This window comes from Platichthys flesus, chromosome 13 (assembly GCF_949316205.1).
Source record: "Platichthys flesus chromosome 13, fPlaFle2.1, whole genome shotgun sequence".
Taxonomy (NCBI): domain Eukaryota; kingdom Metazoa; phylum Chordata; class Actinopteri; order Pleuronectiformes; family Pleuronectidae; genus Platichthys; species Platichthys flesus.
In genome coordinates, this window is record NC_084957.1 from 22437096 (window position 1) to 22509184 (window position 72089).

The window sequence follows — 72089 nt, forward strand, 5'->3', positions numbered from 1 at the left end:
CTCAACTGCAGCCTTGATTATACCAATTTACCCTCCCACCCACCCAAAAGGAAGACATGTAATTACACTATTTACACTGAAGAGCTTTCCTTACTGTTGTCCCTGAGAAAACACGCTAGCCTTGTTTTTCTCCTGCATTACAGAACAGAGATTAAAAAGTAGAATACATTTTCAATCCACTCATCCGTTACACTGATATAAAGAAACATTATAGCACAATGCTATATGTAAGGACTCATTGTGATAGAGGCTTTATGTGGAAAAATAACGTATCTCTGATTATTAAATCATAACCAGACTACTGTTTGGTAACTGTTTGAACAGTTGGTTGGATCCCCGTCTTCCTCATTCTGCATTCTAAGGGTCCTCGGGCAAGATACTGAAGCACAAATCGACCCTGCCAGCTGTGCAGGCAGTGTGTGAGTAATTGAGAGTATGATATCAGTATGATAGAGAAAGTGTTGCACATATGAATATGTGTGAATGGGTACTGCACTGTTAAGCACTTATAGTGCTCATCAAGAGAAAATGCTGTATAAATGCAGACTATTTCCTTCAGCAGACACAGGTAATTTTAAGTGATTGCAAGATTTCCCTAAGTATAATATCTAAATATAGAGGAAACTGAGTGTATTTGAGTTTTTTTATTATCATTGAAAGTTTAGTTATAACAATGTGTCAGGGTGAAATCATTCTGATATGTTAAAAAGGAATCTCTGGGGTAGTGATGAGCCCAGAGAGAATAACTCCCTGACTCTGCAAACCCCCCTAAGCTTTATTGGACTTCACAGTGATTCTCAGCTCACCGTTCAGCAGTTCGTCCCACAGGTTTATTGGTCCGTTTTGATCTCACATTGCTGTTTTGAGTTCGCAGTGAAAATGTAAAACCCACTGCTGCAGTTCTGAATACCCACTGTTCCACCTCAATACGTGTTCAAGCTGCTCTCTTCCTTTGCCTTTGTCTATTTGTTTGCATTATCTCAAGCTGCAGTAGAATTAGCTCTCACTGTGATTATAGTTTGTTGCTTTTTCAGTCAGATCTGTACTTAATTGTAAAGCATCTTATTCCACTTTGGAAAACCCATCTACATTCTCAGGGGAAATCAGAACTTTTGCTTAGCTGCATTCATTTGACAGCCAACATACATTGATGCACCATGGTTACATTTTTGGATACTCTCTGTGTCACTGCCTAAATCCTTTAAATAGTGACATAATTTCACTCCTAGTGAGATGCGCGGCTGAATGAAACATGCTGATGTTGACATGTGATGAAAACAGAAATAACCTGTGTTGGTGATTGTTACATCTGTACAAAGGCCATATTGTCCAGAGAACTGTGCCACTGTGTGGATGAAGCTTAGGAATAGAGCCTAATGCGTTGGAGTGGCTTGTTGTATTCTATGTGCAGTGTCAATGTGCACTTGACATTTCTATACATCCCCCAGGAAGCCTAGACAAGGCCGATCCAAAGTAACATCACAATGGGTATATTTGAGGTGGTATCCACTCTGTAAGACACATTTAGTATAACATTAACAGCTTCTTGTGAAACATTTGAAATCATTTACAAATTCACACTTACAGAAGAATTGTGGATAAGACATAGGAGCACCGGATTTGAGACCATACCTTCAGAGGAGGAGAATAAGAACTGTTGAACAAACAGACACTTTTTTACAGGGGATATATGGTGCGTGAGGAGTTTTTCTTTTATATAGATGTGTTATAGTCGGCGGAGTCACATTTTACGTTCTCTTTACGAATAAGCCAACATGGTAGGCTGAGGTGGAACCCTGCTCCTTGGCATGTATGTTACCCTTTTTACTTTACTTTCATTAAAGTGAAGAAAAAAACCCACCAGACATACACAAGCGAGCAAGAGATAATGCAAGACTAATGAGGAAGATGGATGAAGAGCCCCATCTACTGGCTACGTATGGAGAAACATGTTGATGTTGTCACACAAAGCCACTAGGGGACTGAAACATATGATGCAAGATTTTTGGTCATCAGGGTAAATTCAGGTTTAACTCAGGGTTAACTGGATTTTCAGAGATACAAACCTGGTTAACAGCAGGGTGAATCACCACGGTAACTAATGCTGAGCCACTAAACTGTTGCGGCGCAGTTCACAATAACATATTATCAACAAAACATTTTATCACTGCTGCTCAGAATTACACAAGGCGGCTGGGTGATGATAACTGGAATCAAAACTAAACCCTGTGATGTCTTTATTAAAAAAAGGCCATCAAACGTTTTTAAATATTTCCCATGGTGAAGAATGAATATGACAGAGCTCATCACAAAATTACTTATCTATGTTTTTTAACGGGATCAAATATTCATGATGGTTTCTAGCTACATAATCATATTGTGTACACTTCACTTTTGGATGTGATGTTTACCTGCAGTTGTTATTCCCTCATATTCATTCATGCCTCTGATGAAGTTGCTTATATATACAACAGGTGAGACTAAAACATATTGTCCCCTTAAAAAAAAACAATCATATTCAATTCCAATAGATATGATTCTTTGCATTTATGGAGTTTGTCCATAATTAACTCAAACGCATTCTCTATCATTAAAGTTGCTTATTATTAACTCCTATACACGAATATACCTGGACAGAAATAACTGACAGGTGATAACCAGCTTTGCAGTACAGGTTATCCAGGATGGCCAGATTTCATTTTGCTAAAAATTGAACTTGTTTTGTAGTGCAGGCCCCAAATGTAACCCTGGTGACTGAACACTTCAACAGTGTGAGCAGCTCCAAATTTATCAATCCTTCTGGCATTTATAAATTTGAAATAAACTAGATTACAACTTGTTGGGCATAATTTATACACCATTACTCTAAGATTAGTTAATATGGGAGTTGTGGAGGAGAACTAGATGGCTCTTATTGAAACAATAGAATGAAAAGTATTAGGTAACTGGAAAAATGGTCTAGTGGAGTGACTCAGAAAAGGCCCCTTTTGTCAATGCACTGGAACTGAAAACCATCAACAAAGTTGTAATTTAAACTGATATGCAACCTTAAAAAAGTTATTTCATGTAACTCTTAGTGAAAGTATATCTAAACTAAATAAGTGCATAGTTTATATAGAACTTACAAATAAAGATAATAATTATAACACAGTTAAAGGCTCAGTGTGTAGAATTTAGTGACTTCTAGTGGTGAAGTTGCATGTTGCAGCTGAATACCCTTCACTTCACCCTCTCCTTCCAAACATGAAGGAGAACCTGTGGCAGCCTACGTTGTCATACAACTCAAAAGCTTGTCCAGTTTGGGCTACTGTAAAAACATGGCAGCCTCAGTTGATTGGACCTGCTCCAGATGTAAATAAAAAAGTATTTAAATATAAAGGGAACATTCTAGGGTAAAGAAAACAACCATTTGTACAATTTATATGAAACACACTAGTGAAAACATCGCTATAGGATTATTTTATATTAGTTTCTGCCAATAGATCCCTCAGCTAAATCTTACGCACTGAAACTTTAAATGTACAGAAAGGCAAGTACATCTTGAGCTGCTTCCTCGAAGTTTCCAGAGATCTTAAGTCCTTAGAGTGAGATTTTCAAGTTTAGGAGCCTCAGCCTCGAGCCACAGTCAGTAACCATGAGACTTTAGAAACCTGCTGCAAACAGAAGATTCCCCGGCAGCAGTCTGACCAATAACAGCTCTTTAGGTAAGGACAAAGACTTGGAATTGGATTCTGAATTTATTGGAGAGCCAATGTAGTGAAATTACAATCTGTGCCATGACCTTCTAAATGATTCTCAGAATCTAAATGATTCTGAGAATCAGAGAATCAGACAACTTTGCTGCAGCAAATATATAAAATGCACTCCAGAAAGAATAATGCCAACCTGGAAGAAGTAAGGGCAACAAAACAGGAGCAATTTGTAATGTATGATCAAAACCTTCATAGCTATCTCATGGGACTAGTGAACTAATATTTTTTCTTTGAAAGAAAATGTGTAAAAAATTTGAAATATTTTTAGAATAGAAAAAAAACAGCCATAAATCTAAGTGGATACATATTTTTCACTTTGATCACTCTGATGTAGATTTGCGTATTTTACAGGCTTACTGAAGTTCTTAGATTCATCGCACAATCTCCAATTTCCAGTAAAAACTAAACTAAACTTCACAGTGGTAGTTATCTGCTTACACCTCTAGAGGGCAGTGCTGAATCACATTTTACATCTACTACCTCCCTCAATTATTTTTACTATCAAAAATTCTACACCCAAAAGGCCTGGGAATCATTTACAGAGACCAATCCAACTCTATCAGCTCATTTTAGACTACTGACACTATTTGTTTGCTGTAATGGGTTTGTCCCTGACTTTGTCTCTATTGCACAGATAATCTTTTTGTTCAGCTGTGTGTCAACCTGCTATTACTCACTGTGTGTACATGCTCGACTGGGCTGAAGAACAGAGACAATGAAAAAAGAGCAGATCTAAGTCTTTCTACAAAATAACACAATAGATAGAGACACAATTCTGTCTTTAATAGAACCAAAAAAAAGATATTAGTAATTGTCCCTGTGAAGAAGGAAGCTTCAAGGGTTATCGTCACTCTGTCCATCACTCTGAGAGAATTACTATTCTCTTCTTACTCTCAGTCGACACTGACATTTGGTTTGAACCAGTCCTCAGATCAGGAGTGACGATCAAAAAAACTAATTTAATTGAATGACCATGACAATTGTAGTGACCATGTAGTACAAAGCGAGTGGAAATGTTGTTGTTGTCTGTGTGTGTCTGTGTGTCTGAGGGTAGTCAATTTTGTTACCTTTTTATGACCTTTTGCAGCATGAACATTGACCTTGTCAGTACCAGTAGACCTCATGGGGACTAAAGCTCAGTCCTAAAGTCTTATTAAGATTAGGTTAATGATTTTGGTTATGAATGGATATCAAAGCAATGCCGCAATAAGGATACCTGCTGAAACCTGTATGTGTGGGTGTGTGTGTTGACTTCTGTGTGGCTCCCCTGACAAACAAGCACTTCAATCACTTCATGAACACATAATATTGTCATTAGGAACATGAGTAAGGATGACAGTGTGGGAAGAGTTGAACACTTGATCTGCTTTGACTTAGTAGTTAGACATCTACAATGAAAAGAGAATATTACATCGTGTGTTGTATTAGTTCGACTTGGTACCTTATTTTTCAGTGCTAGAATATTTCACCTGATGAGATTTGACATTTCACTTCATTTTAGACATTAAAATGGTGGTCCTGTGCTTTTGGAAAGCCCTTTATCGCAGTAATGACAGTGCTAGTTTAGTTCCATTTGGTTTTCCCTCTTCCAGGATACTGGAACAAATTCAGTGTAAATAATGACATTGATAACGGCCTGATTGCTGCTTCATTTCTGTGGTGTTGTCATACTGGCTGACTGTCACACTGTCATCGCTTACTGGGACAACAGACCTTTGTCCCAGCAGATATTTTGGCACGTAATAGCAGCAAAAGCACATGATAACATCCCGATAACATTATCAATGACTACATTCCATTTAAGTGAGCTAGTTCCAGGGTATTGTGCATATTTGCTCACTGGCATGGATTAATGGAATTGAGCTTTCCTGCTACAAAAGTCTGCTGTCTGTATAAAAAAGTCTTCATTGGTGTGGCTCTCTCAATTTTAGAAGGTAGCCACTGCTAACGTAATTTGTTATACCAGCTGTTCACCTGCTCTTATGTCAAGAAGTCTGAGACCGGTCTGTGTGGCAGCGTTCAAAACTGATGTAGGTTTATTATAAGTTTTATCAGTTCATGCACAGTGTTCTGACTTTGCTGTGGACATGATTCAGAAACAGTGTGAGTAATTCAGAAACAGTGTGAGTAATTATCAAATCAGCGCTTTGTATCGAGCAAGCCTTCATGTAATTCAACAGCTTGGTACTGCAGCTCAGCATGGTGGAGTTGAAGTAATTGTTTGTGTTGGTTAAAGTGAGTCACAAGAAGCCAGACTGGTTGCAAAAGGGCTGGAACTATAGCTTGTATAAATGAAAAAAAAACTAAAAACTGACCGACAATTCAACTGGACACTTTATAACTCTTTAACTAAGTAGAATATTTTTCCCAGTAAAATGTCCCATTAAGGTGATACAAAGCACAGATATAACAAACACGGCGTAAGGAGAGGCTGCACGCTGATCCTGCTTATTTCCAAAGAAGTACATTTGCTTACACAGTGTGCTATTATAGAGGGGGTTACAGGATTGAACAGATGCACTGTAGGTGTGAAATCTTCAGTGGGATTATGATTTGCAAAATTAACGACAAACTAACTGTATACTCCTCTCCCCTACAGCTACGCTGCAGAGACTGATCCATAATAATAATCCCCAGCTGGAGAGCAAACAACATCTGGGCGTGGAGAGAAGGGAGAGGGACAAGTCTCAGCAGGGTTGGCAGCAGATGGTGACACTGCAGCAGCACTTCTCCAGGTAGCACCTTCACCACAGCATGCGGGTATTTTTACTACATCCTGACTATAGATGTTACAGGCCTCAGGGAGCACTGATGATTATAGCTTAGAATGAAGTTTCGTGTAGCACACTCCTCAGTCCGACTTGTGTCGAGTATGTTTCACTGGCATAACAGACCCAAATCTCTGATCGAGCCGCTGCTTCTCCAGTTGCATTATGAGTGAGGTAAGCACCAGAGTTTAATCTGAAGAAGGAATCTATGAACACACAGCATGGTTGTGCTGCACCGATTTTTTTTAATCGATTTTTAATTGTTGAAAACAAGCAATGAGAAACTGGCCCATTTTTACATTTTTGACCTTTAAATCAAAGACATGTTATCAGAGAAACTAAATTAAGTTATCTAAGAAGTACATTCTATTTAAAATAAAAAATAAACTTAACTGCATTCTCTGGTGCATCAGCTTTGTTCTGCAACATATCGACAGATACCAGTATACCTGCAATAAGGCTGGACTAGCTAGGAATAAGTATAACAGTTCTATAGGAAATGGGATTTGAAGGCCGAATGAGGGGCTGATTCAGAACAACACTTCTTTTTGTTTTCACAAATAATCACTGTTATCTTTTGATGGCTTTGGGCAACTCTGGTCGGAAATAGCTAATGTGCAACATACATATTAAACTTGGAGCTACACTGATGAGAGGATTATCCATTTCACAAGATAGTGATAATGTCTGGCTTGCTGTTGATACAGCTAATTTAAATCATTTCACTTAGGCAAAACTACAATTCCAAGTTTACTGAGTGCTGAATACAAGTTTGGCCTTTTGTGTCGCAGCTTTAAGATCAAAACAGTAGTTAGTGGAACTTAAATTTCGCCATTAAAAAACACGAAAATCTGTCTTTGAGAGTTTTGACTAATGACAAGAACATTTTCACTACCTCAATCATCACAATTGAAAACTAATATATATGTTTCCTTTATTCATTCCTGTTATATCGATCGTTAGGTCTTATTTGCAGGCCTAGTTGGTGATATAGGTATATATATATATATACCTAGTTAGTGATATATACTGTAAACTGTTGGCAGTGTTGTATATATCCTGTGATTCATACTAATACAAATAAGATTAGATCATTGTTACCACCATGATGTTTTTACCCCTTTTTCTTTTTGTTTGTATGTTTGTAAGCAAGATTATAAAAAAAAACTGTACTGATTACCATAAAACATGTTGGAAGGGTGTGGTATGAGTCAAAGGACCCATTGAATTCTGGTGTGGATCTGGATCAGGTGGCGGCTCTAACATTTGTGCGGCTTGAATAGATTTAATGAGATTTCTCTGTGGGGCACATTGTTTCACAAAGTTTCCCCCCCTGTCTCAGTGTCTCATAGGTTGGATAATAATAAGTAATGGATAAAAAAGCAGTCGCCACAACTCAATGACCAAAATCAACCAACAGCAATGCAAGCAAATACCAAACATCTCCTGTTATAAACTGATACAAGTTGACATCTAACAGTTTCATTAATGTGAGAGCAAACTATATGTGGACTATATGTACTCAGTTTTTATTAGGACACTAAAACTTGAGATAAAGTGTCTGTACCTCTGCAGTGAAACACTAATGCTGTGTTCCTTCGTATTGATTTCCCCTCTCAGGATGTGATAAAGGCAAATGATAACCAGCATTATGTCCAGCCAGCTGTTACATTGCAGCCTCATGATCCAGCTTTCATCCATTCTGCATATGCTCAGTGAAGTTTTAGATGAGGTTCCAATGATTTGTGACTATTAGTCAATTCAGCCCTGCCAAGGAGACAATATTGGAACTTCTGCACAGTATTTTAAAAAAGGAAATGTTTATTTTCCTTCTCCTTGCAAATTAGTAGTAGTCAACTGCAGAGAAACATAAGCCTTTAATTATTAAAAAGCCCTGCATACCTAAACATTTACCCCAAAAATGGTGGTTTAGTGTTTCAACTGAATATCATGCTTTGTTTAAATCACACCCTCTTATTAATTACTTAAAATGAATCTAATCTTGTTGTGTCTCATAGGATATTCTCTGTTTCATATTTCATTAATTAATTATTTAATTACAAATTTATTAGGGCTCATTTAACAACAACAGGTGTGACTAATAACACACATTGATCATCAATTAACACTCATAGGTGTAACTAATCACATCAAATAAGCCTAAATTAACATCAACAGGTGTTACTTACCGCATTAATTTAACCTCAATTACCCTCACATCTGAGTATCATTCACATTAATTCAAATAAATGTTTTTAACTCAACACTTGAAGCAGATTTTTTTGGAATGGGCTATTTGACATGAAAAGACTTCGGTAGTTTTGGATTGGATTGGATTCAATTCATTGTCATTACACAGGGTACAAGTACAGAGGCAACAAAATATGATACTAGTATCAATATGATACTAAATTGTGTTTTTGTCAATGCAAAGATTCAATTCAATTCAGTGTTCATTCAGCAGCGATTCTGAAGTGACGTTTAACACAGAGGGACAATCAGGCTGCATACGTGTCTGCTGGCAGAATGCATTCATGAGACTGGGATGCCAGGGACAGTGCACGGCTTGTTTTTCCCCTTTTCACTCAGCTGCACATTACATTCCTCATGGTCCACAGAAAGAGCTGCAGAGACCCAGTTTCCCCTCAATGCCCAATCACAAACACAAAACAATGTGAACTGAGCAGGCTGAGGTTAGACTCATATCAAATGAGCAGCATCGGTGGGAAAACAACATGGGGTAAGTGATGACAAGCTGGGTGAAAAGTGAAGGCAATAGATACATATTACCGAGAATAACATGAATGTTCAGAGGAATCCGGTGGACTTGTGTGACTTTATTTTAAAAAGAGGTATGGTTTTATTTTGGAAATTTAAAAACTAAAGTTAATCTGTATGTATGAAGTGATATTCCCAAAATTTTATATTATTAAACAATGCTTTAATTTGGTTTGATCCTGAGTAATGCTTAATTGTAATTAGGTCGTTAGATATAGTAATTATACTATGTTATATACTATTTAGCGTTTTGGTTTTTGGTTGAATTTGTATTCTTGTTTAATTTTCTCATAGAATTTTAGACATTTGACAATATCTGTTCATTTTGTAATAAAATTGAAGTCAAAAATGTTTGGGATAAACAAATACCACCTCTAAGCCTCTGGGTTTGCAATTCCCATGACTGTTGACTTACATTCAAGTACTGACATTACGACACGCTGTCAATTACAGCGGTGCTCCACTGACTGGGTCACAACCTCTTTATAGCAGTAGCAATTGAGCAAACCCTTTGTGTTAAGTTTGTATTTAACACAGATAATAGAGGTTTGCAAGCCTGTGCTAATGTTAGCAATAACTCCCACTGAATATTCTTTAATGTGATTTCAGTTCCTGCTGAGTCATCAGCAGCTCCAACTCATTTTCATCATGCATTACTACACAAAGGAGCGGGTCAAGCTAGTGCTAGGCTAGCAGCCTCTCATAGATCCAGATGTGGCGTTGATAATTGACCTGCCGGTCAAACATCATAGCAGCACACTGTATATTACTCAATGATTGTAATAACAATGTGAATGAACTTATGCTGCCTTCAAAAAAGGCTGTTTACTGTGTTTAAGAGAAGGGTCTGCATGAATGTTCATCTCTCGTTGTATTCATTGGACAGCAGAATATCCTAAAAGCTCAGAGTGCACGAGTTGTGATGTGTCTGCTATCATTTTCAGAAATGGCCAAAGTAAATTTGTCACTTGATAGTTAATATATTTTGATGCAGAGTCCGGCAGGAAATACTGAAATTACTGATATGGTCATTAGTAGCAGCTAACAACCACAGTTCAGACTCTGGTGTCCAATCTGAAGTAATATTACAACCAGGTGAGGGTTAGGGGCTAGGCATTGGGGCAAACAAATGACAGCATTGACACTCATTTGAAACCAAAAGTTTTTACAACATTAATGCAGCAGAAAAAATAAGTACAATGTATTTCTTCATTTTGAGTAGTATATGTAACACTATAAACAGAAAAATTGTCACGTGAAAAAATGACAAAGCAATTTTTTTTATTGATGTCGAGTTAGAGTAAGCGGACAAAATCAACTCTTAACATTTACATGACATTTTTTATTGTTTTATCTTTTCAAGAATTATAATGTGCCGTCTCCACATCCACAAACTACAGCCATTGACTCTATTTCACAGTAGTTTCTGCAGGAGGTCTTTCACATGAGGTGTGTCATAAATTCAAAGTTTTGTAATGTTTTATCTGGTGTACACATTCAGACCATAAGTGCTTTTTTCACAGCTGCGTAAGTGCAGGGACTTTGAGCGTGAGTGACCTCCAGACTTACAAAATATACTCAAATAAAATTATGCCTTGTTCTGGAGGTCACCTCATGGGCTGATTTCAGTTTGGCAGGGCTTGTTTCAAGTCAGCGGCAGTGACTTGGGGCAGGACTGCCAGCCGTGTGCTCAAAGTCAGAATCTAAAGCTAATGGCTGTTCTTTACAAATCAAACAGGAGAAAGCTGCTCTGGGAGTGACGGGGCTAAATGTCATGACTGCATCTATCAAGCATTCACAGCTTGGAGGAAAAAAAATCACCAGACAAGAATACACTGATACACAGGAAGCACTTTGAGCAAACATCGATTTCAATATCATGGCTGTTCTGAAGACAAATGTAAAACATATTATTTGTCTTAGGATTTTGACAATGGGCTCAACAGCTCTGAGCAGTTAAACAAAACGGAGCTTTGACTGTGGTGATGCATTTCTGGACGAACTTTTTGTTATGCGCAGCACTGTGTCTACAAATGTGTTGTCTAATTGACTTTGAAGCATTTTTGAAAATTAACCCATTTAATTTGCATCAGGCAATTGCTAAAATGGAAAACTGAAGCTGCACATTTTTTTTAAATGAACCATACAGACAAAGTTAGCTACCAGCTGGTGCTTCTAACAGCTTAAGAGCCAGACATTTCCCTCAGGTGTTAGCAGAGGGCCAAAACAAAGCTAAATGAATGGTAATGTTTCTTTAAAAAAGTCTTTCATTATATCATCTTTGTAAGATCATAAAATGTCCATGTGTTAACATTTAATTTCAGCTGCCCCCAGCTAAATTTTCTTTTTCTTTATCCTCCGATAAAATCTTGCACCAGAGCATATTGGGTACAGTGTAATACACCATTAATGGGGGTGGCTCCGGCTCAAGGGGTAGAGCAGGTCACCCTTCAATACCAGTCTTCCCCATTTGGCATGCGGAGGTGTCTTTGGGCAAGATACTCAACGCCAAATTGCCTGATGGTTGTGCCATTTTGGTGAATGTAAAAATGTACTACAGAGCACTTTAAGTGGTCATCAAGACTAGAAAAGTGCTATATAAATTCATATTTCTAGCTAACTAACATGTTATCAGTAGATTTGCTTGTTCATTCAGTGGATGAGGTGTGCGCTAACAGCAGTTCTCAAATAATTACCATTCCTAAATTGCTTTCTGGCACTAATCAGCATTGCATTATTGGGAAGAGATGTGAAAAAGTCGAAGCACTGTGGGTCAGGTCATCTCACGGAGAGCGGATCCAGTGCTGATGTTGAATATTCATGCAGTCAGTGGGAATGATGAAGTCTGCAGGTGGTCTATCAAGGTGAAATGCCCCTTAACATCAGAACCTCTATCACTGTGTTCATCAGCTTCGCTCTCCCTTTGTTCTCAACCTCTGCATCCAATTAACAATTTCATTACTGTGTCCACTGGGCTGGAAAAATCATGTTGTACTGCAGACGCTGTTAACCTCACAATTAAGTTATAATTAGTGACATAAAGGCTCAGTCAATGATAAACAATGTAAACAAAAGTTGCATCCGCACCTCTAAAATACAAAACAAGGTTGAAATCAGCTGTCAGTCAGAAGAGATTGACATGAACCAAGTTTATTTGCTATTCAAACAACTGGGAAAATGATCGTTTGGTTGGAAACAGGAAGTTATGCACTTGCTGCCGCTTTGCACCGGGTACATTGGGTATTTGGTTTATCAAAGTCAATTATCGTGGGGCCTTTAAATGGCTTTTAAATAGTAATTATTCCTGATTATTTATTTTGAAAGGTAACTATAAACCTTATTGATATATTCAAGCATTTCTAGGACTTAATATCAGCCAACTCCCATTCAGCGGGCTATACACTGAAAAGTTTACCTTTTTGTGTTGAATGCAGCATGGAGGAGACGGTGCGGACACTTCTTCAGAACCAGGACTCACTGGAGGGCCCCAAGGTTGACCCACTGGACCTTATGAAAGCATACAAGGTACAAAAACAATATCCAGTCACCAATAGATATGTTGAAATTATTTAGCCTCACTTTTGTTTTTAACTTAGAGACATTGGTTTGAAACATATATTATATTTGCCCTCATTTTAATTTGAATCAAAGGAAATCCTTTCTCCACATTTAGAAATTTTTTCAGAATTGGCATATAAAGGTTCTCTTTGGAAGGGAAACTGTAGACTGTGTCACAGAGTGTAATATATATTCTTTTGCACTCATTTATTTAAATGGTTTTGTATTTATATAGCGCCTTTCTAGTCTTGATGACCACTCAAAGTGCTTAACAGTACAGTTTTACAGTCACCCATTCACACACACATTCATAAAGTGCATCTATTCGCAGCTTTGTTATTCGAAGGGGGGCCATTCAGGGTTCAGCATCTTGCCCAAGGACACTTAGATTAGATTTTTTTAATGTGGTAAATCAGTGCTCATCCCGGTGGACAATGTGCCTTGCTTTTCCTGGAGAGGAGATGACATCAGAACAAGTCTTATGTAAATAAGCCTCAGTCTAATATCCTAACAGGGGTGAAACTTATAAACTATTTAAAACCAAATATATGCCCTGTGGTTAGGCACTGAAATATTAATGCTGCCCGATGCAGCCAGATAGTCAAAGAGTTGTGGTTGCGTCAGATCGCAATCATGATGATGTGACTTGCTGCAGACAAGTTCTGTTCCTGATGAACAGATGTCTGTGGAAAAAACTGTCTCAAAATAACCTGAATATGACTAATAAATGAAAGTGAAAAGCACATGCCCACTGGAAGAAGTCTAGCCTTCAATTTAATTCCTCTGTAATAAATGCAGAATCACAAAGACATACACAAATCATAACTGACCCTCTCCCACTACGATCACAACCATCTCCAGAACTGTAAGAAGATATTGTCTCATGACTTTAATGAGCAGACACATACCATCCCTCTGGAATCATTTACTGTCCATCTACTGAATTGAAGTCTAAAATTCACAGTGTCTTTGGCCTTGACTCGGTGGACCTGCAGTGTGATTAAATAAGCTGTCTCTCTTTAGCTGGTTAAATGTTGCGCTTCCTTCACCAGCCACTTGTAAACTTTGTCTGCCATTTCACACTAGGCATAAAATACACATGCAGCCGGTCTGAGCGTCTGAGCCAGTGAGAGCAACCTTACAAAGAGCTATGAGAACATGAGAACACATAAACTCAACTGATTACCATGCAAAAGAAGATTTTCCATTTCCTCCTCAATCCTGTGGGCTTTCAGCGACCAGTGGTTTGGGTGCCTAAACCTGATCAAAGATCGAGTGAGGAATTCAAATAATAGTAAGAAAAAAAAATAAGAGATAAGAGGCAGCACACACAAACAAACACTGCACCACTAAGCAAGCTCTATTCTCACCACATGAGCTACATTATTACTTTGTTTTCGGGTTATGTGTTTTCAGCAGCAGACATATCTCCACCACATTCTCTGCCACTGTACAAAAACTAAGTAATCTTGTGCTGGTGACATAATTTACCTTTATACCTTCCTGACCAATTGCATGTCAGTCAATCATAGCATTTTACTCAGTTTTTATAGCATCAAATAACTAACTGAACACTTGAACATACATCAACTAAGATCCACACATCCACACAGGGGAATGAAAGAATTAAATACTGAATTTATCAAGACTATTAGAAACAGAGGCCAGATTGTTTCTGCTGCTGGAATGAATACTATCATTTATTTTGGCCATTAATTCAGAATTTATTGTAAGATGCAGGACACTTCTTAAAGCCAGAAGCACTAACCTAATAAGGAGTGGTGTCTAACTACTCAAACGGGGGGTATTTGTTTTACAAAGGGTTTAACTTGATTATGACTGGATCAAATAAACCATTTGTTGTGATACAGTAAACCTTTGAAGTGCAGCAAAGTAGAAATCTTATTTATGCAGTATTAAATGTTGTTAACTGGAGCTTAATTTGATATGGAGAATTTATTCTAACTTTCTTTATGACTTTGAGACACAAATCTTTGATCCGTACTCTGTGTTCCAGGACAAACTCCTGGAGGAAATGTGGAAGCAGCAGGACAGTTTAGAGGGTTCTACAGCCACAGCAGCAGAAATGGCCACCTCGCCTGAGGCCAGCGGTGGATCTGAAGAAAATTCAAAGGACAGCAATCCCCTGCTAGAGCGACTCAGAGCCCTTGAGGTGAAATGGACTGCATGGTCCACTTCTTACACTTCCAGAAAGGTTTCCTCACCCCCTCATTAATTTTCCTGCACCTATCTTCCCTTCCCGTTATCTCCTGAAATGTCTGATTGATCAATATATTGAGGGTATCTTCCCTTCCCGTTATCTCCTGAAATGTCTGATTGATCAATATATTGAGGGTAGCACATGCTTAACTGCATTGTACCTGATAGAATTGGAATTAGGAAAGCACACATAGCTGTTTTTACATGGACTGCACATTGCTGTGCTGGCTACATGAAGATCACTTTCATCTCTGCAAGCTTTTGTGTTAGTTCCTCCATAACATTTGGCTCAGACAAATAAATAAACTAATTATCACAGTAGTCTGTAGCAAATGTCAGCATGTTGTAGTCTGGGGACCAAACCGGTATTGTCGTCTAATAGTATAGTTTTTCTTTTCTGGTCTTCATCAAAAAATTCAGGCATGTTGTGGAAATCTACTGCAGACCTCTGTGCTAGAGCTGTGACTTGCTTTTTGATGGAATGCGATTGGGTCTTGTTGACCTAAAATGCTAAATACTTGTCTTTAAATCATTAGGGAAATAAACAAGGTCTAAGCATTATTCAAAACCTGCCTGAGGTAAATGTGAATCCCTCAAGAATACATGAACATGAAATATGTAATATAATATAAAATTGATAGACAGAATTTACTTGTTTAAAATAGCTCTCAAATGATAATTAACCACTGGCATGTGTCATTCATATCGTCTTGGTCTATGTGGCCTCATTTGAAAACACCAGTGGGACATGTAGATGACAAACAAGTACAATCAGTGTTTCATCATGCATCTATCATCTTGGAATACTACAGATAATGCAAGACAATTTTTTTGAAGAGTGATCCTGGGAGCAGGGGCACAGCAGACAAAGTAGTTATTGGTATCCAGGAGGATATCATTAAAATACTGACAGGGTAGTTAACATTTGGAGTCAGTGTTCCAGTGAATGTACAGTACGCCTCGCTGTCACACCTTCTGTGGTAAGGTAATGAGATTGGTTATGGTCTAATATAGCCATAATTGATCACACTGCTATATCTCCTGTAGCCTACTGCAAAACCTTAAGAAACTTACAACTAAAATCTGAGTAAAATTTCTTATTCTCCCTTTTCTTAGTTATAGTAGTGGGGGTGATTTGCATATTTATTCATGTTGATCTATCGAATAATACGTTTTTTTGTAAAACCAATTATTATATGACTTTAAGGCAAGGCACAGAAATGTGTAGGATCCTATTTTACCTTATTCTGGTCTCGACCACTGGTTTTCTATGCTATTATCCTTGTGCTCTATCTGCCTGATAATTCTATCGTCTGTCCATCAGAAACATTATTTTGAAAAGTTGTAAAATTGTTTTGATTGGCTAACAAACTACTAAAATAGCTGACTTGCAGTGTGAAAAATTTCACCCATTCACTAAATCATTCAAAGTTATATAAAAGCCACACATGTGAACGTTAACATAAACTACTAAATCTTCACTGCAGATAAACCAGATAGAGTAAACACATTCTAACTCTTATAAAAGCTTTGCACTCAACATCCTCCATGGAAACCATTCAAAGTGACGGTATATTGTGTCCTGTTGGAGGAGGACTCACAAATGACGAGGATTTATTTTTAAATGTGTTCCAGAGCATTACCACAGGCCAAGCAAACATAGTGTTATCTGTGAGGAGTTGTCAAGAGAAGGCACTGGGTTTCACACCTTCAGCTCTAGAGATTCATGGAGATGAGATCATATGAACCGTTTCACAAGACTATGTTGGGGGGTTGGACACAAAAACTAAAAAATAAATGACAAATAAATTAAATGTATAGATTTCTCAAAACCTTCAAATTCAAATATTTTATTTCTGCTTTCTGTTTCCTTGTAATGCCACACTAAATGTATGTTTAATTACCAGCTATTTGTGTAAAATTTTACATTATTAGTATAGCACTAATCATTACCATAAAAGCCTGCATAACCAAAGTGTGACCGCCACTCTCTCATTATCATTTAGAACAAAGTGGCCCCTAAAACAACACAAATCTTCGTGTCTACTTTGTTGCCCCAAACTGTGTGGTTTTCATGCAGTTTCCTCTTCATGGTGGCTGCCTTTATTCTATCCACATTTGCAATAAAACTTTGATGCTGAACCACAGAAACATTTCAGGATTTTCCATTTGGTTTGACAGTACTTTTATACAACATGGCACATGGTACCTTCCATGTATCCATGCAGCCATGAAAAAAGAAAAATCTGCTCCAACAACCTCAAGTGAGAATATTAATAAAAAAAATAGACTGAGCTTGTTGTGTTTTTTTGACAAAGGAGGAGTCACTGACTCCTGTCACCACCTAACAAAATATTTATTTTCAGTGGAATTTGACAGTTAAATAGAAAACACTGATTAATGCAATGCAATTGTGTTCTCTATTTGTCTAGCTCGGGTTACAGTTAAGATGATGCTGAGCTGTGTGAGGTCAGCCCTTCTTTGAAACCTGCTCATATCTGAGGTTCTGTGGTTTTCTGTGAACTTGTTGTTCAGAAGAGTTGCCCTCAACACGTCGGTAAAACTAAACACCTCAGGTGCCTCTCCTTTAAGATTTACTGGATTGATCATTTCGGTGGAAAGTCACATTCTGACTTCCCAGAATGCTTTCTATTCTCTGAAGGGCAAACCAGCGTCAGTAATTGAATTATCCTTTAAGTACCTCAAGTGAGCCCTACAGACACGGTGAGGCTCTGCAGGATATTGCAAATGTAAAGCTTGTCCAGAGAACCCACAAATCCCTCTCCCACTCTGGATCTGTCAGCCCATCTGCCTGCCTGCCTGTCTGCCTGTCTGCCTGCCTGCCTGTATAAAAGGATATATTATATTATTGAACTTCAGGATTTTGCTCAAATGACCATAAATATTTGACATGAAACTTTTGAAAACCTTCCATAGAGCGGTGCCTTCTAAAGAAATTCCTGCAGTTCATCTGTGTGTGTGTGTGTTTTGTTTTCACAGGCTGAGAACTCGGCTCTGTCGATTGAAAATGACAATCAGAGGAAGCAGTATGAACGCTGTCTGGATGAGGTGGGTCTCAGTGTCCTCTCTATACCTTCCAGTCTCTGTTTCTTTGTGATTCTCTCCTTCTCATTTCTTCTGGTCATGAAAACCGTCTATATCACCAATAGGATCAATTAACTTATCTCACTGGAGTAAGACAAAGTTCTCTGGGGGTCAGGCCTCAGTCAGAGATGACCCCAGCTTCTGAAGCTAAGTTCATCACATACACAGCCCAACTATTATCCATAGTGTTAGTGAAGTCCAGGGAGGAAAGCCAAGAGAAAGGTATATCTCTAATTGAAGGGGACAGACAGAAGAGCCCTGGGCGATTTGAGAATGAGGGCTGCAGGAGTGATCCTCGCCGCTCAGACAGACACATGCACTCATCACAGGCACTCCTTCCCTCTTCTTCTCTCCCTGGCAACACTTTTAATTGTCTCTCCATCAATTTTCTTATCTTTCCTCCATCTCCCTCACACTGGAAAAACCTCTCAAATGTCCCCCTTTTTTTCATCTTCACTAATGGGCTTGTTACCATGGAGACGGCTGCCTATAAGAATTTAACATATTTTGGCAGAGGACTGATATTTCTTACCGAAGTTTCTGCAAAGGGATTCATTTCTCCTCTGTTATTTTTTGGTCTAATATATACACAAATCTTTCTTTGGGGAACACATTCAGAAAGCTTCATGTCATGGTCTGATTGAACTGAGGCATGTCATTTGATGGAAGGATGAAAGTGGAAATGTAGTTATTATTTACCAAGTTATAATGTGTGCTTCTACTTCAGAAACCAAGATAAGCAGTGGAGACTTTCATATTTGTATTTAGCCATAAAACAAACAAACAAACAAATTCATCAGAAAATCTTCTGCTTTCTTTAAATACGTGAACAGGATAGAAAAGTCTGACCAGTCTCATCCCAATTACACCATGGGAAGCAAATTGTATCGATAAAAGGATAGACATTTGTACAGATTTTGACAGTATTTTGGTTTATTGATGTGATGAGGACAAAGTCACATATATTAACTGCAGGCAACTTTGATGTGATGTCACTCTATCTGGGTTTGTGATGCAATATGCTGTCAATTTGTACTCGCAGATTATGACATGCCTCTAGCTTCTCTCTGATGGTGTTTGTACTTGGTCATTTTCATTTATAATCTTATCTGCTTTTCAAAGGTTCTGAGATCTCCTTCTAAAGCTAATGACCAAACTCAAACTACATTTTTTTCTTTCTCTGCATTTCTTCAAGGTGGCTAACCAGGTGGTTCAGGCCCTCCTCACACAGAAGGTTTGTCTTTGTCTCTGCTGCACTGAAACATCGTTGATCAATAAAGGCATTCGAATCAGTCACAGACATGATGGCTTTCATTATAATGTGTAGCAGTATGTCACCAAGAAAAATTAGGATATCTCTTGACTCGTTATCTTATAAGAAGAAAATCTAAAATCCTGTGGGGTTAGCTTTAGTGGTGGTGTGAAGTGTACCTGCAGTATCAACTGTTGGATTTTACCCTCTTTACTAAATTAGACTCTGATGGAAAGATGTGGACTCACACTTGAGACATGGATAAGATTTGAATTGACAAAATCAAAAAAGATAAATAAAACATAAATCATGATTTCAGAATTACAGTAGCATTGGAATGACTTAATTTCTCCTATGGCCAAATATGAATAAGCTTGTAATTAAAAAATGTATTACTCTTCATTTTCCAAACAACATACTTGAATCGATCTAACCAACCAAAGACATAAACTAATTGAATTACTGTGATTGCTAAAATCCCTAATTTGCGCTACATATGATAATAAAAATGTAACTGTATAGAAAGAGGGTGTAAATTTGCTAAAGTTCTAACAAATGACAAGGGAAAGAATGGCTGAGGCCATAGGGAGACTATCAAACCGATGTTAGACTTGGGGTGTCCAGAGAGAAAACTGACTAGTAGCAAACTATTTATTTTCCTAAAACATAAGTATCAGTAGGTAGAGCAATGTCCTGACAGATGTTTTACTGAACAGTCAGGTGTGAACTTGACAGCAGGATGAGTAACATGAGCGAAGGGACGTTTAAGTGAGGAGACCCAGCAATCAACACATTGATTGAATAACACACATAAAGACTAGTCGGTGCTAAATTCAGACATGTAGCATGTTGTTTATGTTAGCAAATCATTCACAATCCTGAATTCATTCCAAAAGTCTGCATTGGAATGCATTGGAAGGTTTACAATACATTTGGAACAAGTATACAAGTAAGCCAACTGTTGCATAACACCCAATGCAATTAAAACTGCTTGGTGTGAACAAAGCATCACTTATTAGTACAATCTATATAATGATATAAGAAGTGTGGAAACAGAACAAAATAACGCCAGCAACATTGCAGGACCACTAGACAAAATGAGACTTGATGACCAATAATCAATTGACAAATAAAGCTTAAATAATATTAACACAGATCAGTGTAGGAATACAATGGAATTTGTTGATCTTGACTTATGACTTTATTGCCATTAATAAAAGTTTACTGGTGCCTTACAAAACAATGACTGTCAGTAAAATGCAAATGATACGCTTTTGATTAGCATCTGGTGCATTTGTTGTTCCCTTAAATATCTTGGTAATCAACATAATCTGTCTGTTTTCCTGTTCCTTGGGATGTTTGCAGGACCTGAAAGAAGAATGTGTGAAGTTGCGGACCCGTGTGTTTGACCTGGAGCAGCAAAACCGCATCCTGAGTGTGTTGTTTCAACAACGTGTCAAAATGTCCACGGTTCCTGTCTCCCAGGTAGGAGCACATGGCGCACTGGATACAAACAGACACTGACAGATATAGCCTGCTTCAAGGGTGTTTGAATTTTACATGAGCAGGGGTCTACTTCTAAAGGTTACTAACTTTCAAAAGGACCACAAAGAGAGAGAGATCCACCCAGAATACAATTCAATTTAAATTGTTCAGCTGCCCAACTTTAAAACAGGAGCTTTTTTCTCCATCCTCACACAACGTCTCAGAGTGGTTGGCTCTTGTGCACTAAAGTGACCTCTCATCCATCCATAGCTGCTAAGTGATGGTGTAGATGGTGCTGAATGAGATTCTCTAATGAAAATGGCCTCAACCATAGAATGTAAGGGATACCAGGTTAAAAGCCAGGCCTTCTTGTGGTGTTGTTATGACATAGCAACTGATTATTTCATTACTTACTGCACTGTGAAGCTTTTAAAGCTACACTAATCAATATTTTTCATTCAATCATTGAATTAAACAGTTAAACAGTGTCTGTGAGGATGTTGTATAACAAATTTTCCTCACCAATTTTACTGCTTTACCAGCAAGATGGATTTTTACAGCAAAGCAAATTATTAAATACAATTTTATTAACACAGCAGTGCTGGCAACATGAAGAAAAAGCCCTTTAATGTGCACAATTGTGATTCTTTGATATCCTAATGCAACATTCCCAGTTATCCAGGGGGCTACATTATTAGTGTAAGATAATGATATCATGCCTAAAGCCTAAATATTAAGCACCGTTGTTTCCAGCAAAGTCACAAACACACGTTTTGAAAACAAGCCTTGCATTTGAATCACTGATTTCAAAGTGATGTCTTCTTGAGAGAAGTCACAGTTGAAATTTTGTTCCATGCAGCCAAAACACATTTTAGTTCAGGTTATGAGGGATGGATGAAATAAATGAGAACGGTTAGGGAGTTTCTAGATAAATAATTCATTGAAATAACAATAGTATGTAGCATGTTGACTAGTATGATGATGTTATGAATTATAAATTATAAATCAAGTGAAATCCTATCTCAGAATCACAAAATGCAGGGGGGGAAAGGAAGTAAAGAAGTTGCAAAAGAAATTGAGTAATTATAATAAAACTTGGCCTGACTACTTGCTACCTCTTAAATAAACCATGTCAAAAAGCCTACTCTGATTATCTAAAAAAGAGCTTCACACAAATAAATACAAGGGTGGCAACAACCAAACTGACTGTTTGTTTGTAAACAAAAGAGAGCACCCACGTGAGTGAGTGTATAGGGTACTGAATGTACCTAGTCCTTCCTTCCCCACCACAGCAACCCTTGCGCTTTAACCAAGTTTGTTCTAATAACAACACAACAGAGTTTCATAATGGTGCGGCACACAGGCTAAGGTCAGAGAGAACAAAGAGAACAGGAGGAACCATTCCCATCTCACCTGAAGAGAAAACAGGGGGAGAAGCAGAGACAGCAGGAAGGGAAAGACAACACAAACAAACAGCACTTTGCCTGGCACGGCACAACAATATAATTCGTTTTTATATTATTGACCCTGAGGAGTCCTGGGCTATTTGGCCGGGTTTTATGCTTTTGAAGTTGTACGTGTATAAACACCTCATAAAAATTGTATGGCATCTTTTTCACAGCACAACATTATATGACGAGACAATAATTTTTCACCTTGACACAATGGACCCAAAAACACCAATTTTTTTTGCCATAAAATACATAGACATATTCACCAAATAATTTTCATCGTGTAAAATGTAAATGTAGTTTGTAAACATCGAAAAATACCAGTTTGAAAAATAATCATGTTATTTTCTTTATAGCTATGCAACTCTTCAAAACAGTTTATGTACTCAATAAAACAAATAGGAACATCGCTATCTTTGCATTTCCCACTTATATATATATATATATATCTCCATTTCTCTCTCCCTCCTCCATACCTCCTTACTGTATTCAGCGTGTAGAGCAGAATCAGCAGAATCCCATGTTTTTTCCCACCTGTTTCTCAATATGTCAAAAATGGTGAGGATATTAAGTTAAATGCAATGCCTGTGCCATCCTATGTTGACTCGCATTTAAAATTAAATTTTCCGACATCTGATATATATACGATTATATCATGATCTTACCCTGCCTATCAACACCCAAAATTAGCACATAGTTTCAGGTCAGGACTTTCAACTGAAGCTCATAGCGGCTCTGTGTCAGTTCTGCAATGTTTTGAATCTGCTATGTGATTCGATCAGGCTGGTTTAGTTGGCGGATCTTGACGATTCAAAGTCACAGCTTTCTAACATGTTTTTGGTGTCTTTTCTATGTGAAGTGTCTGTTGATGTAGAACACTGTGAGTGTGCTCTACATGGTATGACATGGTATGATGTTTCCTCACAAGCCCCTTAACTTTAAAGATGCCGGGCTGGGATCAGATCACTGATCAGTCTGATTAGTGCAACTAGAGATCACAGTCTTTGTTCTTCACACAGCACAAAACCAAAGTTCATGAGGCTCTACAGTTACATAAACACTACAGCTCCAGAAAAAAAGAAAAACAAGTAATTTCATGTGTCCCCATCAGTGACGAGGGGGGGGGCTAGAAGAAATTATTGGAGATATATCACTTGCTGTGTATCCATTTGTTAGATAAAATAGGTGTAATTATGTATGAATTATTAAAATAGAATATTTGTTTTTCACTGTGAGTTATGCATGTTTGCTTCCTCAATGACTCGGAGCAAGGTTACAGTCAGGCTGCACACAGCACACAAGATAACAAGAGAAAGAGAATTAATTGTTCATTTTTTCACTCAGGGAAGATTTGTGTTCACAGCCACCTGCTCTTCTTAAGAACCCGCCTAGGTATAAAAAAGGGAATAAATGTCTATAGCTGTCCTAATGTTAAGAAACGTGAGCATGTAACTAACCAGCTATAACTGCATTACACTAATAAAGCTTTAAAGGAGACAAATAATGCTTTTTCACCTCCAGTGATAGATCAAAGATGTTTTGTCAATGTGATCTCACATCATATTTGCATAAGCCACACCTAGTGGCTATTCTGGCACTCTCCCTAACAAATTGAGAGTGGAGCTCTCTGCCCCAAACAAAAGGTTTGGGGCAATTTGTTTGTGTGGTTGAACATCAGAAAATGTAAATCTTTAAAAAAAATAACGAAATTCAAATTATGACCCTAAATATGAGTAGGCTAGAATAGGTCTCCTTAAATTTCAAGCGGCACATCCTGAACTATAAAGGGTTGCTTTACTTTGCAGGGATACAAGCCCTGCTTACAATGAGTACATATGCTGCAGTCTTTTCTGTTAATTATCTAGACTGTGGCCACCAGCCATATTCTATTTTGTCTGGCCATAGTGTCATAATGAGCGCATAATAATATAACAGACATTTGTGTATACTGGGAATATTTGCTGCATGCTCGCTCAAGCCTTAACCTGCTTGTATTAACTCCGAGGTATAACATGCTTTTGCTATGGTCCATACTTTTTTTTACGCCCACGCAGTTGTGGCACGCCATAAAGTTTGTTTCCTCAAAAGAGAACCCATCTTTCACTCTTTAGTTCTTGTATCTGTTACTTTGGATCTGTTGAGATTGATCTTCCTTTGTGTGCATATGCACATTGCCATTGACTGAATTGACTCCAGTTCTGGGTGCTATTGCAGTTTAAACTAATGTTTGGGTATTTGTGATGCTTGTATTAGCATTTGCATCATGGGAGACAAACATGAAGTACAGACAAGTTCTGACAATATGTAAATTTGTTCCTATGATTAGACTGTGATTCTCCTCGTTATTCTGTAGTTGCATAGTGTGTTTACAACGGCATCATCTTCTCCCTGCTCTCTGTGCGAGAGCTATAGGAAATCTAGTGGCTCTGTGGCAGGCTCGCACGTCACAATATGATTGTAATTCAGTGGCAGAAAGACGCTCAAGAGACCAGGGCCTGAGAGGTTTTTTAACACACTGGAAGGTGTCTCTCTCCTTAGATAAGCTGACAGGGCTGCAGTGAAAGATAAAGGCAAATATATATAATAAAGTCAAACTAATTTGCCCCTTTGAACTGCTTTCTTTGGCATTTGAAATTGCTGCGCTGTGAAGTCATATAACAAAATCAATTTATTTTTGAAGCTTTGAAGAGATCATATATTTACAATGTACAACACAAATCGTCACTGGCCTCACATAAAGTTCATATGTGCAGATAAGATTTATTTTACTGACCAATTGAAACAATTATTGGATACTTTTTAATCAAATATAGCTAAATCAGCTTTCTTTAAGCTTGAGATATATTTTTTATCACTGATATCACTCACAGACCTTGACTGGAGCAGCACACCTCACTTTGCAGAGCTATAGTGCAGTAAGTCTGCTTGTTTTCCACCATTTCTCTTTGTGCTCCCGTCCTGTCTCTGCACTGTCACCAAAGTGAACAGCAGTGCTGGTTAGAGCCTAGGGGCCTCATTTATAAAACAGTGAGTAGGATTCATAGGAAACGTGTACTAACAAAGGCCGAAAAATGGTGTAAGCGCAACAATATTCAGATTTACAAAACAATGCGCACGCACACCTAAAGGTACTGATACTTTTATAAATCACATTCCACCTGGAAACTTGGACGTGGATCTGCTTCGAAGTCCGTCCTCTACACGCCAATATTCAACCATACATGGTCAATGCAAATCACCTCATGAATATTAATTTGTTCTGCTGACTGAAGGTTTTCTACGGTGAATCAAGCAATGACAAGAGAAAGCAAAACTTTCTGACACTACATAAAAGTGTTTGTTAGTGGAGGTGAAGAGCGAAAAGATTGTTAGGTGACCACAACAGTGATGTCATTAATGAAAAAACTACACTGATACACTACTGCTGTTGCGGATAACACAGTGAGTGGAAAGAACAGTGCTTGCAATAAAATAAAAATCTAATATATTTATTTAGAGCAGTCAGTGGAATCCTTTCTTCCTGTGCACCTGTTGGCACAGTCAATTCACAGACACACACACACGCTATATGGAAACTATACTTGACTTGATGATACACGCACAATGTTAGAAGATATTGTTTAAAACTATAAATGACTCGGTTCTGTAACTCTGCTTTTTATCTTAACGTAATTTGCTGTAAGTTGTATTACATCTTTTTCGATTGAAGGTTCTTCCGGAGCAGTCATGTAGCGTGACTACAAGTACCGCTGTTGGTTTTAATCTTAATGATGAAGTGGATCGATAATCTGCTTCAGTTCACCACCTCATGTCTGAATCGTCACTTAACCATCTCAAAAATATCTGTATGCATGGGTCAGATGTAGCATTCTCATTTTAAGTTTGTTTTTATTGATCCCAACATTTGCAGTCTTTCAGACCTCGTTTTGTGTGTATGCAATGGTTATAAATGAGGTCCCAGGCCAGCAGGCAAGGCACTGAGCAGCAGCGGCAAGGGAAGGGGGCTGATGAAATGAAGATGACATCAGAAAAAAATCACCAAGACATAGATGAGCAAGATATATTAATGACAGGGGCCTGAAGGCAAAGAGGTGGATGAGGTGGGATTTGGTGCGTGTGATAATGAATGAGAGGAGAGTTGTAAGATGAACTGTTTGAAAAGACTCCAGTGGAGAAAACTGTTCTGTAGAGCGGTTGAGAGAGTGTAACCTTGCTTTGGGCTGCTCACAGAGATGCATGGACAAATTTGGATGAGACTGTGAAACTTAAAGTGAACTCAAAAGTTCATTGTCCTTGTGGCTGAGTGGTTTACTGGTCATCAGCCTGGAAATGGTTTAAGAACTAAATGCCACTTCAATGGTCCCGGACATGCCTATATTTTACACTTCCTCTAGACAAAGGACTAACCAGAACGGATACCATGTGCTAAAGGCAAAATGAATGTTTCTAAAAAAAAATACTGTTAATATCTATATTGTTCCACCAAAACTATATCTTGCTGCATTACTCGATTGTAATTAAAAAACAAATAACATCTGCAAGCCGCACTGTTGCACTGGGTGAGATGTCCCTTTTGTGCCGCAGATCAGATGTGTGTTGATTGTTTGTTGTTCACAAGGGGTGTGTGTCCGCTACTTGCATTTCCTTCAATGCAAGTCGGATAATGTACCTAACTAAATATTAGGACTCTACTTTATAAAGACCTAGATTACCGGTCTGTGGATAACAATCAAAGCCCACGTTATAACGAATAAGTGATTCAGAAAGTGAAATGCTGGAGTACTTTTACTTTGAAAAGGGGTTAGAGAAGTGTTGTAAATACGTTTGTGACATAGACAGAGTTAAACAGTGTTAAACAGAGAAAAGGATCTTTAACCTGAGTTTAATGTTTATCTGTTGAATCCATGTCACAAACATAAATGGTTGCAGCACTTTCTGTATGTTTAAAAATCAAAAGCACTCCGGCTTTTATTTTGATGGAATCCATTCTTTTGTTTAAAAAAAGGGGGTTTATTGTGAAATATTTGCAGGAGCGGAAGATGCACATCTTCATACTGCATAGTTCTTGTATTGTACACAGGACTACTTTTATACAAGGAAGTTATATATATGGCCATATTCAAGGCAAAGCCTTTGTAAAAACATTGTGCTGCAATAGCAGAGCTCTGTAGAACATAATGTTGAACTGAGAAGCTAAATATTGTGCATGGAACAGATGCTGTAAATATGAGGGTTAGGGTTAGGGTGTTTATATAACAGTTTTAAGTAATGAACAGTGTGCAAGAGACTGGGGATGTCTGCCATCCTTCATTAAGCACTTATCCTCACTATCCGATCTATCTTTTGAAGAAGATCTGGATGTTGTTTTCTGTTTAAGGGGCTTTAAAGATTTACATCTTGTCTGAATTTCCAGGAGAAGAAATTAGATATTAAAAAAAAGTATAACAAAATAGAAAAACACTGAAATACGTCATCGAGAAATCATCTCAGCAGACCTATTTTTGTTTAATCTGTCCTTGACTTTAAGGAAAGCACTACTCTGATTGAGAGATTTGTTAAATTGTATCACTTGTGTTTAATCTCAGATACCCGATGACTTGCTGACTGTAATTAGTTCCAAGATTAATCTGCATTAGCATGACCGAATGTGGCCTTCTCCTTCAGTGCTTGTGAAACAAAGGCTAGCACGGATAATCAAATAATAGGTGAATATCAATGAATGGACCAAATCACTTTGGTCTCCAGCTCCCTTATGCAATTATTTCCTATTCACATTAATTATTGCTAACAGATGACTCAAATGACTTTGAGAGGAAGCTGGCCATGGCAGGCTTGCAAGTGATCAATGCTATTTTAAATGGGGTCACAACACTTGATACCTTTGGGTCCCTGTGATTGGAAATGGCACCAATGCAAACCGTATCTGCACCATGCCAGTGAATTGTGCCAAAGGCTCCTTTCACAGGCTAAGCTTCCTTCAGAGGGGCCTCCACATGGATCAGAAAACCATGAAATGAAAACATTGAAATTCTTTTACCACCCTTTTCTGGATATTTTTATAATATCTCAATGTATAAAAATAACTTTTTTGATAGTTTTTATTATAATTTAATGTTTTTTAGTTGTCCATCCTTTATAATGTGTAATAATCAAATTACACTGGATGCATTGTCAGTTTTGTGGAATGTGCTCTGGCTCTGTTGCAACCCAAGTTAAGGCTGCTTTATTTACCACTATATATCAGATATATCAAATATCACATCAGTGAAGAAAAACACTGGTAATAAGCTGCATATGGCGGAAAGCAGCTCCACCCTGTGTGGTTGTGACCTGACGAGATTCTACTGGCTGACTGCTTCTGACAGATTTAAAGGCTGCACTTGTCGATGTCCTTCAAGGGGATCAGAGCATGAGATATTTTGGCCTGGGATTATGGACTGTATTTAAAGCTATAACAGCAGATTCAAGAAAAGCAGTAATGTGCTCAGTTCTCCTGAGTTTACCTATTGGTCCCTTTGGCCTGCTACAAGAAGGCATTCACCTTGCTGGAGATGAAGGCATGGGACTTCTAACTCTTGACCTGGATATTAGTTAAAGATGAAAAATGCAGTTTCGGTTGCTGCCTTAGAAATACTGAGATTTGAAATATTGGTCTTTTCATCTTATTTGAATGACTCTACTATAAACAAACATTTGCTATTTAACCACAAGCTAAATTGTGCATATGAATTACATATTATATAGTAAATTGCCTCCAGCATGAGATTAGTTGTTGTGCCTGCAAATATGTTAGGACTTGATTTCTCTAAACCAATTTTGACAATTTGTTTTTTATTAGCAATACTGCCATTCAAAAGCAAAATGATAAAAAATATCAACTTAAGTCTGGGTAACTCTAGAACAAAAGAGTACTAAGTATTTATATATACTACACAAAGTATTACATGATATAAGGACACGATTATCAACATCTTCCCCTACAAATGAGTACACTTTTCATCAGTCATTCTACCACAGGATATGGTGAATATATCTGGGTCTTTAGCTGGCTAGATTTTCACCTACCACGGTTAAGTGATATATTGGCCATGTCATGTTGGGTTGATTCTGCACCATCAACAAGATTGACAAGAGCTGGGAAAGTCCGTGACACAATCTATATTAGCTGGAAAACCAACAAAGAGCTTAAGTGTCTAAAAGCTCTACAGAACTGCAGGGCTGTGTTAATTTCCATTGGGTTGCCAGTACTAGTTACTCCTTCACATCCAGTCACATAAATAATGTTAGTCATTATTCTACTATTACTAAGTAATGTCATACAGTGTCACATTATTAGACTAATGCCCTACATTTTTTATTTACATTACCATTGGTAGAGTATATAGAGAGGCATAGAAGAATGGGGACAATAACAACGTGTGATCTTGAAAACTTGATCAAATATGCAATGAATGTCCTTGCAAAAATTCAACAATTCTGTTTAAAAGCCATACCATTGTGTCTACTAACCTTAAATACAAGCATTTTGTATTAGCTGAAGAAATTTCCAGGGTGGATTTTCTTTCTCTAGTTTTTACAAAAAACGATGTGCTCTAACTTTGTCTACTATTTCGTTTTACTTGTCTTTTTGCCTGTACAGTGTGGGTATGTGGTTTCTCTTGGCATCGGCAGAAATCAATGAAACCACTGTAAATTTCTTAATAAAAACATCACATATGTGAATACAAATTTGTCTTGATATTGAGAGCCTGACCAACACAAAAGCATCATCATCTTGCAGTACTTATTGTGCAGTTACATTTGAAATATCAATGAATAGCAGTCTTGCAAAAAGGCTCCATACTCCGTCTGCCAGCATGACAGAACAGGCACATCACTTCTCATTGAACATACCTGCAAGACCACAGAATTGTAAAGACATACTGGCTCAGTCCTATTTCAACCCCTTCTCCCTACCCCTGGTTTTCTAGGCTAAGATATTCAAACTAAGCTATTACAATCATTATCCTAACTTTTAAATCCTTATTAATGGAGAAAATACTACATTTGTGCTGTTGATTTGCTAGGCATTCTGGGAAATTTGGGTAAGGAAAGGGGCAAGGAGAAGGGGTGAAATGGGATTGAGCCATCATCTTTTAAACATGAGCTGAGTGGACAGGAAAATGTTTTTCAATTTCTCAATTAGCCTCTCGATGGAAAGAGACAGCTATGGATCCTGTAAATTGATTTTTTCAGATCTATGACAGAGACAAAGGGAGAGCCATGAGGCATTATCTTAGGTTGTGTATATTGTTCATACCACAGAGATAACCTGTAGAATACAATGCCAGGAATTATGTGGATAAATAAATATTCTGTTCACTGGTGCAAATGATACGCACAATTACAATATTCTTCAGTTTTGATGAACACATACCAGTCCTGATGAATTGCATATCCTATAAATTTCATAATTGACTGCATTGTTTTCCAAATTATTGTATAACATTATATTGTTCCTCTCTATTTCAAGTTAATTTCCTTAATAAATGCTTTTTATTATTTAACAGGAGGTACAAAGAAATGGAAAAGCAGGTATTCCTGCAGGAAGGTGGCCTAGCCTGCTGAGCCTAACATGCCCACGCAGCAGCGGTAGTGGCAGTGGCAGTGAATTGTCATTATCCAGTGCTTGTAGTGATCATTCCAGTGGCTCCCACACTTGGGCAGAAGGACGTGGCTTCTCAAAGCAGGTGGGTGTCACTCATCTACAATCAAAATGTCTTTAATTTCAAGTGTTTGGTAGCATCTTTATGGCATTTTGGCTGAAATGTTTTCCACCTATTAATATTCCTCACTTATTCTCAATGTCTCTTGTAATGCACAGTGTGTCACAAGCCGGGACAAAAGGATGAGTACAGGTTCAGTATCCAGCAATCATTCAGCACCCTTGGAGCCGACAGAGCTGGGATGGAAGGAGGGCCACATTCTGAAAGGCCTAAAGCGTCTCCAAATGTCCAGCTCAAAAGAAGCTTCCGCAAATGCATCTGTACCAGACTGCAAAGACTGTATGACCTCTAATGAAGGCATATACTCACTTGGTGTAAAGTGTGCCCCGCAAGTGGCTACAGCTAAACAAGTAGCTCCTTCGAGTAAATCTTTGAAGGGTGAAGAAAGGATTGCTGTTCCTGACTCTGACGATGCAGATGATGAGTCATCTAAATTACGAAGTGGGGACTCCAGTGAGCAACCAACACAGGAGCTTCTGTGCTTAGAGAAACCGGATGTCACAAAAAACGATGATGGCAATTTGCTAGAAGACTCAGCAAAACTTAATGGAAATTCTGGTGTTTTTCCCTCACCAGTGACAGACAACTTTTCATTTTTGGTGGGGCCCACAATAAAACCTGGATTAAGCCCAACAGACAAGAATAAAGATTCACTTGAAAAACACAAAGCATCAGACATGAAATCCAGTGACAGAAATAATAACCAAGAAAAGTCTACTGACCGTAAATCCAGACTTGATCACGTCAAAAGACAACAGAGCAGACCTGCTATCAAGCAAATGGATGGAGGAACAAGTGATATGAGCTCATCTATACCACATACTGCAACCAGAGCTCTTAGCTGTGTGAATGACGCTAGACAGCGCAGCTCCTCAGTGGAGGTTGATCATTGCAGAGACAAGGCAAATAAAGTAGGCAGTGAGACCCAGGACATCTCAAGCTCAGAATCTCCACAAAGGAAACTGAAACTTCAGCCATGGGATTCAGCAAGAAAGGCTTTCATTCTGAGGAGCAAGAGTGCAGATGGAGGACCAGAGCAAGCTAAGCACACACATTCACCTCTCCACCAAAAACTTATAAAGGGTAACAGGTCCAAAGGACAGCCAAATCCTGGTGGGCATAGTGTTACTAGTAAAAGAACAAATCTTAGTAAAACACAAGGATCAAGCAAAGGTGCATTATCTAAAATTGAGAACAATGAGGATATTGTCGTATCAACAAGTTCCAAGTCGCTTGAAAGTGAACAGCAGTTCTCTCCCGTTGCTTCCCCTGTGAAATATTCAACGACATTTAAGACTCCAGGAATCAATGAATGCTCTGAAAACCCAACAACATTTTCTCTCCAAGCCACAAGAACTCAATCAAGCAACAACTGTGTGGAAGAGAACATATATGATAACTTACCCTGCTCCCCACTAAAACAACGACGCCAAGACCAGCACTGTGATGTTTCCCTTTCAGAATATAGGTCCCCACCCCCTCCTTTACCCCCAGGTCGAACCACCTCTCTTCTTCTTAGACCCACTTGCGACTCTTTACCCGAAGCTCATAAATCTGTAGGTCAGTGCTCTACTACTGGGAAGACAACATCAAGCAACACCAAGCCAAAATCACATCAGCTTTGTTCTGCTTTACAGCCTCAACAATCCAGTGCAACAAAAGACAATCGACAAACAGCTCCACAAATTGGTGCTGAAGGTATCCCCTCTAAGCTCTACCATACCCATTCATCGAAGACAACACATGTCCAAGTTGAAGAATCTCAAACTTCAGACTCAAGACAGTTTCCAATGGACAGAGCTGCCCCACACTATGATGAAAATATTGCACCCTCAATCATGCCAAATCAGAGCATCTTACAAAGATCCCACCAGAGTAGTAGTGAGCCAAAACTTTCAGAAGTCTTGCCTCAGGTATATTCTAATGTTTACTACCATGGGATTTCCAATAATTCTCACAGTTCCACTTCAAGAGGTGGTAGAATGGCTCTCCCTGTAAATGCTAAATCGAATGAGGCAATCGCAGGACAGGAAACCAGTACCTTCCTCATATTCGGAAGACAGAACAAAGATGATACAAACTCGATTACAAAAAGTGTCCAGACATTTCAGACTTTTATGTGTGATCCCCAGATGAAACATGACTGTGGTGCTCGTGAAAGAACGCGCAGAAAGATTGAAACCCGCTGTAACTCACTGGACTCGGAGCCCTGTGCTCAACCTGTTGCATCAGACAGTGGTGTGATGTTAGACTGGGGTTTTGATGAAGAAGGTTGGCTCTTTAAACGGTCAGTGTCAGTGTCAACCAGACCTCTCCTTAAACCAGTAATGGGCATGAATGGGGCCAAGGCCCGTAGCCAGAGTTTCGGTGCACGCTACATGGATAGGCCAAGCTTCAACAGATCTGGAAAGGTCCGGACACAGATCAAAACACACTCAGGGAGTTCCTTAAATTCTCTTGGTGATGTCCTTCCAGGAAGTATGAGTTGCTCTAGCAGCTACCATTGTCCAATGAATCGATCCCTTTTGAACAACTTCTTGATTGAAGAGGGTTTGACGGTTCCCTCATATTTGGGGTCCTCCAGTGAAAGACTCCAAAGCCTGAAACTCCAGCGAGAGCAGGCAAGGCGCATTCAGATTGAGCAACAGTTTTCAAGTGCTTTTGGTGAGCCAGTCTCTGAGGAACCAGAAAGACAAAGTTCAATAACCACAATCGAAGAGAAAGTGATGCTCGGCATAGAGGAGAACTTACACAAGTGTCAAGAACAGGAGCGAACCATAGAAGTGAAACAAAAACCTGGTCCAACTCTGGCAAATTGGTTTGGTTTTCGTAAAAGTAAGCTTCCTGCACCAAGCAGCAAGAAGACTGATCCACCAAAAGTAAAAGAAGACAAGAGAGAGCAAAAGATTACATCACTTCTCGGAGGAAAGCAGGCAAAGTCTGACAAAAAGAGAGACAGAAGAAAAAGTGATGGAAAAGACTGGTAAGAAGTTCAGTAGATCAGTGATGACTGTCATCTCTTGATTTTATTTCATCTCAGCACTTGCTCCAGTGCATTTCTTCATAGCCTAATGCAAGTATGGCACTCTCCGGCCTCAAATGATTTAAATTGTAATTTTAAACAAGTTGTCTTAGACAGGTTTCAAAAGATATAGAGTCATTTATCAGCTTAATCAGAATGTGAATGGTTAGTCAATATACCAGAGGATCACAGTATGTAGTGGTTTGTTGACAAATTGTTTTCTTTCAGCTCCGTGGGTAGAAGAGAGTCTCACGATGCAGTGAGAGCATGCATATCAATGCCCTGCCCAGGAATGTCCCTGAATGAGATACAAGGACATGCTGACATCATTGGGGACCCAAAGGTAAATGAGTTTGTTGATCTTTATAAAATGGGCAGTAACTTTAGTGTTATGCAGCAAGTTTTAGTTCAAAATACAAAGATGTCCATGAAAGATAGGAACTTGTTATACAGGGTGATTGTCGATGTGACATCACACGAATTTCACCAAGACTCTGTCAAACCTGACAGAGAAATGCAAAGGCTTGAATATTGAAATTAATTACTGGTGATTTATGACATGTCAAAAATATTTGATGTGAAAAAGGCCTATTAAGGGGCATTAGGACAGAAATCAGTCCTGCCCTAAATTAAGCAATGGGCCATGTTGTGTGAGGCATTGCTCCACGTAAAAGTGAGACATTAAATATGTAGCCATCAGGTTTTAACTCTTAACTCGTTGATGCTACTTGAAGGGAGATTTCCCCAACTGTCCCTCAAACCCTCTTACACACAGTTTCATAATTTTTTCCTTCACTACTAACTCTTATTTTAACTTTAAATTTCATTTAAGTTCATAATAGTCTTTGTATTTGATTTATTCCTCCAGAAAATATAATGCATCAAATTATTCATTCAAGGCTTCAAAAGTGCGTGGAATGTGTGTATTTGTAATCAACAGTCTGATAAACCACATTGTTTTTGCAATTTGTCTGTTCGATAAAGAATTGAAGTAAAAAAGGTGAAATCGTTAACATCAACATTTCGTTAGGGGACTCTTTGTTGAATACCTGACATCCCTCCTCCTACTTTCCAAACTTTCAAAAGCATGGTGACCCCATGTCAGTCAAAAGACTGGATGTTAGGAAAATCAAAGGAATGGAATTTTAGTTTTTTGTCAGCCAGAGTCAAAAAGATTACTGGCTACTCTATGATAAGGAATAGATGAAAAGTATAAAACAGGATCAATGTAACTTCTTTTTTTTTCTTCCCTTGTACAAAAACACGAAGATACAGATTATGAGCAGGAGAGCTGATAGTGAAAATGGATCCACTTTGAAGACCCCCAACCAGGCTGCAGTAACAGGTCAGATTTTCTTATTCTTTGTTGCGTTGCCCATAATTGTTCATAGTGACTAAAAATAGTGAATAATGGATTCCTCTCAACATCTTGGTAGCTGAAAAACTAAACTTACCTCATTAAAAATATTGTTAGCTGTGTTCTTTTGAGTATGTTACCCTCAAGGTTTCATCTGTGCTTCTACAGTTTGCAGAAAGAAGTGAAGACCAAATATGAAAAAAATGTGTAAGTTATAAACATGACAAATATGTTGGGAAAAACACACAAGATTCAGAATTTTGTCAGTGTTTGCTTCTCCCTCCATTTCTGCGTTTCTTTTATTCATTTAACCTCCACATTTATATTATTTTGACTGTCAATCTGAATCAGGGCAAATAGGAACCATTTCATTATGGTTGTATTCCACAAGTTTAATGGAGATGTTGTGTGTAGGTGTGGTGCTCATCTTCACAGATTCATGCTCTGAAAATATGCATGCACAGGCTCATCAAACCAGGATGAACCCATTCATCAATGTTGGGACCAGGCTCCCTCCTAAACAGACTTAGAAGTGGACCCATACTAAATGTTCTTTAACAGTTTTTCCATAAACCACTCTACTGAAGGAAACCAATCGCCTGGATTGTGTTGTCATATATTGAGGTGGAGTGAAGAAGAGATTGTCCTGAGTAGAATGCTGTGTGGCCCTGGTATTCTAACCATAGTTTCCCAATATTAAAGCAATTTGGGTCAACTGGTATATAAGTGGACCATCTGTTTGTTACTACAAATTAAGTCATAATATGGCCCATTGGAAGGATTTCATTTATGAAATTAATCAAACCACACGTATAAGGGTTTGGGGGTTTCTGGTATCTCTAATTCTTTCAACTGTACAAATTAAAGCCTAAACAAGGTACATACAGGTGCATTGATGCTGTCATTTAGAGTCAGTTTCCATACCCTGTAGTAGAGTGGAGCTGCAGTAATGAGGTCTGTGCCCATACTGTTGACAGATCAGTTTAAAATAAGTATAAGCTGTCAATCATGACGGCGAAACTACAGATATTCTTTAAATACCTCACTCTGTATACTCACCTGGGGTACACTGTGTACAGAGGACAATCCCTGGATAATTGTGGTCCAAATTAAACAGCAATTGTGCACTTGTGATGATCAACATGTAACCACAATTGTTTTGTGGTTAAATGAACAGCTGCTATGTTCACATGGCATAATAATGAACATTCACTTTCTTGTGTGTGCCCCCTCTGTCATACAAAGTAGAAATTAAATCACTATCTATATCAATATCCTTCTTCCTCTACGACTATATTCACAAATACATAAAAGTACATTGGTGTTCCGTCCCCTTCCACTATGTTCCCGAGGTGGTGACTATTTAGTGCCTATCGTTTTTCACTCACTTTTCTGAACATTTTGAGAAGGTTACTTACAAGGCACTGCTCGTCAGTGTGAATGCACTTATTCACACAAAATAGCAAGTTTGAGTAAAGAAAGACACAAATTAAGAAACAGTTATATACACAGTTAAGAATAACTGTCCACATTGCTCAGGTAGAGGACCGGAAATTTAACCGGTCAGAGGGACACGATTGGCAAAGTGCTGCGAATATCAAACACATTTGATATGGATGGTCACCTGCCTTCAGGGGTTAAGGACCTCATTCCATTTTTGCAATGCACCAGCTAAGCACATTCATCCAAGCCACAACTGAGTGAATTAACTTTGCCTTCAGCTGTGGTCTAAATTATGCCATCCACACATAAAGTGGTTGGACCTCATGTTATGTTGACAAAGCAGATTTAACCTAGATAAACCAAATAAGCACAGAAAAGAGGGTGCAACCGCAATTGGCTGTTAATTTGTAGTCATCAGGCGTCCGTCCTTGACGTCATACATTAAAGGCCAAGTGAAATAAAACAGTTGTTCCAAATAATTTTATACAATACACTGTTATATGTCCTTTGCTCTTCTGTTCCAATACTTCTATAACCTATTCATCACCATACTCCTAAATGCAAGCCAATGCAACAGAAAAATGCCAAAGCCGGCAAACCACAACATGTTTTTTGTCTTTCTTTCTCTTTTTACTTATTTTTAAAGAAAGGAAATTAACATGAAGACTTTTTGTACATGAAAAACTGAAAAATCATGCAGTCCCAATGAGATACTGAGGATTGCAACAGAAGGTGTGACTGAAACATCATTAGACAAAGCCTGGAATAAAGGCTGAGTTCTTTAGTGGAAAAAAGTTAATAAGTGTATATTCATAAAGCAATTTTTTAGGTAAGGATTGTTTTCAAGCCACTAGTAGTATTGTAAACGATATATTAACAGTTCCTCCTTCACTGAGGTTTCAAGTGAATGTCTCTTTCTCATAAGGACACATGTTTCATGTCAGATCCCTCACTGAATGAACTGCCAAGTGAGGGGCCCTGTTTGCATCAATTTTCATGACAATTAGCAATTTGGTTAACCAGCTGGAGCACTGGAATTCTAAAGGATGCACTCTTTATTCTTAAAGGGATACTTCACCGAAAAGTCTCTGGTGACCACTTCTGCAAACGTAATGAAAACAACAGAAAAGAAACAGAAATGCCTCCATACGGCTCCTGTGATGTCAATCAAGTGTCTTTTAGGACAGTGTAAATTTTCCTTTTTTCATTATGTTTAAAAAAGTGGTCACCAGTTATTTAAACTGTATGGATTTGGCTGCAATGCTAAGCTAAAGATAAATATCGAATGTATCTAGATTGAAATTTCCTATGTCATTCATTTTTTGGCAAGGGACAGGTTTGATATTTGTGATCTCAGAGAGTAATGTGTTTAATGTGTTTTCTCTCCTCACCGCACTTTTGAATGTTTTACCTGAAACATATTCCCCCCAAAGGAAGCAGGAGATATTTGTACAAACTTTCCTCATACACTTGTTCCTTAAAGATGAGGCTCTATTGTTTCTGTCCGGGTGAGATTGTGGAATCGTGATTGTGATTTTTACTTGGTAGCTGTTTAAACTCTTTGCTGATTTTCATTGTGATCAGTTTTATCTCACAATGTTTCTTCGAATACAAGCTGATGTCGACAAGCAAAGGCATTTGCCAGCATTTAGACATGTTAAGACATACATACTAATGTATTCAATAACTTAACCAACCTAATTCTACACCATTGACAGTTTCCTCCATAAAGAACAACCCCATAGCTTGTCAATCCAAGCAGGATTCTTCTTGTGCCTTAACCTAACCAAAGTCTGTTCTGACTGATCTACATTACTAATCACCATTGGTTTTTGTTACCATATGGATAAAGATTGAGAACACCTCTTACTGGTACACTCTTCTATAGGTTGTGTTGTTGTCACCATAACCACAAGGGTCTTGTATGCCTGCCATTGATCTGCTCCTTCGAGGCGGACAACAACCTCCTGGTCCATGCTATATACTCGTTGAAACCAATCAACACTCAGCGCCTGTGATTCAGCCTTTCAAAGTAGTTCTTGTTAGCTCTCATCTCAAGAACCAACTAATCAATAATGTGTCTTTTTCTATGGCTACTCAAATAAATAATTTATTTTGTTTTGGATAGGATAAGTAAAGACTAAGTAGGCTGAATAATTTCTAATTCAAGTTGTGTCTAATTGAAAGTCATGCACCCAAAGCTACATTTTAGTTGTAATAGATGAATGTCATAGGTGTTCATAAAGTGATCAGGATGGAGCCATTAGCCTCCAGATATAGCTCCTGAGATGTTGACAGCGCTAAATAGAAGAACATTTCCCCCTAATTACCTCCACTGAAGGGGGTTATGTTTTCATCCCTGTCTATTTGGTGGTTGTGTTGTTGCCTAGAGTTTGCTTGTTTTTGGATGCAAGATACTATAAAAAAACAATTCCAATTATCATTACATCTCGGTGGAGGGGTTGGTATGGATCAGGATAACACCCTTTGAATATTGGTGCAGATCCAGATTGGAGGCTGGGTCAAATTATTTTTACATTTCTTATTGCGAGACAGGATGTTTTTTTGACATTTTCCCTGATTTGCTAGGGAATATTTCATGGATCTTGATGAAAAAAAATGCATATTTTTTAGACTTATATCTTCAAGTGTGTTGGATTTGGTGCAGGTTGTTGCCCTTTAAGGGGACTTCTGGGCCTGGGATGAGATAAGTGCTCTACTGCCATTTAATAGCAGCAATAAATATTTCTGTGGTTTTCTTTTTTGCCTAAAACTGTATTTTCATGGCAACAAATCGTGTCTACTTTATCTAGGAAACAATAATCTTTCCCAATTCTCATTTTAATATTTTCCAGCACAGCCTGACTTAGAATGTGACATATCTGAATAACACAATTAACTTGGCCACTCTTGCTAAAAGTGAAAAGAAAAAAAAAGAAAAAAGAGCTACAGATACCCACCTGAGGTCTCATGTGCACGTCTTAATTAATAAAGGGGGGGAAAGCAGCCGCCTTTGATTCAGTGTGTGATTGCCCACAGGTTGATGCTTCAGGCTACATATTAAAACACAAGCCTGCATGACAAGAGCGGACTCAAACAATGATACTCAATCATCTATTTCAAATGTACAAAGCTTTGACCGGGGTTTACGAGTGTAACGACTGTGATATGATGCATAATTCTGCAGGCAGTTCTGAGCGATGCAAATTCCACATCTTAAAGTAAAGAAATAACACGTTCATGGGTCTCTATGAGTTACTATTCATGTGTTGCAAATGAAATACACACATTTGCGTTGTATTTGAAGTTCATTCCATAAGCCATGATGTGTATTTCATATTCACAGTAACATCAGTGCATGCTAATCGTCACACACCCATTAAACAGCATCTGTAATACAAAGCAGTGGTTCAAGTGGGCTTGATTTGCATTGGCTGAGTCACTCTGTTGCAGTGCGTGGTGTAATTCGCAAACACAATCATTACACTGCTTCACACATATGTAATTGCATTGTACTGAAGCACTATTTTTCAACTTGGCTTCTAAGAGGAAGTCATCCTCAAGTGAAAGAGTGAGGGAAAAGAAAACAACAGACTAACCATCTGTTGGTTGTCTTCATTGATAGGATCAAAGTACAGCACAGAGATCCAGTGCATAGAGCATAAACAAGCAGCAATCATAATGTGGAAGAACTAATAAGTAGGCATGAGGGAAACAATCATGCTTTACTTCAGAGATGGCCCATCATTGGTGATTGGTTAAGTTGCCCTCATTTTATTATGACGGGTCTTTCAATGACTCTTCAGTTCTCATTTCAGAAACAGTCCAGAGGATATTAAATAATAAATAAAATGAATGAATTATTTAATTCCACCTCAACCATGGTTACCCTGTTGTTTCATTCCTGCTCCTTTTCTTTCCCTCTACCCTGAGCCACTTCAACTGTTCTCCTTGTGCCGTAGGCTCCGGCTGTAAGATGCGAACGTTGGACAGTGGGATTGGGACCATCCCTCTTCCTGAATCCTGTTCCTTCTTCTCCTCCATCCTGCACCTCCTCCCCAAATCCTCATCAACCCCAGACCAGTCCCTCAGTCCTCCCAGTGCCCCCGGTTCCTCCAGCGAGGACGTGTCTCCCTCCCCATTACCCCGGTGGAGAATACCCTCCAGCTTTAAGGACAGCAGCCATGCAGGGGTTCTAAACTCCCTGTCTGACTCCTCCATGACCCATATCCAGTCAGTGCCTTTCCCCACTGTGGCCTTCCTGCAGCCCATCCAACCCCAGTGTGCACCTATTGTGACCTCTGCCAGTGTGTGTGATCCCCAGAGCAGGCTCCCCAGACCACCCCAAGGTAAGGTAAAGCCACAAAAGCACCAATAAGAAGCATGACTGCTGGACTGCAGTAGTAATGATGATGGATTTCCATTTTGTGCTGTGGGCTTACGAAAGACTTTTTGTGCTCTTTTTTTAATCTTACTTTTTAACTTTTTTAATGTTTCACCCAAGTCAGATTTAATGGCTAAACCGTGTCACAAACTGCTAGTTTCAACTTAAAGAATATCATCAGCATTTCTCTGTGCAACACCTACTAACACATACTACCAAGTTTCATTCACATAAATCCTGTCCTGCAGACAGATAGCAATAAGGCATTTTCCAGTGTCAGTATTACTGTAGGGGACTAAAGAATTACAAAATGTTGGTATAGCTGTCAGCCCAGTTTCAGAGCATTATTGTGACAGAGGGAAGGAGAAGAAGGAAATATTTAACATGGAGGTGATACCTACAAAATCCAAGTTCAACTAAAGTAGTCCATGACTTGGGAAGGAGATGAGAGGCTTTCTAGAGAATGTGATTGTCATGGAGATTGATACAAAATAATTCCATTACACTGTGAAGATCGTACTAGCAAACCTTGGGAGAAAAGACAGAACATAGAGGATTGGCACAGACTATGGAAGTACTGGATTTTAACATTGTTATAATGTATTTAAACTCTAAATTAGTTAACAGTAAGGCATCATAATTATTGACTCAAACTGCACATGACAAGTCGTTAATCGTACCAGTGGTTCTTAAATGAGGCATATTCTTTTCAGTTACATTTGACATAAGAGTTACTCAAATATGGTATTTTATACTCTGGTGCTAATATGCCACATGATACATTTGTATGTACTTGTTGTGGCCATCATTGTATTTTCTGTAGATTTGGTTGGGGAAGAACCAGCATCTTGTTGGGGATGGAGATCATTAACTGGAAAAACTGAGCCAAAGCCAAATCAGGAGCTGAAATATGTATGATATTAATTATTTGATAAAGTCTGTATTTATCTCATCTAAGGCACGAGATTTGTGCATGCTACTTTTGTATTAAAACTCTGAAGGTCTGAAAGACAAATTCAGACAGAAAAAATCTGTTACTGCGAGAGCGACGGTGAAGAGCAGTAAACATTTTTGCCATCTCTCTTGCATTCTCTCAGATTCTTAAGAGAAGATATCCAATGGAAATCTTGCTTGAATAATTCATCTTTCCATTTTAAGGGGCACACCACTAATGGAGATGGAGAAGTTAGGTTCTCATGTAAGGAAATGTAATTCATGACGCTCCACTTGCGTAATTTTCTCTGCATAACATTCACTGTATGAGTATAAGTGAAATAGAAGGAGCACAACCCTATATTTGATCTTCATATGATAGTCTGGGGAAATCCCCAGTGAACATGGTTTGTCATTTTATGCTCAATGATAATCACATATCCACCAATTTCCACTGTTAAGAAAACTGCATCTGGCATCAGAAGAGTGAGAGCCTCGTCAAAATCAAGCTTTTTCATACTGACCCCTTTAACTCCTGTACCCCTGAGTTGCTGTTGGTTATACAACTACAATGTTTATTTTTCTACATGACACATGTGAATTTTAGAGAATTTTAGAGAATGTTTGGCTGCTTTATTTCAGACAGATGTAAACAAAGGCAGGCTTATTTCTAATAAGCTGATTTGTGCATAAATGAGAACCTTAACATGTCTCCTTTAGTTATGCACTGGATGCAACGTACATGCTATCATGCAATCTTACTGTTCTTCATATACATTATTTGCTTCTGCTTAGCTTCCATGCTTGTCAAGCAGTAAAGTTAGGTCTGTGCCTTATTGCATACATGCATAGAGCTTCAACTTAAAGAGGGGTCGGGTGGATGATCTCGCTCATGGGTGATGCTTGTTTCGCTAGATTGTTGGATTACTTTGTAAAGAGTTTGACAGACATTGAGAATCTTCTCAACTGACAGTTAAGATTGCTAACCTTGCGTCAGACTCATGCTTATTTGGTGAAATGCATATTTAAACATTTGTCTCCTGAGGGAGAACTTGAGAACTGTGACTGTTTGATTTGAGCATGTCTGGTAAAACTAAACCCTGTCTTTATTTGCACACTGTTACAGTTCAATGAAATAGTTGTAAGAATTATAAATTGATCATCTCTCAAGATGTCAGCCTCTGCTTTTTCAATGTCACTCACATCTCCTACCACTTTGAATTTTGAGTGATAATCTAACTCTTTTTGAAAATGCCAGACATCAGTCTGTCAGTGTCACTCTGCTCTCCTTGTTCCACATCTGGAACCTCCTGTTGACAGGGGAACTAACTTTGGCTGCTTAGAAAACCTTTGACATGAATTTTATTGTGTGTTTTTTCAGGTGGAATGGAACCAAAGAAGTTAACCTATATCAAATCGAACACACGAGCCACCCCGAGCCAACAGAAAGAGCAGACGAGACTTCAGCTTGCCAACTGTAAGATAAAGGAAGAGATGTAAAGCTGAAAAACCTATGTCGAGAGTTTATGTTGAAATAAAATTAGCTGTATAGCCTTGGACAGTCAAAGTAATTTTAAATACCTAAATTTATTCAAATTCATCTGAAAACTTATAACCTTCAAAATCCTGCTTGTTTTTTGTTCACTGAAGGATTACATTGGCATTTGTGATGACATTTTTTTAGCAGTTCAATATTCACTGAATATCAAGAAAAGTGTACCACCAGCTCCAATAGGCTTATCAGACAAGTTCAGACTTTGCCTTTCACAGTTCAAGCTGTCACAGCTTCACTGTTATAAAGGTGGAGAAAACTGCAACAGTTTGTCCTTAGTCACATTCTGTGCAATAGTGTAATTTGTCACCGAACTGCACTCAAAATGATAAACTTAACTGTAGACACTCATTTCAATCCCCATTGAGCAGAAAGCAAGTTTAATGGTGGGGACTAAACACATGACTAACACAAGTTCCCCAAACATCATTTACATCTTCTCACAGTACATTAACACTGGCATTTAAAGCTTGTGTGTGTTCGTGTGTGTGTGTGTGCCAACTTGTACATATATCTTTGTAAGGACCATTTTGGCCAGTCCATACTTTCTGGCCCACTTTTCAATTCAATTCAATTTAAGTTGTATAGCCCCAAATCATACTATACATTATCTCAGGGCACTTAACACAGAATGTCAAGACATTTCAAATTCTTAGAGAAACAGTTCCTGATATTAGCAAACACTTTAGTGACTGTGGGGAGGAAAAATTCACACCAAGTCAAAGACTCAGTGTGGGTGGCCATGTGCTTCGACTGGTTGGGGTGAGCAGAGAAAAATGGGATGGACAGGGGAGATGGGTGGACACAGGATTTTATAAACTTTGCCATATTTCTAGATGTTTTATATTTTTATGTTGTTTTTAAAGTGGGAGACTGTGGCTGCGGGTAGGGCGAACTTCTCATTGAAATAAAGTGCTGCCCATAGATGCACTGTATGAATATGTGTGTGAATGTCAAATTCTGTTACTGTGAAGCACTTTTAGTGGTCATCAATACTAAAAAAGAGCTATGTAAATACAGACCATTTACAAATGCTTCAGGCATTATAGGGTTATAATTAGATTTAGGTTAGGGTTAGGGGAATGTATAATGCCAATGAGTGTCCTCACTAAGCTAGAAGCATAAAGTTGTGTGTTTGTGTTTGTGTGTGTGCATGTGTGTTTAGATTTTAAGATATGGCTGTGGGTTAAAAAACTAGCTCTAGTTATGAAGCTTCACAAGAGCCACCAGTCCACACACACACGCAAACGTACACATGCGTTCACACATGCATGCACACAAAGTCAAAAGTCAATTCCATACAAGTGTAAATACAAATGTTGAATAACCTGCACAACCTTATAAAACATTAACAGTATGCATGACCATGTGAATGCTATGTATCAGTCCTGGTGTGAATTTTACTGACACAGCTCACTTTTGGGTGGAAGTGATGTAACTTTATATTAACATGCAGGGAAGGAGGTCTCACCATGTCTGCCCAGTGCAATCAAATCACAAACTGTCTCTTTCGATTTGCATCCAAACCAAATTGCTACTATGAGTTGAACTCATACATGTTGAATTTACTTTCAAAGACACTTCAAAACTTTCCAGGTGCATTTTAAGCAGGGAAAGTTGTATTCTTTTCTATGAATCTCCTGAAGCATGTCTCTGCAGGTTCTTGGCACCCATGTTGAGGAATTGTGCTACATTATGTGATTTAACTTTATCTGGGCAAATAAACACACAATCAAACTGAAATGTTCTATTGAGCATCTCTTTCCCAGACTCTGCCTATAGTCTGGATGAATAGGGCCTTGCTGCCAGTGTTGCATTGTATAAACTATTTAAGAGAGAATTTGAACTTGCTTGAAATGGCAGATGTTTTTTAAATGTTGTATTATTTGCATAGTAGAGAGCCACAGCATTTCACTCTGCTCTACACCTTCTTCCATTTCAGAGTTCCTGAGGCTAAAGGAGTCAAACTAGAAACGGGGAGTCGAATTTTCACTTGGATTTATCACAACTCACATGGAGGATCCTTAAGTCCCACAGTGTGGACACTGTGTCTGTGTATGAGGATGAAACCCTCGGAACTTGGCACTGCAGGCTTCCACATGCTTGGTGTTGAGTTGAGATCCTCAGCAGCTCTTGATGTGTAATAATGAAAACTTTGGCAGCCATTTTGGAGATCTGCAGCTCATCGGCTTCAGCTTCTAAACGTTCAACTCTACTGAATCACTAGTTACATTGACATGGTTCATTTTTTTTTCATCTGACAACATGCAATTTTAAATACATGATACAATCACATTTTAACTGCAATGGTAGGTTAGTTTCTATGTCTCTATGCTACCAGATGTCTCATTACCAACTTATAAATACATCTGAGTTGCACATTAGCTGATGTAAGTGGCTGTGCACATTAACTGACCTACAACAAGTGAAGCTTTAAATGTGCGGGTCTGATCGGAAATCAACCTTGCGTAACCCTGACTTACTAAATGCCTCTACTGCAACACACAACTTTCATTGTTAAAAACGTATATTCTCATGTTAAAATGTGTTATCATACTGTGTGACAGTATGCAACTGGCACAGCAATGCTGTTGCAACCCTGTCACCTTACAAATTACATATATATAACTTACTTTGTCTGGCTATTTTGGAGAAATTATAAAACTGCTTGAATTGTGTATTTCTTTTTTCCAAAAAAAAAAACTGTGGGACTTCATTACTAGACTGTCTATTATTCTGTATTACACACACAGACACACACAAAAGACACACATGTTGCTCCCACATACTATATGGCCTTATAAAGATGTGTCAGCAAACAATTATCCACCTTCATATCCAGCAGTCACAGAGGAACAGTAGCTTCTCATTGATATGTGTCATTGATTCTGACACAGAACAATGTTCTCTCTGTTCTGGTCTCCAGATGTTAGGAAACAGTGTCGGCTCTTTGACTTGCCGGATGGACGACTGCATCAACCAGCTGCTTGTAACTTTGTCCTTTGGTACGAGCAGTTGCGTTTTGTGAATGATGCTAAACCACTATTTAAAAGTGGTTGTTACATCACAGTGTCACTTGACTACATTTGATTAATGCAGGTTTACATGATAGTTTACAAGCGCAGACAGTTTGCTACCAGACCTCTCTAAGGGCGCCAGCTGTCGAGAGTAGTGACTCCACTAAAACCCTGCAGGTTATGTAGCTCATTCATTTACAGTTTTCAGCCACATGTGAAGTTCTAGTCTCGAATAATTCTGTCACTGATATGTTTTGGAGCAAAGCAGCAGATGGAAACTTTTAATGTCAAGATTACAAACTATGCTTTCCTGAAAATATCCGGAGCTATCTTATGTACAGCATTTACTCCTGATTTCCATTCAGGAGTTCTGCACCTGGCTGCGTATTATGACTCCTTTAAGTCTGCACTAACTTGTTGGAAGCTTTTTTTATTGTTACATTGTTTATATGAACTTGCATGCAACCACTCTCTGGATTATTCAAACCTACAAATGCATCATATGAATCTGATGTACATCATCATACGCATCAGAGTTTCTTCACAAGAGGTGGAATAAACCGACGTGTTAAATGTGATGTGCACTGTTAAATATTTATGTAATAAGACACAATATCATCTAATGTGAGACCGGCTTTCACACCTGCACCTTGATATTTTGAAAAAATCTCCTCTTAAAATGAAACTTCATATGTGCACTATATTCAGCTTTTTTTCTTACATTTTCCCACAGTTATGACATCGAGACCGACCAGTTGGTTTTGCATTTAACGTTAGCTTTAAAGCACCTAGTAGGCACACAGTGGACGCTGTTGTGCTCGCTCAGGGAAAAAACTAACAACGAGTGTCTAGGATAGATGCTGTGGATTAACACATACAATTATGTCACTGCAACCATCAGATTTCACTGTGGTTGAAGATATTTACTTGTCCTCTTGTCTGTTTTTGTCTGTACATTGACCTGTTACATGTCGCACCACGGTTGCTCAGTTTTTCTATCTCTTATGTATGCTGTGCCCTTTATGGTAATGTTTTCGGTGTCATGAATGCATCTCAACATATTTGACAGTCCTAGCTACTTTACGATGTTTCCCTCTCACACCTTTGTCAGCTCCCAAACTTTCATGTGTAGATATTTGTGAAAATGCATATTGCCAAACACTGCTCTGAGCTAATCGCGTATACAGAAAATGAATGCAACTAAATCTACATATCAGACTTATCATGGTGATTATAGCCATATTCTTCAACACACTAGAGACAGTTTACATGTGATGTAGAACTATAAAGCACTGGAACATTGCACAATGCCATTAGTCATGCCATCTTACTGTATTTACCTCTTCTTTAACCTGCTTCATGTATATATGTGAGGTAATATTTGTAAAATAGCAGTAGTGTTAATGCCAATAGAAGCACACCGCCCTATTAAATGAAATATGTAGCGTGCACAGGTGATACAAGGTTTAATGGATCAGGGAACAGATTGGCTGCACCGATACGGGTAGATGGAGCATGATGTCTGTTTTTAAAGTGGCTCATATAATAAAGAGCATTACTCTCAAAAGAGTATTGTATTTTTCTACATGTACTCTAACGCCCTGTATTTGTACTAAGCACTTAAGAGTGTAATTTAACCATTTAGTGCACATAATGTTACTCACTCTAACAGTAATTCTCCCTCTAAATGTTTTTTTTCAGTACACTATATGAAGTTCCTGTGTGATGGTCACCTTAGCAGTATGAATTGAGAACTGTATATTACTGATATTCCTTGTTTTATGTCAAAAAAGAAAGAGAAATAAACCATTTTAACTACTTACAATACATCTAGTGTTTCCTTGTGGTTTGTTGTATTTCACTGAAGTGATTTTGCACCAAAAAAAAACACCCACTGTATTGTATGCCAACAGAGTGTCCTCGCAGTTTGAGCATTCACTCCAGGCTCATAGCCAACCTGTTTGCCAGCATGAAAGATGGAAGCTCTACAGAGGCATATCTACATGAACACTGAGTTCAGCTAACTGCGTGACAAGTGTTTTTTTATGAAATAAACTCAACAATTTCCAGGATACTAACCAATGTGTCAAGGGCACTGCTCAGGGGCTCCCAAACTTTTGAGAGGAAAACTAGAATCAAAAAAGTGTCATCATATTAGAACCATGTAGTTCTAAAATCATATTATTATTGATTATTTGCCTTAGAAATGGGAATTGTGAGACACATATAACATTTGAAATGTTTTCTCTAGCAAGGGATATTTGGTGTGAGTTTTCAAAGGGAAAGTAAAGATGCTGGAGTTGGAGTGTGTCTAAGTGTTCTACTGTAGCCATTGCATTCTTGGTTCAATGTTCCTATCTTGTGGTCACTGTTGTACATAATGCTAGCTCCAAACTTTCCCTTGCCTCAAATGATGATTTGGGGTAATGTGCTTTTTCATCTTCTGCCCAAAGCAAAATGAGAAGACTGAAACTCTCACCTACAATTCTACAAATATTAAGTCAACCATTCATCTTATCGGCTTAACATAAGCATGTAGATTATAAAGATTATGAGAAAGTGCAGTGTCTGATTTGGTGTGATTTTGACATTGGATATGTTCAATATTAATAAAAATGAAATGCCTTCACTCTGTGGGCTGAATAGAATCTTCTATATCGCTGGAAATATTACAGCAGCAGTTGATAACTGGCAGCCAGCAGCCAATAATATCTTTCCTGCCTGATATTTGTGGAATTAGTGGGTAGATGAAAAGGCTTCAGCTGCAGTTTTAAAGGGAGTTTGAATAGAAACAAGAGACATGTACGTTGATTTACTGCCATGAGCCTTTTGAGCTGCAGCTATGAAACAACCTGACTTAATTTCAAGTACCACAGTGTGATTTCAGGTCAGTGAGGAAAAGTGAGCTAGAAAACTGTTGAAAATAACAAACACACACTCTCACACTTAACAGTTATTCACTCGCTTCAGCTTACTTTTTCATTGATAGAAGTTAACCTGATCATTTGAATTGCGGTTTCAGAACAGTGTAGGTTTGTCCTGCGGCCCCCCCTGCCAGATCTGTCAAGGTCAGTTCATTAAATCCAAATTGAGGTAAATCCATGTAAATGAGGTGATGCAAAACATCCTTGATGACAGAGAAATGTTTAAATATTGGACATAAATGGAAATCAGGTAAACGTATCAAGGGTACATAAGTGCCATTAGAGCTGTCAGGCAATGCTTTACTCACTTAACTAACCTACTGTCTTTGACACATTGAACTCCTTTTGATTTATAGAAGCTTGATTTTTTCCAAAGACAGAAAGTCCCAGTTCACTTGAGCACTGAACATATTTTGGACATTATTTTGAAAAGCTTTTTAACTCCACTTTGAAGATGCTGCTCACACAGTGAATGCAGAGAGCTTTTTATGATCTTGTGGTCAGTAAGCCTTGATTGGTTTAGCTCTATGCATAATGCCTCCCAGTGTGCCATCAGTCATGTTATGACGCTCCTGCTCAGAAGCTGCCACAGAGAGCAACTATCTGCACTCTCATCTCTCATCTCTCATCGTCATCCGCTTATCTGGGGTTGGGTCGTGGGGGGAGCAGCTCAAGCAGGGGGCCCCAGACTTCCCTTTCCCGGGCCACATTGACCAGAACTGACGGGGGGATCCCGAAGCGTTCCCAGGCCAGTGTTGAGATATAATCTCTCCACCTAGTCCTGGGTCTACCCCGAGGTCTCCTCCCCACTGGACGTGCCTGGAAAACCTCCCAAGGGAGGCGCCCAGTGGGCATCCTTACCAGATGCCCGAACCACCTCAGCTGACTCCTTTCTAAGTAAAGGAGCAGCGGCTCTAATCCGAGTTCCTCACGGATGACTGACTTTCTCACCCTATCCCTAAGGGAGACGCCAGCCACCCTTCTGAGAAAACTCATCTCGGCCGCTTGTACCCGCGATCTCGTCCTTTCGGTCATCACCCAGCCCTCATGACCATAGGTGAGGATAGGAACGAAGATTGACCGGTAGATCGAGAGCTTTGCCTTGCGGCTCAGCTCTCTTTTCATTACAACGGTGCGGTAAAGCGAACGCAATACCGCCCCCGCTGCTCCGATTCTCCGGCCAATCTCACGCTCCATAGTACCCTCACTCGCGAACAAGACCCCGAGGTACTTGAACTCCTTCACTTGGGCTAAGGACTCATTTCCTACCAATCCATCGGTTTCCTGCTAAGAGTCATGGCCTCAGATTTAGCGGTGCTGATCCTCATCCCAGCTGCTTCACACTCGGCCGCCAGCCGATCCAGTGAGTGCTGAAGGTCACAAGCCGATGATCCAATGAGGACCACATCATCCGCAAAAAGCAGTGACGAGATCCTCAGACCACCGAACTGCAACCCCTCCCCACAACGACTACGCCTCGATATCCTGTCCATGTATATCACAAACAGGATTGGTGACAAGGCGCAGCCCTGGCGGAGACCAGCACCCACTGAGAACGAAACTGACTGGCTGCCGAGGACCCGAACACAGCTCTCGCTTTGGGAGTACAGAGATTGGATGGCCCTGAGGATAGACCCCCTTACCCCATACTCCCGCAGCACCTCCCACAGTTTCTCCCGGGGGACCCGGTCATACGCCTTCTCCAGATCCACAAAACACAAGTGGACTGAATGGGCATACTCCCAGGCCCCCTCCAGGATCCTTGCGAGAGTGAAGAGCTGGTCTGTAGTTCCACGTCCGGGGCGAAAACCGCATTGTTCCTCTTCAATCTGAGGTTCGACGATCGGCCGAACCCTCCTTTCCAGCACCTTGGAGTAGACTTTACCAGGGAGGCTGAGAAGTGTGATACCCCGGTAATTGGTACACACTCTCTGGTCCCCCTTTTTGAACAGGGGAACCACCACCCCGGTTTGCCACTCCTTTGGCACTGTACCCGACTCCCACGCGATGTTGAATAGGCGTGTCAACCATGACAGCCCCTCAACACCCAGAGCCTTTAGCATTTCTGGCTGGATCTCATCAATCCCTGGGGCTTTGCCACTGCGGAGATGTTTGACTACCTCAGTGACCTCCACCAGGGAAATTGACGACGAAACACCATCAACCTCGAGCTCTGCCTGCAACATAGAGTGCGTGTTATTCGGATTCAGGAGTTCCTCAAAGTGTTCCTTCCAACGTCCGACAACCTCCTCAGTTGAGGTCAACAGAGTCCCATCCTTACTGTACACAGCTTGGATGGTTCCCCGTTTCCCCCTCCTGAGGTGCCGGATAGTCTTCCAGAAACACTTTGGTGCCGACCGAAAGTCCTTCTCCATGGCCTCTCCGAACTTCTCCCACACCCGCTGCTTAGCCTCCGACACGGCAGCAGCTGCAGCCCTTTCGGGCCTGTCGGTACCCTGCAACCGAGTCCGGAGTCCTCCAGGATATCATATCCCGGAAGGCCTCCTTCTTCAATCGGACGGCTTCCCTGACCACCGGTGTCCACCACGGTGTCCGAGGGTTACCGCCCCTTGAGGAGCCTAAGACCCTGAGGCCACAGCTAGCCACCGCAGCTTCAGCAATGGAGGCTTTGAACACCGCCCACTCCGGCTCAATGCCCCCAACCTCCACAGGAATGCCAGAAAAACTCCGCCGGAGGTGTGAGTTGAAGATACCTAGGACGGGGGCCTCCTCCAGACGTTCCCAGTTCACCCGCACTACTCGTTTGGGCTTACCAGGTCTATCCGGAAATTTCCCCCATTCCCTGATCCAACTCACAACCAGATGGTGGTCGGTTGACAGTTCCGCCCCTCTCTTTACCCGAGTGTCCAAAACATGTGGCCTCAGATCAGATGACACAATCACAAAATCGATCATTGATCTTCGGCCTAGGGTACTCTGGGTACACCAGATACACTTATGAGCACCCTTATGTTCGAACATGGTGTTTGTTATGGATAATCCATGACTAGCACAGAAGTCCAATAACAAACGACCGCTCGGGTTTAGATCAGGGAGGCCGTTCCTCCCCACCACGCCTCTCCAGGTGTCTCCATCGTTGCCCACGTGGGCGTTGAAGTCACCCAGCAGAACTACGGAGTCCCCTACTGGAGCCCCATACAGGACTCCATTCAGGGTCTCCAAGAAGGCCGAGTACTCTGAGCTGCTGTTTGGTGCATATGCACAAACAACAGACAGAGTTTTCCCCCCTACAACCCTTAGGCGCAGGGAGGCGACCCTCTCGTCTACCGGGGTAAACTCCAACACCGCGGCGCTCAGCCGGGGATTTATTAGTATCCCCACACCTGCCCGGTCCCTCACGCCCTCGGCAACTCCGGAGAAGAATAGAGTCCAACCCTTATCCAGGAGTACGGTACCAGAGCTGAGACTGTGCGTGGAGGTAAGCCCCACCAGATCTAACTGATAGCGCTCCACCTCCCTCACAAGCTCCGGTTCCTTTCCCCACAGCGAGGTGACGTTCCACGTCCCCAGAGCCAGCTTCTGCCGCCCGGGTCTGGTCCGTCGAGACCCCTGACCTTCGCTGCCACCCATGTGGCTGCGCACCCGACCCCAACGGGTCTTCCCACAGGTGGTGGGCCCATGGGATGAAGAGAGGGGGGGTGCCACGTAGTTTGTTCGGGCTATGCCCGACCGGGCTCCGTGGCAAACCCGGCCACCAGGTGCTCGCCATCGAGCCCTCCGTCTGGGCCTAGCTCCAGACGGGGGCCCCGGGCTTCCTCCGGGCCGGGTCACATCTCCTCTTTTTTCGTTATTCATTGAGGTTTTTTGAACCATTCTTAGTCTGGCCCCTCACCTGAGACCACTCTGCCATGAGAGACCCTACCAGGAGCACAAGGCTCCAGACAACACAGCCCTCAGGTTCATAGGGACACGCAAACCTCTCCACCACGATAAGGTGACGGTTCCAGGAGAGAACTATCTGCACATTTCATTCAAATCTACTAAGTATTGAACTCAACTAAGTTACTCTCATTCAAAAAAGTAATTCGATTTTTTTGGGGAAAATACTGGATCATCCTTTATTCAAGTGACAGCTTTAATAGTTGCCCATCTTTTACTTAACACCAGCATAATTTCACTTAACTACCTTGGACATCTAGGCTGAAAAATACTCTTCACTTGTCGACACACATCTTCTGATTGCCCTAAAATGTAATTTAGATAACTCTCTAATTTAAAGTTTCACCAAAGTAGATATTCATAATATTTAATTGTGTCTTAATGTGTAATTTTGTTGTGAGTTCCAGCAATTTTGATTAACACAGTTAAATCACAAACAACTTCTTCACGGCACCTTGATGCAGCGCTGACACACTGTTTCATCCAGTATTAAAATAGACTTGATCTAAACCACTCTGTATCAGAGTGCTGCAGTTTTGATGGAGGACTGAAATCTGCTTGTGTTGTATATAGTGAAAAAGGACAAAGCATAACATGACCCTCCTTTGTTGCAGATCAGCAGTTGTCCCTCGTCTGGGTTTGCTCTGCACTGACCTCGTCTTACTCCTTATGCAGCAGCGGGCTGTTGGGTGTAGTGCTGCATGTATGCTGTAAATTAGTTTAGGGCTTGGTTAAGGACAGGCTGACGTGTTGTCGGGCTCAACAGTGTGAAGTAGTAAATGAATTGTTCAACAAGGTTTTAGCCGATGGTGAGATAAAAGCTCACACTGTGCACCACTGAGGAGACCAATCCCTCTTTATACTTTGTGAAACACTATCCTACAAGTCTAACCCACTAAGGGTTTTGTTTTTGTTGAAATGTCTTTAAAATCTGCATTTCCCAAAGCCTAATGGCCAGAACTTCAGTGGCACATTTCTGTACCATGATCCATTACGGTGAACGAGACAGCAGGGCGCCTGTCTGCTGATCTCACTAGGGCAAGCAAACTCTACCTAACATATTATGCATTCCACTGCCTCTGATATTTTCCTCAGACACATTCTGTGTTTGTTTCAATAGGGGGGAAAGCTCAAGTAAACCTCTGACGACCCTTTTGGACAGCCTGAAAAGTCAAGCATACGGTCGTTAACTTATTGAAGAAGCTTACAGAGCCAATGATAACTCAAATGTATGGTTTACCTTTGGTTTCAAGAAAGATCAAAGTTACAGTGAATGAAAAATGCTGGTGAGTGACAGGACATTACTTCCAGCTGATGTCAGCATGGACAACACTAGTACTTGTGCTTACCTCATTAACACAGTCAACTGACAGCACACTGTATGTGCCATATCTAACTGTAATGTCACATTTTAGTGATATCACAGTGTGCTAGATTCCATCCACTGGGTCAAAGAATATCTAATGTGTTGGTATTTGGAGCTCATTACATCACCAATGCATCCACACAAACAACGTATACTAACCCTAATAGAAATACAAATGAGAACAGACCGGGTTGCACATACTTCAGCAACACAGTCACACTTTCGTGATACATGGTGCAGTCATGCACGTGCATGTGTGAGCACTCGTGTGTGCGTGCACAGCGGTGGATACGACGTGTGAAGCGTCACCAGAGGTGTCAGGCTCTCACAGTCCGGCTGCCAGATGCTCCGTCCCTGCGCCTCAGAGCTGCTGAGCATCCATCTCCCATGGTTGTCCTCAGAGTTCCTCTCAGCGCACGATGCGGCTCATCACCGTCTCAACTTTGATCCTGTTCTTCTCCAGCTCAGGTACGGTACCACGGCTCCTCTTTCTCGCCTCTTCACTGGATTTCAAGTGTTTCTTTAGGTTGTCGCGCCAAAGCAAAACTTCCAGAGCAGCTTATTTCTGGAGATGTGGCGTGCACACTTGAGAAAGGGAGGTGTTGATTTTTGGTCCATATTAAACTGGGAGACGCAGCGCGCACAGTTTGGATATGCGCGCTAATCTACGTTCATCCTTCTGTTCTGTAGCCTGTTCAGATTTCTGCTTCTCGTTATGATGATAAGGAACTTATTTTTGGGGATGGATATACATCTGAATAGCGGGTCCCATCAACATGCTCAAGGACTATAACCAGTCTTTGAGAGATTTTAGTCTTCAAGGTTCACGATGTCACTGCGCTCCCGCGTGTCGAGCTGCAACAAACCAGGTAAAATCAGATACTATAATATGGCACCTCTCCTGAACAAGACTTCTTCTCAGTCTAATATAATGGTGCGTTTTTCTCTGTCTATCAAGGCTAAGGTAGTGACATATTCAGATCTGAACAAGTCAACATTGTTAATGTCATGCAATTTATTGTCATTATTATTTTTGTTATAATTCTTATTCTTATTCTTATTATGTAAAGTAGTAATTAAACGTAGCTGGTTGACGTGGGACTCCATGTCGTTTTAGTTTTTTAAAGTTGCTCATATCTTTTGGATACAAATTGTAATCTCCACACTAGTTCTCAGGTATATAGTGAAGTAAAAGGTTCCATATTCCCCCTGAAATGCATTGGGTTTTCAAGTAGCACTCGTGTAAACTATTTATGGCTCTAATTGCATTTGTTCCTTAGATGATAATAAATAATAAACAGGTCAGTTATGTAATACAGATATTATCTGTCACCAGCCACTCACACACTGCTCAATAATCGATCATAACTGTGGCATCAGTTTAAAATGGTCGGAGCAGAAAATAGTCACCACAATTAAAACAACATTTAGCATTTGCATCGTAATTAAAAAAAGAGGATTGGTGGTAGAAGCAATATAACCAGTTTAAAACAAATAATGTAGTGATGAAAACATTGACAACATGTTTTTGCAGGACTGGCTCTGCAGATTCAGTGCTACCAGTGTGAGGAGATGACACATGACTGCTCCACCCCAGAATTCATCGTCAACTGCACCGTGAATGTGCAGGACATGTGCCAGAAGGAGGTTCTGGTGAAGGGTGATGGTGAGTGGGATCTAGAGTTCAGTATTTCACCTCTCTATTTTTACACCTGCTTATTCTTCTGTCAATAAACTGTAAATTGGAACAGGTTACTTTGAAATCTGGACCGACTGGCTTCGAAAGCAAGTCCAATCGACAAGGCTTTGGTTGTGATCCAGAGCAGGGATCTCAACATTCAACAAAGGGTCTTTTTAGTTTTGTTACGTCTGTTAGTTGAAAATAAATCTTTGCTGTACTTTTCAAATATCATCTTGTTGCTCTCAACCAGGATTTGTGTGTTTTTTATGGAGGCAGTTATATATATTTTAATCATTAGAAATGTTGTCAACAAATTTTAAAATGACATTCTTGGAGCTGTTTATGCTTCTGGCATGTTTGATGTTTACTACAGCACAAAGACAACCAAAGAAAGAGAGCACAGGCAGCCAGAAGCAAGGATTTGGCTGCGAGCAGAAATCAAACTGTTCTGAAGTCAGCAGAGACAAGAGACCGTGAGAGCTCTATAACTATCAGTGAACGATGAAAGACTAAGCTGCAGGTCAGCGTTTGAAGTTGCTGGCATGGATATAAATTCTTTCCATCTGTGTGGGGCATGTGCTAGTTTCATGCCGTGCATACCTGCAATCTGATGTGTTGCTAAAGACTGTACATTCTGTGATGTATGATAAATTATGTGATATTTGCCAAGTGCAAAACACTGAGACTGCTTGAGGTCTCTGTCTGCTTCTATGCAGACTCTATAGGGTCTGTGCTGGTGGCCTGAAGCATTGTATTTTTTATTTGTCCGTCCGTCCCATTGGAAATGGTAAATGGTCTGTATTTCTATGCGCTTTACAATACAGTTTTTGTCATTCACCCATTGACACACACATTTATGCATCTATGTGCAGCACTTTCTCTTTGAGAAGGGTCAACTGTGGGGCTCAATATCAACTTTGCTGTGAGATAATAATGTTCTGCAAAACACTTTTCTGACCATTATTAATCCTATAACTCATAACAAAGGAGAGATTGTGATTGGGAGGAGACAATTCAGTTTTTTGGCTTAAAAGAAAATTTACAAGCCCTAGTATTTTGTGATAGTATGTGGGATTTTAGCATCAATTCAAAAGCTTAACTTCTACTGTTCTGGAAGCAATCTTATAATCATTTGGTAACTATGGTAACACATATGCTCGTCAGCCTGTGAATGCAGGGATTTTACCCAAATCAATCAGACAGCCAGTAGCAGTTGTAAGAGTGGTTGTGTTTGTTGTGTATGTCAGTATATTAAGTCGCTTAAAGAGACAGCAATCCCACTGTGAATCCCCGAATGTTCCTGTCTGTCAATAATGCTCATGATCAGTTATGTCTCTGTGAGCTTTATGTACCTTCAGGGAACATGTATGTCAGTGGAATTGGATTTAATGCATCCAACTCACCTAAATGTCACTGAAGTGTTCACGGCACTGAAGAGACAAAACTTCAGGTCTGTTCTGAAATGAGGAATGAAACATGAATACAATATAAATATTATATTAACCTACAAGCTGGATATCATTAAAGGATCTTTTGGGGAATATTGCGATGGTGTCTCCATGTGATTAACTTTTGGAGCTGACCAGTCATGGAGGTGCAGAACGGGAAGACACGCAGTATGTGCAATAATTCCGGTTCAGGTAAACACCGATGACGGCTGCGTGTATTATTCCTCCCTGAAACCAGGATATTGGTGCCCGGTTATTCAAACCCTTAATGATGGCAACCCTAACACTCTATGACCGACTGACCCGCATGGAGAAATGCGGTTCCGGTCTGACCAGTCCGAACAGCCAGGCGGGAGCCCGCTTGAGAATAGCGGTGTGCAGAGCGGCCGCTCCATGGTCTGCTGCTGCCCTCCCTGCTTTTCCTCTCGCGCAGTTTTTTTCACCGCTGGTCCCCACACACACAACTCGCCTCCTCACTTTACAGCTGCTTGAGAGTGAGTGCCAGTCAACTGTGCCTTGTTGAATGCTTTGGGGGAAGGACTGAATTGCACATGCCTCTTTCAAAAAAAATGCCAAATAATCGTTTCAACTTGATTATAGTAGTTTGGAGATCGTTTGACCCCATAATCGTAATCACGATTCAATTTCGATTAATCCAGCAGCCCTAGGTAAGAGTGACTTTTTTGGGTTGTCTAAACGAATTTCAATCATTATGAAATGTGGATGGACCAACTGAATATATATAAAGGCTACAGTAACCTATAAAAGGATATGAGCACAAATGTAGGCATAGTTCCTCCGATGCTTTTTAATTTCCTTCATGGTTTTCATTCTTCATGATTTTGTTTGTTTGACGTTTGACTGGAGCGCCTTTAATTGTGTCATCCTAAAGGGCATTTTTTCTGCAAAGCTTCTTTTGTAGTGGTGCATTTAGATAAACAATGCCAACTAATATAACCAGTGCCGCAGTTACTGTTAATGATGGATCAAATATCATAATAGCCTTAAATCTGCTTTTATATTAGCAATGGGATCCATGACTATATATTACGTTGAAGGGGTCACTTGTGGGGACAAACGTACAGACTGTAGGTACTCATGAGTTCCATAGAGTATTGTCTATCAGATCTTTGGTTTTTACAGTCCACAGCTTCATCGTTACTGCTCTCAACCTAATCAGTGAAGGAGCTCTGATAAACACGGTTTGGTACCAGTGCAGCATCACGCTACATATAAACAAAGATAGTTCTCTACTAGTGAACATAATGGAGCCTTTGGTAGCTAGAGATTGTAAGCAGCAAAACTAATTTGAAATAAGGGTGAATATTAAATAATGAAATTAATTATGGCTGACTACCATGTCTTTGTTCATGCTGGTCTCAGTGCCAGACTGGAACTGTTTTTACAGTTGCCATGACAAATCAAAAATGTTTTAAACCCTTTCTTCGTTATTTGGAATATTACAACCTTTTTAGTTATTCTGTGTTACATAAATTACTTTCCCTAAATAAAATCTGGAACTGTCTCATTTATCTATATCAGTCAATCTGTCAAAAAATATAACAAGCAGACAATCTGGAAAAAAATGTTGTGTTGTTCAAAGGACTGTGTCTTAAACCACCCACTCACTATCGATCTACAGCTATCAGTTGGGTTCATCAGAATGAGGAGACACCCACAAGCACACTGATCAGATAATAGGGAACTATGTTGGCAGTACTAACGTGTTTTCCCTAGGTTTTCTGTCAGTGTCTGGAATTACAAATTACAAATGATAATCTGTTTTTTTAAGTATCTGAAGTTAATAATTCATCTTACTCACTGGGTCCTACATGTTACAAATGTTCTAGACAGTGTAGTTATAAGCATCTATGCAAACTGGCTATATGAATCAGATCAAGGTGTTGCATCTGGTTGCTTGGACTTTTACAGCTTTTATTTCAAATTTTTTTGAACACATGAATTCATCTTGTTTAGTAAATATTCATAACCTGTACGTTTGGACATTTTTTCCAAATATCCTGTGCACATGTACAGCTTGCATTTAGTTCTCTTTGTGTTCAGACTCATAAGTTTGGGTTATGCAGCAGCTTTTGAGTGTGCAGGATTTTATTGCTGCCTTTTGAAGTAATGAATAATGTGTCTGCTGTTTTAATGTGTCTACGTGCTATAGGGGTAAGAACCCAGACACAAAATCGTACTCCTTCTGTCTGAGGTCTGCTTTGTTTTCACATCCAACAAAAATGGTGGCCATTTTTATTGCCTCTCCCAACTGCTGATGAGCAAAAGCAATACGCCCTTGTCTTTGGCAATATACTTTCCAATTCAAAAGGGCAGACATTACACACTATAGTGTCGACAGTTCTTAATAAGGACATTTCTGCCTGAATGCTCATCTACATCCCAGCCTTCATCTCCCAGTGTTATCATTATTGCTGCTCTGCATGAAAATAGGGATTTGAATGACCGCAACTTATCGTTATTTGAAATGCAGTAGAAACATTCACAGATTCACTGCCACCAATGTGCAATTTGCTGTAGTGATAAGAATAAAAATCATCAAGGCTGTTCAATTAAGTTTTCTTGCCAAATTATTGCCTGAACGAGCCTGTGACTTTGCATGCAGTTCTAGTTAACAGATGAAGGAGATGCAGAAGCACTGAAGTATAACCATAATTGAGCTATTTTCCTTCCACCTAGCCAAAAGATTAGCACTTTTGTATCTAGAGGGTGATTTACAATACATCTGCATTTATCCTTGTCCGGTGGAGGAAGAGGATGGCTTGCAGAATATCGAAGAGCAGTTGTCCTTCGTCAAACCACATACACAATCTCAGAGTTTGGCGGCTTTTCTGATGGCAAGCATTAGATGAGCTTGGCTTCCCATCCAAACCTATCTTCTATTGCACTGTAAAATCCTTCTTAAATGTTTTTGTAAACATGGCTATTCCTCTTCGGTTATGTTAAGCTACCTGTTGATTTAAACAAAACTTTCTATTTTCTTTATTTTTTCAAATTGTTTTAACTGAAACAATTTGGTAAGTGAATGGGAATTTAACAAGACAATACTCTACTGCACATGTTCGTCGCAAGGGGATAGGTTTATTCCTGTTTAAGGCTAAATAAGCACTTAGCTCATATCACATGGGCAGCTGTGGCTGGGGGGTTAGAGCGGTCGTCATCCAACCAGAAGGTCAGCAGTTTGATCCCCTGTCCCGATCAGCATGCCGAAGGGCAAATGCTGAATCCCGGATTTGCCCCTCATAGAATAAAAAGTGCTGCTAATAGATGCACTGTATGAACTGTTTTAATGGGTGAATGGCAAACTGTACTGTAAAGTGCTTTGAGGGGTCATCAAGACAAGACAAGCACTATATAAATACATTATATGCTGATTTTCATAAATATATATGAATACACAATATATATTGCCTTTTGCTATGCAAGTGCAGTACATTCTCATTAGGCCTGCTTGATGGATGGCTGCTAGTTAGTTTGATGTTATATTCAGTTTTATGAAGTTGAGTGAAGATACAAATGCTTTGAAGTAAAAACAGTGTAACCCCAGCTTTGGCAAGTTTCATGGATCACAAATGATTTGACTTCAGGTTTTTCAAAACCTTGATCTAAAGAATTTCTACACACACTGCCTGAAAAATATGGCAGAGAAGTGAAGGAAAACATTGTTTTAGTATAAGGCTGATAAAGAACTAGACAACACTCTACCTCCTTGTGCAGTAAGAGCAAAGATAGCTGACAGTTTTATATGATACTGTGAGTAACATTATCACATCTATGCAACGTCCTACAGTTCCTGGCATTATTTATACATGTATGAAAACATACAGAGGAATTTCTCAGATAAGCTACTTGTCACTGTGTAGTGCATACATAAGCAGTTTGTCCTCAACCTGAAGATATATTATCCCCACAGTATCCATAAAGGAAGCCCACTAGGAGGAGCAGTGGTGACAAGACAAATAAGTGTGATTATAACCAAAATCACATAATAGTGGCTGATGTGTTGCAGGTGAAGCTGAAGAAAGTTGGCAAACAGCTTCTCCCTGGCTGAGCAGAAAATTATGTTGTTTTGTGATGTCCTCTCTGAGATACAGTTAGAAGAGTGAAGTGTGATCCTGGAGCTGGATTTTACCCGCTTGCTGTATCTTAACCTCTTAAGAGGCGGGTGAAATTCCTGATTGTTCAGGCATCAATGCTGTTTGAAGGACACTCAACCAAATTTCTACAATCAAGACATTCAAATAGTTTGATTGCTTACACTAGAAGACTGAAACAGGGATGTCATTTTTGATGATCAGGAGTTTAGGATGAAGTCAGGAGCAGAGCAGAGCAGTTTACTCCAGCTCCTTTTTACATGGTATAAGGTTTTTGAAGGACCATGTTTATGTGATTCTGGAGCTTTCTTTGGGTCGGAGTTGTCACATGAGCGTATGACCTGAGGCACGATGAGACAGTCCTGAAAGCCTATAGTTCAGTTCAGTACAAACTGCTGAAACTGAAACCGAAAATTTTAGCTAATACACAATCACTTGGCTTGTTCTGCTTATGTAACCACTCTACCCCACCTGGTAGAAGACTGACTGTCCTGCTCACACTGCTCTTCCTGCTGAGGACACCACAGTGCAGCACAGAGTAGAAACGAGACAAGCAGCAACTACATTCTTGTCTCTCTCTGATTTAATAGCTTATCTAAATTAGCTTTTGCAATTTGCAAGAGCTAATTTACTGTATCAGGAAAAGGGAAATGAGAATGTGGTTAGTCGCAGTAGTTTACATTCATCTTGTTAAACAGAGGGACTGTACATGACTGCTGAAGTTTATTAGCATAAGTAATTTTGAATGCTGGAGTTTGATTGTAAAGAAAGGTTCCATGGAACTAGTTTTGTACTGATGCTTCGTAACATTCGTAACCTTGACTTAAACATTGATTTATCATCTATCCATTAAGGGGGTTGTTGTGTTCACAGTGTCGTTGGGGCCATTGGGCTGACATTGGGCAAGGAGGGGGGGGGGGGGGTACTCACATGTACACCTATGAGCAAGTTAAAGTCAACATTCAACCTAAACATGTCGTCAAACCTACAAACTCCACTTTTGAAGAAAACCACAGCACAACCATGCCACCATAAAATGAACCTCTCACTGACTTTTGGTGAAATGGGTTTGACGATTTTGCACCTGAAAGGACAACCAGTAATGAAATCTAGTCAGTAAAGCCCACAATATGTCCTGGATACTGCTGCTGCCATCTTGCACTAGCTGGCTCACAGCGTCTTACTAATACACTCATTTGACCTATCAAGTGTTGCGATTAAGATTGTGTCGTTGGGGCCATTGGGCTGACATTGGGCAAGGAGGGGGGGGGGGGGGTACTCACATGTACACCTATGAGCAAGTTAAAGTCAACATTCAACCTAAACATGTCGTCAAACCTACAAACTCCACTTTTGAAGAAAACCTTTCTGAGGTGACCGTATGAACCACAGCACAACCATGCCACCATAAAATGAACCTCTCACTGACTTTTGGTGAAATGGGTTTGACGATTTTGCACCTGAAAGGACAACCAGTAGTGAAATCTAGTCAGTAAAGCCCACAATATGTCCTGGATACTGCTGCTGCCATCTTGCACTAGCTGGCTCACAGCGTCTTACTAATACACTCATTTGACCTATCAAGTGTTGCGATTAAGATTTGTCGATTAGTGCATAATCTCTCAAAATCAACTAGATGTAATTGTCAGGCCTGGACTGAAATGAGGACTCAGATGCAGAGGATTACACGTACCAGCACACTTTATTGAATTCAGATCCTCTATGAAGAGTGACAAACGATTGGGCTATGAAAAACTCACTTAATATATCTAAGACCTGGCAAGAATAACTCGGGGAAAGAAAAAACTCCCTAATAAATTCAAAACACACACGAAAAAGAAAGAGGTTTAAAACATAAATCGCTCCCGAAGGATGACAAACAAAAGGCTAGAGCAAGAAATCAAAAGTGCTCCCGAAGGAAGAAAACCAAACTACTATGAAAACAGGACAAAAGAAAAGGCTCACCTAAACAGGAGGCTCAACAAACTAACTTAAACTCTCTAAACATAAATCGCTCCAAAAGGGAGGAAGAAAAACAGATTACAAACAACACAAAATGAAGCTAAACTAGAAAACTTTAACAAACGAAAAATCACTCTCAAGGAGGAAACAGAAAACAACTTACGTGGTGTAGCAAACCTCATAGGCAAAAAACGACAATGACTTCGGAAAAGGGCTTAGGTGCACGGACAAGGACGAAACACTTTGGCATAAGACAAAGGGGAGACACAGACTATAAGCACATGAGGGTGAAGGGAACCGGTGGAAACAATCCGGGATCAGGGGAGACAATCAGACGGGTCACACATGAGGAAGGGCAAGTGACCTGAAACGAGAGGAGAGTTAGGATTTCAAAATAAAACAGGAAGTTATGAGACAAAAAACTCAAGACAAGACAAACCTCACCGCGAAAAAACTCCTTAATAAATTCAAGTGTGACAGTAATGGCATCAAATTCGGTACATTCTGCTATGCTGGTGTGCAGGGTAATGACATCTTTTCTACACACTCCAACTTTTCATATTGTTACAATATCTTTTCGGATTATATGGAAAATGGATATTGAAAAGATTAATTTCAGAGCAGCATGAAACTTTGAAACAGGAAAGATTTACATTTTTGGGATGCAAACACCATCTTATTGATTTCACCCTTCATTCACATTAGGGCAAGCTGTTGTACTAATGCTTTCAATATTTTCAGCAAAGTGCTTTTGCTGCCTTGAAAAAATCAAATAAAAATTAAATTGTGTAGAACTGTAGGAATGGTAGACATTAGATGTTTCCATGTACTGTAAATACTTTACAATATTTTGACAGCTGTGCATCAATGTGCATCATCACGCTAACCCTAATTTAATTTGATCAATCGTATTGTGTATGTGTTGTGCTCGGGAACAACTAACATGTCATGGCCTACTCCTTCATATTAATCCACTTGTCTTTGTATAGTGAGCAGACTGACAGCATAGACACTAACGCTGCATGTCAGCTCGCTCCTGGAGAGGCTGCTCTTTTTAGCTGCCTCTTTGTCTATTTAGACTTATCATGACCACAAATGAATTAATAGGTGGGAATACATTTTATCTTTAGTGTTTCGACACCTCAATGTAGTAAATGTCAAAAAGACAATATTTGTTGAATGAAGTTCTTACAAATATATTGCTGATTAATCCATTCACAAGTGTTGAAACGACAGCACAGAACTTGTTCACTTTTATGTCTTGATGAAATTCTCTTTTTTATCACCAAAATATCTGCTATCTGTTTTATTGTCTACGATGGCCATTTATCTCGATGACGTCTTTATGCTGGCTCATATAACAACTGCAATCTACTTTCCCTGCCTAGTCAAGTTTGATTTAGATGGATAATAAACCCCACAGCTTTGTGCTTTAGGGGAATGGGGGTGACCCCCCATCCTGCCCCCAACCACTAACGTTTGTATATCCCTTCCAGTGATTCATTATTTTTATTTCTGGGGATAAAATGTATTTCTCTAAATGCTACTTTACCAAAAGACTAAATAAAATAAAGGAAAAAGAAAGGAAAAAGAAAGGACTGTAACATGAGCCTATTGCAAACAACAATAACATCAGTAATGGACTAACACTGTCTGTGCTGACACATGTGTGGGAATAGCCCATTAATGTAATGCAGACAGTTAAGTGTGCCATTTTGCAGTATTGAAGTTGGTAAGTAATTGTTTTTTGCAGGTGGCAAAAAAGTAGCGCTATCCATGGTCCTGAAATGGGGATTGGATTCTTGCATGTTAACCTTTTGTTTTGTTATATTCCCCACTTGTCCATATAGAAAAAGAGTGAAACTAGGGGACTAGCAACTTGATTAGTTAATTATAAAAAGGGGATTAGAATATTCTTCGAATTACAGTAATTAAGTCAGGAGTTAGTAGATATATGTCACATTGACCTAACAGTCTATATAAAGGGTCACCATGTCTTGTGATTCATTTTCATGTTTCACAGAATAAACTGACATGTTTGATCAGAGGCTCTCCAGCACTTGGACATATTGGACTAAATAGTCTTCTGACAATGCTGACTGCCATTAGACTGACTCATCTAGTTCTCTCAGGGCTTAAAGCTGATAAGAAAATTCAACCTATTTCCCATAAATGAACTCAATAGAATAATTTAAATTGAAGTGCTGAAACTAAGAATCCCCATTTACACATGAGATTAAATACCCTCAAGCCCTTTAGACTTTGTTTAACTTGAGTTCTTCCACCTTTTCCCCGCTGTTTGAGCTTCATTGTGATGATATTTGTTCAGCACCACATATTGGCACCTTGCTCATAACTGAGACATACGGTACTGAATCCCCTCATATTTGGGTGAATTTGTTTGTTTCTCCAAATTTTTATTAAAAAAGTTTCTGTTGAAATTAAATAAAATTGTATAAATAGCGCAAAATCATAATAAACACTCATAATATATATTATCTCAAGGTTCTTTAAATAGTAAGGTCGAAACCAAACAATTTCCACTATAAACAAACACATTTCATTTTTCCTATCTTAACTTTGGTAACCCGTCTCTTCACATTTAGCTGGTAGCTAATCAAGTCACATTTCATCTTAACCAGGATGGTTAAACTTAATAATTTGTACAGGGTATTTAATAATAGCAAATGGAACAACATTGTGATTCTGTATGTTGTAGGAGTTTCTGGAAAGCCAAGGAACTATGAAAACAGATGGTTTAAAAGAAGCCATTTTTGTCAAGCGGCAGACCATTAGATAATAGAGGTGGTGGTTTAAGACACCACCTTCAATGCAGTCATAAATTATCTCCCCAGACAGCACAATACCCAATCAGAGCCCCAGAGAATTGGCTCTGAACATTCTCCAGAGGTTTCCTTTCGTATGTGAATAAAACAGCAGGGATTATCTGCTCTGACGCATTCACAACAGCAGCAAATCTTCCGGAGGATTAAAGTACGGGGTGGTGCAGCAGGAGAGTCCAAGATGCAGGTTATACAGTGCCTTGCATAAGTATTCACCCCCCTTGGACTTTTTCCCATTATGTACTGTTACTAACTGGAATTCAAATAGACTTAAATAAACTTTTTCCCGTTTGATCAACAAAACATGCATAGTACTTTGGAGGTGCAAAATACATTTTATTGTGACACAAACAATAATGAGAACAAAAAAGTTGACATCTGTTGGGTGCATAAGTATTCACCCCCCTGTGTCAATACTTGGTAGAACCCCCTTTCGCTGCAATTACAGCTGCAAGTCTTTTGGGGTATGTCTCTACCAGCTTTGCACATCTAGAGATGGAAAGGTTTGTCCATTTTCCTTGGCAAAAAAGATGAAGCTCAGTCAGATTGGATGGAGACCGTCTGTGAACCGCAATCTTCAAGTCTTGCCATAGATTCTCTATTGGATTGAGGTCTGGGCTTTGACTGGGCCATTTTAAGACATTAACATTCTTTAATCCAAACCATTCCTTTGTAGCTCTGGCTGTATGTTTAGGGTCATTGTCCTGCTGGAAGATGAACCTCCGCCCCAGTCTCAAGTCTTTTGCAGACTGCATCAGATTTTCTTCAAGGATTTCCCTGTATTTGGCTCCATCCATCTTTCCCTCTATTCTGACCAGTTTCCCTGTACCTGCTGAAGAGAAGCATCCCCACAGCATGATGCTACCACCACCATGTTTCACTGTTGGGATGGTGTGCTCAGGGTGATGGGCAGTGTTGGGTTTTGGCCACACATAGCGTTTTGCATTGAGGCCAAAAAGTTAGATTTTGGTCTCATCTGACCAGAGCACCTTCTTCCACATGTTTGCTGTGTCTCCCACATGGCTTCTGGCAAACTCCAAACGGGATTTTTTATGGATCCCTTTCAACAATGGCTTTCTTCTTGCCACTCTTCCATTAGGGCCAGATTTGGGGAGTAGACGACTAATAGTTGTCCTGTGGACAGATTCTCCCACCTCAGCTGTGGATCTCTGCAACTCCTCCAGAGTAACCATGGGCCTCCTGGTTGCTTCTCTGATTAATTTTCTCCTTGTCCGACTCTTCAGTTTGGATGGACGGCCTCTCATTCTCTTAGCCTTGACTTTCTATATTAATGCATATTACCCTATGCAAAATCCATCTGGAGGTTTGCGGTTGTGCCATATTCTTTCCATTTTCTTATGATGGATTTTATGGTGCTCAGAGAGATGTTCAAATCAATCAATCAATCAAATTTTATTTGTATAGCCCATATTCACAAATTACAATTCATCTCATAGGGCTTTAACAGGGTGTGACATCCTCTGTCCTTAACCCTCAGCAAGAGTAAGGAAAAACTACAAAAAACCCTTTTAACAGGGTAAAAATATGTAGAAACCTCAGAGAGAGCCACATGTGAGGGATCCCTCTCCCAGGACGGACAGAAGTGCAATAGATGCCACGTGCAGGAGAACATCATCAATAATCAAAGTCTCTAGCTCTGGATATTTTTTTATAACCTAACCCTGCTTCATATTTCTCCACAACTTTATCCCTGACCTGTTTGGTGAGCTCCTTGGTCTTCATGATGCTGTTTGTTCAGAAATGATCTCCAACAAACTCTGAGTCCGTCACAGAACAGGTGTATTTATACTGAGATTAAATTGCAGACAGGTGGACCCTATTAACTAATTATGTGACTTGCAAATGTGACTTGTGAATGCAATTGGTCGCACCAGATCTTTGTTAGGGGTTTCACAGTAAAGGGGGTGAATACATATGCACTCAACACTTTTCAGAATACTTATGCAAGGCACTGTAACTGCGGAGCACGATAGAAGCATTGGTCTTTATCACCAAAAACTCTCTTGGCATCTTTGTCTTTGACGTGTGAGACTCCACCTTTTTATCAAGTGATATTTGTATTATTGTTATGTCTTTCTCTCATTTCTGTGGGTGTCATATGTTAAGAAGCCTTTTGGATAAGAGGTGAAACATCTTCTTAATCCCAAACGAGTTGTGTTTCCTGTGTGCACTTGTATAACTTTTGACGAAACCATGACCTAAATAACTGAGAATCTTCACATATAAGGTGGAGAAACGTGACCAGCTTGCACAGTAAATTGTATTCCTCAATCATAGTAAAGTTTCAAAGGTTTTCTTATGCAGAATCTTGAGGCTCCTGGCATTGATGAAATAAAGCTGAGATCTGTCATGTATTGACTAACAGAAACTGAAAATGACGTCACCTCTGCTGAAGAGAGGGGGACGCCTGGATCTCTGAAGTTAAACACCCCAAACTAAGAAAGAGAAAAACATCAAAGAAGTTACAGTTTTTCACAATTGTTAACACACAAAAAGCGAAAATTCGGCACAATTTGCACAACCTTCACTTCATGTACCAATCACTCGACCCAATTTGGCACTACTTCACACTCCCATATCTGCCTTAGACTCTGACTTTCATTCTTTACACTCTGATTTCAATTACACATCACCTTGTTGTCAAAACACTACACACAATGTTCAGTTGTTGCACACATTTCTCAAGTAAAATCTCAATACATCAACCTACAACACACAAAATCTCTAAACATTCAGGTCTGTTGAGCAATTTCACCTCATTTACACAGCCGGGGGGGGGGGGAAATAAACATTTTTATGCTGCATATTTGTGTGCTGTTTTATGTTTGACTATGAAAAAAGTAGGCCTAAACTTGGACATTTACAAAAGGAGAAATGGCTCATTCTCCAGAGTCACATGCATGTATTGTGCCTGTAATCCAATATTGTTCCTTTTCTACAGTGTCTCACTGTAGCCCACTATGTTGACCTCTCTGTGTCCATACTGTAACTTGCATTCTCATGCTGTCTGTGTCAGCGGATCCAGGAGCATGACACAGCTCATGTGTTGTACCAGTACATCTTTATTGATGAGGTGGGATTCAACCTGGTGAAGAGGAGGCAACGGGGCAGAAACGTCATTGGCCAGCGGGCCATTGTGGAGGTCCCCGGCCAGCGTGGTGGGAACATCACAATGTGTGCTGCAATGAATCACCATGGGATCTTGCACCATCATGCCCACCTAGGGTTCTATAACGCTGCCCGTCTCCTTGTCTTCCTGGATGGCCTGCATGACCATGACCACCTGGCCAGATAGATGACCCACAGCGGATCGATCACGTTGTCATCTGGGACAATGTGAGCTTCCACCGGGCTGCTCAAGTGCGTGAGTGGTTCCAGGACCTCCCACATTTTTCCGTTCTATACCTTCCACCTTATTCTCCTTTCCTGAATCCCATTGAGGAATTATTTTCCGCTTGGAGGTTGAAGGTATATGAACGTAACCCACAGCACCGGGTCCCACTGCTCCAGGCCATGGATGAGGCTTGTGGCGACGTGAGTGTCGAGGCCTGTCAGCATTTTGTGTTTGAGGTTTTCAGTTTTCTGTGTGCAGTTTTGAGAAAGCCTTTATTGTTTTGAAAAACGTGTGTTAACAATTGTGAAAAACTGTAATTTTTGTGAAGAGGGGGGTGGGGGGGGGGTTGAACAGGCCGGTTTACAGTACTGTTCTCTGTGTGTACCGAAATAAACATTTTTATGCTGCACATTTGTGTGCTGTTTTACGTTTCACTATGAAAAAAGTAGGCCTAAACTGGGACATTTACAAAAGGAGAAATGGCTCATTCTCCAGAATCACTGTCATTCATATGGTGTGTTCCATTTTGATGATTGTGTTTTCAGTTTTGCACTTCAGTGTGCTGTAAATGCTTGGTAGTGTGCAAGCAAATGCTTAGTTGTGTGTTCTCAATGAATGGTATGTGTGTGTCATTTGAAAATATGTATATTATATGTTGTGGGTAGAAGTAGGGACAGCATGTCCACTATATCTTACTCTATATCTTCAGGTCCGATTTCATCATGAGGAAAATGTAATTCTAGTGCCACCTGGCAGGTCATGTAATGCTCCCTTGCTGATGTAGTAAAGAGCCTGGAGATGGGTTTGAAGTTGTAATTTTATATATGCATGTTGTCTTTTTTATAGCACTATTTTTTTACCTTTACAATTTAGCTCAGTTAATAATCTTAATGATAGCTCTTCTCAGGTATCCCAGTGACCAATATGATCAACACAAGGCCCGTCACACTAGTTAGATGCATTTACTATTTTTTCTGATTCATAAGCTTCCAATCCGATTTAATTTGACTTTGCTTTGATATTGTCTGAGATTCCCTGGGAACTATTTTGTAAATTGTACAAGCAGCCCTCTAACCTATTTCCTTATTAAAAAAAATAAGGTTTGCATAACAAGTTGACCCAGAAGTAGATGATACTCTCTGCGTCAAGTCGACAACCATGAGATAATATATCCAGTATATTAATCTTATTAATCAACATATCTATATACAACAAAGAATTTAAAATTAAATCACCTTCACCTATCAAAAATATGTGCTTTTCTTTGATTGCTTGTGTTGGCAAAACAAAGCTTGGTAGGCAAATCTTCATATGTTGGTAAATTGTGACTCAAATTCTATGCAAATGTCTCCACTCGACATGTTTGGGATTAGATGTTTTTGTGTTTTACATTTTTGGAATCTTAATAGAGTGCAGGCTTTTTCCTGTTTTGACAAGTTAAAGGCTGGAGTTGAAAAGTCAAAATAATCTCATTTCCTAACCTTGATTCCTTGACTCTGATGGAAAAACTGAAATGGTCAAGGAAGGATGTGGAGTATAATTCGTGAGTAGTTACAATAGAGAACTGTAGTGCCAAGAAAATCAGACTGCAGCTTTTAATATCATTAAGTTTAATTTGTATTAACCAGAACAAAACCAAAAGGTGCTGAACAT

General features: G+C 39.6%; 2 protein-coding genes across 2 annotated transcripts; both read left to right on the forward strand.

Moving 5' to 3' along the window:
* The first annotated feature begins 5839 nt into the window (after window positions 1-5839).
* LOC133967129 (nck-associated protein 5-like) lies at window positions 5840-18256 on the forward strand. The gene is made up of 5 exons (XM_062402368.1): window positions 5840-5855; window positions 6352-6487; window positions 12733-12823; window positions 14874-15029; window positions 18077-18256. Exons 1-5 carry the CDS (start codon window positions 5840-5842, stop codon window positions 18254-18256), a joined length of 579 nt encoding a protein of 192 aa, XP_062258352.1.
* A 12985-nt stretch (window positions 18257-31241) lies between these two features.
* On the forward strand, window positions 31242-48658 carry LOC133967786 (nck-associated protein 5-like). The gene is made up of 6 exons (XM_062403443.1): window positions 31242-34117; window positions 34385-34499; window positions 35426-35501; window positions 40919-41305; window positions 43655-43750; window positions 45768-48658. Coding segments are annotated over exons 1-6 (3537 nt in total). The 5' UTR covers window positions 31242-31256; the 3' UTR covers window positions 45770-48658.
* The last annotated feature ends 23431 nt before the right edge of the window (window positions 48659-72089 follow it).

Bases quoted from the DNA above. Each gene is read 5' to 3' on its own strand.
- LOC133967129 (XM_062402368.1), top strand. The intron at 12,824-14,873 runs GTACAAAAACAA...TCTGTGTTCCAG, and splicing joins ACCTTATGAAAGCATACAAG to GACAAACTCCTGGAGGAAAT. The intron at 15,030-18,076 runs GTGAAATGGACT...TTGTTTTCACAG, and splicing joins AGCGACTCAGAGCCCTTGAG to GCTGAGAACTCGGCTCTGTC.
- LOC133967786 (XM_062403443.1), top strand. From the start codon at position 31,257: ATGAGTACAGGTTCAGTATCCAGCAATCATTCAGCACCCTTGGAGCCG. The intron at 34,118-34,384 runs GTAAGAAGTTCA...GTTTTCTTTCAG, and splicing joins AAAAGTGATGGAAAAGACTG to CTCCGTGGGTAGAAGAGAGT. The intron at 35,502-40,918 runs GTCAGATTTTCT...CTTGTGCCGTAG, and splicing joins CAACCAGGCTGCAGTAACAG to GCTCCGGCTGTAAGATGCGA.